We start from the raw sequence: 71,387 nt of genomic DNA, 5'->3' as shown, positions 1-71,387 counted from the left end.
CGGGAAACTGAAACAAACAAAGCACTCTGATTGGTCAATTCGGTTAAAAATTACCCTCATCTGGTAAATGTTTTTAGTGCATATTGTTTTTGATAAGGGCACAATGTTTTAGACATGTGTTTTGGGAAGTTTCTTCAAGATGTTATTTATGTGCTCCTTGAGATCATTGAGGGGTTCTACTGGCACAACTTCATATTGGGTTAAGTTAAGGTCTTTCATTGAAGCACTTTCAGGAAAACACAGTGCAGGGACTCGCTGAATGCCCTTAAGCTCCTCCCTCAACTGGCTCTGCAAGGCTGGTTTTAGCAGACCATCTGTTGGGAGGTTTCGGCCTTTGCACTCTCTGATCATGTCATCCTTACTCATTTGTTGGAAAGGTTGCACGCCTCCATTCCTCCTTTCTTTGCCTGCTGGACCTGCAATGACTTTCTTCCTTGGCTCTTCTAAGGTGATTTGTGGGGCTCTTAGTGATGCTATGTGGTCAGAGTACTGTGTTGATGACAGTGCAACCACAGCAGCCAAATTTTCCACCCAACTACTCCCCACTCTCAACTTCTTGTGATGGATGGTCACCATGGAACATGCGACAGATTTCATTGATGAATACATTGTGGGAAGAGGTGATCTTTGTAGTGAGCTGTTGGATGTCCTCCAGGCGGGTGTCACTGTATAATGGCTGATCTTCGATGGTGTCTCTACACCTTGCCATAAGGTAAATTTGTGGCTTTTCCACCATTTCTTGGACATCCTTTCCCTCAAGCTCTTGAGATGTGTAATAAAATGCTGGATCATAAATTGCATTTACCGTCAAGAGGATATGGCCATGATTCATAACACTTGAGTGGTCTGACCAGATCATCAGGTGTCGATTTCGCTCCCATTGTTTTAGCGAGTTAACCAGTTCCTCCCTTGTTGTCTCACCACCAGGCTTCTCTTTTAACTCTCCAATTTCCTGCAAGCGAGTTTCCAGCTCTTTGTACGTCATAGCCTCGTAATGAGCCTCTGAGTGGTCTCTCACCAAACCCATTTCCTCATGTTCTGCTAAAAGATTTTTCCTGATTTCTAGTAGAGGTATTTTTCTGCCACTAACTGTGAAACATTCTTTCTTGAGAGTACCATTGGAATCCAATGTTAGCTTTTGGTAGGTGTTTGGAGCTATAATCTCACCCAAGCGGTATTCCCCATTTGCAATTTTTTTTCTTAGAGTTTCTCTTATGGCTGCACCTGTGCGAGGCACTGGTGTTGTGATCTCCCCTCCAAAGGCTTTGTTGAGCTGCCTTCTTGGAAGTGGGTTATTTTTTCTGAAGGGCTGGAAGATTTCCAAATTCTTGCCATTTTTGCTAAGAAATTCTTTCACCACCATGTTTCCTACTGTTATCTTCTTGGATACTCCATATTTCTTAGCCAGTGCAGAGAAATTGATCTGTAAATAAGGGGAAGTAATATTTCAATCTCTACTTAAAAACAGAATTAAAACAAACAAATGTTTGTGAACTAAATATTGAAGATGCAAATATGAAACCTTTTGTTTTCATTATAATTTTATTATTTATCTTTTCATTTGAAAAGTAAAGTGATGGGGAATGGAAGTAATTCTGGTCATTTGGCCAGAGAGGGGAGAGTTAGTTTATTGATACATGTATGAAGTTATTTGCTATCATGATTTAAACAAAATTTTCTTATTCCAACTGTTTTAAGTATCTTTATTTAGTTTATTCTCACCTTATCACCCTCTTTCATTGCATTTACTTCCTGTAGGAGACCATCTTTGTCAAAGTCAAGGGAACTGGGATCCGGAGTGTGACGCTTTACCTTTCGAAGGCCTGCCTCCTCGAGTGCTTTCCTCTTCGTAGTCCGACTTTTAGCCTCTTCATTAGTCTCCCTCGCAGCCGTTTTTTTTGGATGTCACGCAACGCTCTCCCAAAAGAACGGCTACTGACAACCGAACTACATTCCTTTCTCATTGTCCTTGCGGTTTGGTCGCGGTCTATTGAACAGACCAATCACATACCAGAAAATCTGAATGACGTAAGGTTTCACACGAAAATGTGGATATTGGGAGAAACACTGAGAAATTTGTCGATGAGAGCTCGAAATGTTTCACATGTTCATCGTTGTGCCTTGGTAAAGATAGAGTATATATTTTTGGGAAAACTTCTCACAATTTCGTTTAAACTATAGAATCTATGCTTAACATAGACGTCAACTGCTACGCCAACGACACAAACGCTAGATTGTTTGAGCGGTTGTTAAAGTTTCAGCGAGCAACTAAGAAAGTAGAAGCTAAAAACTGAACTGAAACTCTTTATTCGCACTATTTCAAGAGGTTACTACAGATTATAAAAGTCAGAATATATAAGAAACAGTAAATTACATCAATAATCAAAAGGAAATGCAAGACGCCTTTTAATCTAGGCCAAGGGCTAAACGCTTGCTTCGACCTGCAGATGGAATGATCAGGAGGAAAAAAGCGCCTGCTTGCCATCAACGAACCGGGCGAAGCTTCGAGGACACTGCAATTTAGGTCGGCCAACGTCTCCTACACTACTTAAAGCGGTGTCAACCAAAGATAATGATCAAAACACAAAGTAGGTTAACAATAAGCTATAACAGCAAGTTGAAAATAATTTTCAATTGACTCAAAACTGTTTGGAAGGGAAAAACTGTTTCAATAAACTGCTTTTAGTTGAGACTCAATTGATGCTAAACCAGATGGTTGCAGGCCCACGATGTTCTTTTCTTCTTATTGGCTTGCTTCGAAGTAAATTAACTGAAAAAATTAATGGGAAATGGTAATTGGATTACAAATAAATTTTTTTATGCAAAATACTCGTCATCTTCTCCCTTTTAGTTTTTCTTATCATCAAGGAACGAAGTTTTATTTTTCGCGACTCCCCAATTTGCTTGTAAAAGATCGATTTATTGGCAGAGAGACAAATTGAGAAAGGTATCATCATTTTCTTTTTCTTGTTCTGGTATAGTTCGGATGACTAAAACATGATTCATCTCTGTATGATACAGTTGATAAATTGTTGATGATGTGCTGTGTATAGTTAATCTTTGATGGTGATCATCATCCATTTTATTTCTGTTCAGAGTTTTTCTGTTCCATTGTTGTGCTCCGTCTTTTCGCTTTTCGATGATTCTTTTAAAAATTATTCTGATAACATGAGAGGCATTCCGGTCTAGGGATAGCTACGATAAACTTTAGATGATGATAGCGATAGTATAATTTTCGCTGTATGGCAAAACTTTACCAAGTACTTTGGCTCTGTATGCCCTATTTGTAATTGATGCTTCATGAATTAGCATTAATCTAGGTCTAAGTGATCGTCAGAGTTACATCATTTTGGCCCGTTCAAATGTTTCACGGAAGCATTTCCTCGTAAAAAAGTTATTGAAAGAAAAAGAAAAAGCAGCGCCGGTAAAAATAGAGAAACGATTTAAAATATGTAGATATTTAGGAGATATCTTGCAATTTTGTGGTGGTTCCTTTTTTGTCAAGAGACTGACACTCAAAGTGTGCTAGTACACGTATCTATTAAAAAGACCATGTTGGATGTTTTTCCTCTCAGCACCTGCCAATTGAATTAACTATGATGCATTTCGTTTTTAACGCTTCTGGATTCTTCACTACTTCTAAAAATTTTGAATGAAAAAATAAAAAAGGGAATCGATTAACTCACAAAAAGAAAACTAAATCAAGCAAAAAATTAAAAAAAGAAAAGAAACAAAGCGAAAAAAAAGAAAACAAAAAACAAAAGAGAAATAATATGGCCACTTTCATCGGTAACATGGTCAAACACGAGCGGGAGTGCTTGATATATTAACGATTTCCCGGATCCTGTAGGCAACTTAACAAAAACATCTTCTTTCTCGACTAAAACTTTTTTAATTGCAAGCTTCTGGTGAGCTTTAACCTCGAAAATTTTGAACTTTGACGACGCTTTGCGAAAAGCTCTTTCAAGCACCGCCATTTGTCTTGTAATTTCCACCTGAGGATCGCGGTAGAAAACGATATCTGATTGGACGAGTGTCAAAAGGTGAGTCTGGCGCGAAAAGGTTCCTGAAAATGGAACCCGAGCTGTGATTGGCCAATTCGGAGAAAGGAATGTAGTTCGGTTGTTAGCAGCCGTTCTTTTCGGGGAGCGTTGCGTGACATCCAAAAAAAACGGCTGCGAGGGAGACTACCTCTTCATGGGACTCAAAATAAAGAGATTTTCTTTGTAACTCTCTCTGTTTAAATGACTGTCTCGTTCCAAGCATGGTGTCACGGTCAACTTTCGACCACTGTTCTTCAGCACTGTTTTTGAATCGCCTAGCAGTTTCTCTTCTTTCCTTTTGTTTTTGCACTTTATTTTTTGCATGTGTTAGTCCAATTTCAGGTACCTTTGTTAAGGCATCAGCAAGGTTGATATTGTAGAGATTCTTGAATGGCTCATTAATGTTCAAATAGATGCTCTTTGCAGTATCCCCAATGGCCTTCTTTGAAGGTTTTACAGACTTGGTTGTTTTTGTCAAATTCCCTGCTTCTTTTGTGGATGTAGCTACTGAGTCAGTTCCTTTTAGTCGATTAGTTTTCAGAGGGAATTGTGTCTGAAAAAGCAGATGATTCACTTGGCATTCCTGGCAGTTCGAGATAGAATGTAATCCCTTCATAAGAGCTGACAGCGATTTCCATGCAAATGAACTGAAGTGATGTAAGTATTTTGACTTGCTTTGACCGCGCCATTTTTTAAAGTTTTTGAGAAGTACGTGCAGCCTTTTGTCGAATGTGTTCTGAGAAACAGCAAAAGCTTCTTTGTTTTCAAAAAATGTACTCAAGAACCTCTGTAGACGAGTGCCCTTGTCGTAAATAACCTTCCCATTCTCATCATTAACACTGTTCCTTGCAGCTACACGCGCGAAGCCACAGTTAAAAAAATCCCGCAATAAAAGCCGCGATGTTTTTCCTTCAAGTTAGCGACTCTTCAAATCCTTCGTGTGGCAAAAGACGTTGAATTTTCAGCTGAAAAGCCTTTAAATTCCTTCAGACAATGTAAAACGGTAATTCTGAAGGTGTTTCGTTGAAACCAATTCAGCAAGATCGAAGCGTATGTTTACCCCACAAAAAACTCAAGTTATCTGAACATTGCGCCAAAACTCGAAAGATAATTTAGAACAGGAACATGATATCCTATTATTCTACTAGCAATTAAGGTTTTAGGAGTCAGAAGTGCGCGCAAAACTCCGAGAGACAGTTAAGATTTCTTTTATTACGAAAGTTGTCCTTCATTCAGAGCGTCGAAATCTTGTTATCTTTACTTCTTTACTACGTCTCAAATTTAAGTATATAGAGATGAAAAATACCAGTTTTGCATATAAATAAATTTAACGTTTTCATTCAGCAAAGTTCCTCCTTAATGACACAAAAGAAACGAGAAAAACAACTTACAAACTTTATGACCCTTCCACTGCAATCTTGTCCGCCATCTTGGAAAGGCTTTGTTGCTATAGCAGCAAGAACATTCTCTCGGTTCTAGTTTTCCGAAGTCTAGGCCGCGCTTTCAAATATGGCGGACACATCGAGCTGCTAGTTAAGTATTAAAAACGTTGGATACACCACTTTACCATCGTTCAGACGACGGCTTTTCTATTCTAAAACCAGAAGGCTATTGTAAGAAACTAGCAATCAATCGGGGATTTTAGATTCCATCTCAAATGGCCTCATGAGACACCAATAATTGAGTAAATTGCCGTTCATCGAAAAAAGAATGACAATTTCACACTAGCCAACGGCATTTTCCCGGATTCCCCGACTAAGCTCAAAAACACAGAACATAGAAGGCCATTCCTGGATGCTTTAACCGTGATCTGATGCCGTAAAAAGTGGTGTAAACTTGAACCAAAGAGAACGGAGACAAATGGCGCCAAATTAAAGCACTGAAGAACGGTTGCGTCACGTGACCCACAGAACCGTTTTCTTTCCCCATGGATTAGTAAGCTTTTTATAAAAGAAAGATCAAAGAATGCTTAAATATTATTTTCCCAATTTTTTCCTAATTTTTAGCCTTTTTTAATTCTGCCCCATTCCTTAATTCACGTGAGTCGTGTTACAAGAAAAATACAACGCTTTTAGCCAATAAAATGCGCCTAATTGCGATGTGTTTAAGGGAGACGACATCATAAAATCATAAAATCACCAGGCTCCGGTTGTTCAGAGGGCGGGTAACGCTATCCAGCGGATAAATCGCTATCCAGCGGATAAGTGTTACCAAAACGTACTGCGCTATCCACTGGATAGAGATTTATCCAGCGTATAGCGTTACCCATCCTTCGAACAACCGGGGCCAGGTGTTTTCAAATGTTCTTTGAGGAATTATGGTCTTATATTAGTTTCAAACCCAAAATTTATCATCTCACCTTTCATTGGAAGGTCACTCAAGGACTAAAAAATGGAAACGTGGCTTTGGATTCTTGGCTGGTCTCTTTCCATTATGACAATGACTGGAAATGGATTTATCATCTTCCTCGTTTGCAGAAAAAGGCGGCTTCGAACCAAAACCAACGCAATTATAGTTTCTCTTGCAGTAGCAGATTTCTGTGCTGGGTGGAGTGCTTTCCCCCCGCTTTTCGTCTGCGAGATGAAGAATGGATGCGAACCTAAGGCCTTCGTAGCTGACGGGTTGGATTTTTTAAGGTGGCTACTCATGTACGCGTCTGTGACAAACTTGTGCTGTTTAGTCCTGGAGCGCTACATTGCTGTTGTAAAGCCGTTTCGTTACTTGACTTTTATGACGCGCAGACGCGTTTTCCAGATGATTGTTATCTCTTGGACTATTCCAGTTGTTGTGATCTTGGCTTTTTTACTAAACTGGCTTACTTTTGATGACGCTCTGCTGTTTAAAGTTCTGACATCGATTCTCATGGTTTTATTAGAACTTTTGCCGTGTTGCGGTCTAATCTTCTGCTTTTTATCAATGTACTATATTATTAATAAACACGAAAGAGCCGTCCGCATATTAGCAAAACAACTCCGCTTTAACCAGCGATTTTTGTTCAGAGTCCAGGAGAAAGCAGCTGTAAAAATTATGGCAATTGTTATTGGTTTGTTTCTTGTAGCGTACTCATTCGCTTTGCGATGTAGCTTCCTACACATTTTGAACGATTACGAAAAACCATGTGACGATCAAGAATATAAATTACCACTGCTTGTAATAAACTCCGCCATTAACCCCGTCGCTTACGCCGTCTTTAAGAGAGACATAAACAAGGAGATAACACGGTATATTTGCTGTGTCATGTGTAAAAAAAGAAACCACATCGAGCCAATTCATGAAAACAATTCTTTCATCCTGCGCAGCCATAATGCTTAACACGTCAATCCAGAGTAGCATATTTCGGAGAAACCGTTCTTCTCCACCAGGATTTGTCTTCAGCTATGATTATTTGTTCCACGAATTAACATTTATTACATAAAATAAGATAAGAAAATAAAACTATAGATAAGGATTCGCTTACGGTGTGTCAGTACTCATTATCGAAAAGTTTCGAAGAAAGTCATGAATTGGGTTTTTATACAAAAGAAGCTTTTTTTATATAAAGAACGAACTTATTTTCAAACATTTTATACACCATTCTTAGTAAGATCGATGATCTCGTGAGACTCACTGCTGTACAAATCAATAACATCTGTTAAACTCCTGAAGAGATAATTTTAGAGATTAGAATTGTCGGGTGCCGCTGAAAAGAATTATAAAATGCTTATGATTAAACTGAAAATATATCTGCCATCAGCTAATTGCAAGCTAAAAATCTCTAACTGGTTCTCTTGTCAGATAAATTCAGGTGACTTGATACGGAAAAGGAAAAAATTCACCCTGTGAATTGGACACATTTAATTTGCTGTGCTTCGTCACAATTTGCCATGTTTGGACAGAGGAAATTGTTGAAACTATCAGGTCCATCCCCTTCCATTCCTTTTTTACGTGCGTATAATGGTTCATTTCTTTCTAATACCCAGTTGTCTTTTATACTAAAAAGTTTTCAAATGACGCTTTTGAGGCAACACCTGCCAAACTTTTTTTCTCATATGAATCTTGAGGCCTTGGGGGGCCGTTTCTTAAGTGACAAGTAATGGACTTCCGCCTAATGTTTTCAGCTATTCATTCCTTTTTTTCTTTATGTCAGGTGACAAACGAAAATAAATTCTCAACTTCTTTCTCTCAACTCTTTTACCCAGACTTTTTTTTTTTGCTATATTATCCCAATTGGTATTTTTCTCTACACTAGCGTCTAGTGATTTATCGAAAAATCGAAAAGGAAAGAAGTTCTGTGCTGTTTTCATATAAATATCTAATTTTTTTCCCCAAACAGGAACTGATATGAATATCAGATGAATATTCGGTAATTCTTCACTAATGAATAAAGGTCGGTGTAATAAAGGTCGATCATTTTTTTACCATGCATTATGTCTTCAGTAAAAAGGTGCAGTCATTTCCATGATATGGCAAGTCTCTGGACAGTTATATGTGTAAAATATATATATGTGTTTTTATCACAAAATGAAAACCTGGTTTTCGATTCACCTTTTTTTTTCATGACAGAGTCGTTATGATGTCATCATTGCATACGTAAGACATCAAAAACGTTCATTCCAACTTGTACTCGCAGTTTTGATAATTAACGCTACACAATTTTTTCACACACACACACACAAAAAGAAGAATTGCGTGCAAGGAAAATATCTATTTATAGCAAGAACAATATCTCCATCTAATTAAAGAACCTGGCAAGCGGCGGGATGATTGCCCCCTGATAGACACTTCTATAAAGGAGAATTCATAAATATGAAATTAAAAAACTGCCTCGTGCAGGCATTATCGTTTCCCTTACTGTTTCTGATTTCTTTGTTGGATTGAGCTCTTTCCCTTCGTTATTCTTCTGCCTGGAAGGGAGTGATTGAGACGAGTTAACTAACGATTTTGAGAACTTATTCCCGTTCGCCTCCGTCGTAAACCTGCGCACTTTAGCCCTGGAGCGTTATGTTGCCGTCGTAATGCCTTTGAAATATTTGACTTTCATCCAGTCACCGCGTTTTTCTGGTGTTTTTCATCTCTCGGGCGACTGTTTCTAGCCAGCGCTCAATATTTAAAATACTTATTTTGATGAACATGAATCTTTGGCTTTTCCTCCTTACTGTCCTTTAATCCTTTGCTTCGCTTCAATGTTACATGTTGTCATCAAGCTGCCTGTGTCTTAGCAGAAAAGCTCCATTTCAATCATCGAATTCTGTTCAAAATCCAGGAAAAATCTGCTGTTAAAATGATGGCAATTGTTATAGGAATTTTCGTTCTAGCGAACGCATTCGCTTTACGATGTGGTTTTATATTTTTACTTAAAAAAGGAAAAACATGAAGATATAACTAGATACCTCTTCTTATTTCAAACCCTGCTATGAACGCCATTGCTTACGCCTTCTCAAGCCGGATATCAAGAAGGTGATGACAAAAAATATATTCTGTGTAATCACTTCTTCTATTGAGTTTTCTCATGTTCCCTCCTCCTCCAAGGAGAAAGAGATGTAATTCAAGTAAAACTACGACGAAGGGTATATGTTAATGTCCGCTGTCATCTTAGATCCTCAAGTTCAGGACGCGCCTTACAAACCATGCAACTAATAATTGACACATTAAAAATTTTACTGTCTGAGTGAAAACCATATAAAGCCCGGCCAAATACACGCAACATTTCAATGCAACATCTCGCAACGTTGTTGTGCGTAGCTTCGGTTGCACACGTTTGACCACCCTGTACCAGCATTGTGCAACATGTTGTTAGATGCTGGACCGAGTTTGAAATGGTCAAATTTTTGTTGAAACATTTTTGGAAGTTGCAAGATTGAGATGTTGTTCCTTCACAACATCTCATAACACAATCCAACAATTTTGAGAGCTTTGAATTTGTTATGTGAGAAGATGTTTTAAATTCTCTTCCAAATTCACCCCTACACACGGTACTTTCACTCTTTTTGCCATTCCCCCAATAGTTGATAGTATTATATTCATTATTGCACCTTTGAAATTCCTCTAATGTCAAATGAGTAGAGCTCATAAATTACGGAGAAGAGTCCATAAGTGATTATTAGCTCAATCTCATGAATAAATAATTTCAAAGGTATAGTTTTAACCGGAAGGAAAAAAAGCAAGAACAGCAAGGATTAAAAAACGCTAAGTTTATTGACTAATTTTCTTTTGGGTTAAGGCAGTCAATCATCAATCGGATCAAATCCTTTGTTTTAGAATGATATTTGTTAAAGCTATAAAGCTTGTGAGTTCGTTTAGCCTTCAATTTTTTTCTCGCACGTTTCTTGACAGTTTATTTATGTATAATCACCCTTCGCTTACAAAATGGAAAGTGGGTTTTGCACTCTTGGCTGGCCTTGTTCCACTCTGACTGTAACTGGAAATAAATTTATCATTTTCCTTGTTTGTAGAACATGGCGGCTTCAAACCAAAACCAACGCGTTTGTCGTTTCACTCGGTGTGGTAGATGTTTCTGCTGGGCTGAGTACTGTTCCCCCAATTTTAGTTTGCGAGAAAACAACTGGATGCGATCCTGAGGCCCCTTTGCTAACAGGGTGGATTATTTCAGGTGGCTATTCATGTACGCTTTTTTGTGTAGGTTAGTCTTTGATCGCTACTTCGCTGTTGTGCAACCTCTCAATTACTTATTAGGGACTTTAACCAGTCAGGACGGCAACGCCACGGAAGACGTCGATTAAAAAATGAGTTTCTACTTTAGTTAGAATTTCGAAAATGGCTGCATGTGTTTACCGTCTCATAGAGCACCAGACCTCAAACTCAACATATCGCATAAAAGTAGCGTTGAGTTCCAAATGTAAATTAAAATAATTTGCCGCCGCGGTTTCGCTTCGCAGACTACGCAAATTTGGGTGATTTCACGTTGTTGTTTTGAAAGGACGGCTAAGAAATGTACAAAGTTTTAAAATGCACGTGCTGGGCTATTGTTTTGCCAATTAGATCTCTTGCTTTTCCACGTTCTCGTTGCCGTAGCCGTCGTGGTTTGCTTAAAGTCCCTATCGTTTATTACGCGCAAACGTATCTCTATTTTCTTTCTTGGACCCTCTCAATTCTTTTTGTATGTCTCGATGTTGTAATAATGCTCTTAATTTTTTCTTGGATAATCATGATTTTCTAACAGCCCTGCTGAGTTGTGGTCTTATCTTCTGTTTCGGTTCAATATTACAGGTTGTTTATAAATACGAACGAGCCGCCTGCATCTAGGCGAAACAGCTTCGCTTGAATCATCGATATTTGTTCAAAAACGCGGAGAAGTCTATTGTGAAAGTGATGGGAATTGTTAGAGGCCTATTCCTAGTTTGTTCTACATGCTCTCTGCGATGTAGTCTTATATACATTATGAAAGAAGAACAACCATGTAAAGATAAAAATTTAAATTGCGTCTGTTAGTTTTAAACTCTACCATCAACCCCGTCACTTACGCTCTGTTCAAGAGGACCACCCTTGTTTTCAGAGGATACAAAACGAAAACAGGAACTTCACACAAACCATTGAAATCAAACCAGTGACACAGGGTCAAGTCCTCGCAGCTCTCGATTCGCTGAATACAAACAAAGCCACCGGCTCTAATGGCATCCCTTCCAAGGCCTTAAAAATTGGTGCCGAGGAATTATCCGCTCCATTAACAACCTTGTTCAATTCTTGTATTGACAACAATGCATGGCCCTGCGAATGGAAGTTTGGGAATTGGGCTCCAGTATACAAAAAAAGATGACAGAAATGCAAAGGAAAACTACTGGCCCATAACACTCTTACCTTGTGTAAGCAAAGTTCTTGAGAAGCTGGTTGGAGCGCAGATCAACACTGCTTTGGGAAGCCGCTTTTACCAGAACTCATTTGCCTATCGCAAAGCTCACAGCTTCGAAACAACTTTGATCAATCTAGTAGAAGATTGGAGACTCGCGAGGGATCAAAGAAAGGTTGTGAGCATACTTTCAACAGATATGTCAAAGGCATTTGACTCGTTGCACCCACCACTACTTCTATGCAAGCTTAAAGCGTACGGTCTCCAGGAAAGCGCTATTCAACTCTTAATAAACTATTCAAATGAACGGAAATATCAAGTAAAGATCGGCCGTCATGTTAGTTCAAACCGATTTGTGAGTCGTGGCTGTCCTCAGGGTTCCGCGCTTGGCCCGTTATTATGGAATGTTTTCCAGAATGATCTATCCTACTGTCGTACAGCGAAATTGTCTATGTATACAGACGACCACCAGATTTACCACGCAGGTGCAGATCAGGCAGTTGTCACATCCCAGTTAAAGGATAGTGTCAACTTAGCAACAACGCGGTATGACTCTAACTTACTGGCGGGAAACCTTGAGAAATATTAGATTTTGAACTTGGGCTTCACTCAAAATGACAGTAACATCTTTGTGAATGATGTTGAAATCCAAACTAAAGATAATATTAAACTTCTAGGAGTAGAGTTAGATTCCAAGCTAAATTTCTCGGAGCATATAATCTCTATCTGCAAAAAGGCTAGCCAGAGAATTGGCGTTCTAATGAGATTACGTAATTTAATTCCTGCGAAATCTAAGCTATCACTGTTCAAAAGCGCGGTTTTACCATACCTCACATATTGTCACCTAGTGTGGCACCTTTGCAAAGCCAGCGACACTCGAAAGCGTAAAAGACTACAAGAAAGAGGACTTAGAGCGGTTTTTAAGAACTATAATTCTAGTTACGAACAGTTATTAGAGAGGGCAGATTTGCCCACTCTACTAAATAGGCGCTTACAGGACTTGTGCATCCTCATGTACAAAGCAAAGCATAAACTGTGTCCTGCATATATAAGTAACATCTTTAAAGTACACAATAGTAATTACAATTTGAGGCAAGCCGATTTCTCAATACCCAGGTATGAAACTGTCACTTATGGTAAACACTCTATTAGATTTCTAGGGCCCAGGCTATGGACAAAATTACCTAAGTGTGTAAGGGAGGTCGAGTGTTTCCTTATGTTCTAAGATGGCTCGCTTTTAAAAACAACGGTTCATTTTCTTTGAAATATTTTGGATAATGATCATGATCTCCTTCGAGTTCCTGACGTCCTGTGGTCTCATCTTTTGCTTTTGTTCAATGTTACATGATGCTTATGAACAAGAACGAGCCGCTCACACCTAAGCCAAACAACTCCGCTATAATCATCGATATCTGTTCCGAAGCGGGGAAAAGTCGGCTGTGAAAGTAATGGGAATTGTTATAGGCCTCTTCATTCTAACCAACCCAATTGCTTTGCGATGTAGTCTTGTACATATTCCGAATGAAAAAAAACCATGTAATGATAAAGAATATAAAATACCTGTCCTCATTTTAAACTCTACCGTCAACCCTGTGGCCTATGCTTTCTTCAAGAGGGACATAAAAGAGGAAATAAAACGAAGTGTGTGCTCTGTCGGGCGAAGATCGCAATAAAGTGTTTCAACTTTTACTGTATTTGAATAAAGTTGAATAAAGTAAATGTCGATAGAGATCAGTTTTCTTTTGAAAAATTGTCTTTTTGATGGGTAAGAATATCTAACTTTAGCTACCTCTCTTTTTATTTTTTTTTTAGGAAACAAGCCCAAGCGAGAACTTAGCAGTTAAAGTAATCTTTCGCTCGTTAATTCTCTGTTCTGAGTGAAGCTGGCAAAATTCAACTTAGCGGAAAAAAGATATGCCTAAAATTTGCACATGTTTTGAAAAGTGAAAGAAAGACTAAGTTTAAACATTATAAATAAAACGTTTTCCGGAAGAGATTCGCTTCGCAGACGATGGTGTGTCTGTACACGATGTAAATGAAGAAAATAAGTGCAAATGAGTTCTAGTTTTGATATCAGTTGAAAACACCTGTTATTCTTATAGGCACAATATCTGGAAATCAAACAACTTGAATCTGCTGTGTTAATCCCTTAGAACCTTAAGGTTGGGCTGACGTTAAATTCCTTTTGACAGTATCACCGCTGAATCAAACGTTAAGTTCAGTTGTTGTGAATGAAGGGGATAAACGTTAACCAAAGAAGCTCTTGATTGATAAAAAAATTCTCCTTGTCAGTGCCACAGTAAATGTGTAGAGAAGAATATGGAGAATATTTAAGGTAATATCAGCTTTTCAAGCGTTAACATTTCATAACTCAATAGTGTACGCTGTGGTGTTTACCATTTGTTAAATTTCAACTTAGTTGATATAACCAGAAAGGGTTTAGTGTTTGATATTATTAAATTTAACAAACGCAGACAGTAATTGACATCAACACCCCTGCAACTAGAATGCAAATGTTCACTTGTTAATTAAGAAACGCTTTGCAAACAATACTATAGGAAAAAACAACTGTAAATTGATCCAAAAAATCTGCTTCCTCGATAACAGTCTTGTTGTTGTCCGCAGCTTTGCAGTTTTTTTCCTTTTTCCAGTAGAAGATGAAAAAAGAGGCTCTCTGAAATTCTCAAGAATTCCTCCGCTCTCCACCCTTCCTTCTCTCTTTTTTTACAAAAAAATCGAAGAATTTTATTTTGAGGCAACAAAAGAAGCCCTGACAATGTCTTTAAGCTGTCCAATGATAGGTTGTCAAAACCCGTATTAAGCTATCTTTAGAAACTATTTCCTTACTGATCATTAAATGGGTTCATATCACCGTGGACAAGAGCGATTTTCATCAAGTGGTCCGCGAATGTTTATCTCGAGCGAACCTCTCTTGAGATGAGTTTCCTTCCTTTATTTCATTGATTACATTGAAGTAATAGAGGCGGTTGACTTAATTAACGGTAAGAGTGGACTTATCAATTTCAAGCTGATTGTCAACTATAATGTGTTTTAGGGAGAATACATTATAACATCACCAGGTTTTTTCAAATGTTTTGTAATTGAGGAATTGCGGTCTTACATTAGTTCCTAACCCAACGTTTATCTTCTCACCTTTCATTTGTGAAGGGCTACTTAAAGACCATAAAATGGAAATGTGGTTTTGGATTCTTAGCTGGTCTCTTTCCATCCTGACCTATTCTGGAAATGGCTTTATTATCTTCCTTGTTTGTAGAAGACGGCGGCTTCGAACCAAAACTAACGCATTTATAGTCTCTCTTGCTGTGGCAGACTTCTGTGCTGGGTTGACTGCTTTTCCGTCGCTTTTTGTCTGCGAGAAGATAAATGGATGCGACCCTGAGGCCTTCCTAGCCGGAGGTGCGGACATTATAAGGTGGCTGTTCATGTACTCATCTGTGACAAACTTGTACAGTTTAGTCTTGGATCGTTACATTGCTGTTGTAAAGCCTCTAAGTTACTTGACTTATATGACGCGCAGACGCGTTTTCCAGATGCTTTTTATCTCTTGGACCATTCCAGTTGTTTTTGGCTTGGGTTTTTTTACTAAACTTGTGTGTATTTAGCGAGATTCTGCTGTTTAAAGTGCTGATCTCAATTCTAATGGTATTTTTAGAAATCTTGCCGTGTTGCGGTCTAATATTCTGCTTTGGATCAATGTATTACACTGTTTATAGGCACGAAAGAGCCGCACGCATTTTAGCAAAACAACTCCACTTTAACCAGCGATTTTTGTTCAGAGTCAAGGAGAAGGCTGCTGTAAAAATAATGGCAATTGTTATTGGCATATTCCTTTTAGCCTTCATATTCGCTTTGCGATGTAGCTTCATACACATCTTGAAAGACAAAAAATCATGTGATGATAAATACTATAAAATACCTCTTATTGTATTAGACTCCGCCATTAGCCATGTCGCTTACGCCATCTTCAAGAGAGACATAAATATGGAGATAAAACGGTATATTTGCTGTATTATGAGTAAAAAGAGAAACCAAATGAGTAATGAAAACAACTGTTTTATTCCACGCAGCCATCATATTGCTTGAACACGAAAAATCAGAACAGCAAACCTTGAATAAACTTCTTCTTAGACAGAATTTGAGTTAACAGTCAATAACTATGGTAGGAAATTAAAATTATGTTTATGGATAATTTCCTTTTATCAACTGAGTTGATATTGTTCATTGACCAAACTGTAAGGAGACTCGAGAGTTTCAAGCGCTATCCTTTCTGGTTCATAGTCAGGGGAATTTTTTATATGGTTAAAGATAAGTCATAAAATGTAGCGATCATTACCTGTTTTGGTAAATGTCTCCTTTTTTTTTTTTCGTATTTGGAATCCAAGCCGGAAAAAGAAAGCGAAATAAATGGTTACCTTGTTTTTTTTTTTTGTCTAGTGCTGTGAACTACAGTAGTGTTATCAGACTTTGTGCGATCGACTGGGACAACAGATATGCAGTTCATAATGGTTGATTAATTATCTCGACGGAATAAATCTCGTATCCGAAAATACCGGCTTCATTCGTTTCTTGGATTATTTCACGCTTAATAATCGATTTGTTTAGGATGATGTTCCTAACAACATCCTACTATGCAAATTCAGACTGGTCTCACTCGATGGAAAGCCAGGAGCTTTTAAGAGAAAGCAATACATTAGGCTTTTATAGAAAAAAGCCTAATACATTTGAATCGAGTTCGGATTATAAGTTAATCGTGTTTAAGTAATACAACTGTTAAAAAATGAACTTATTCAATCAGATTTTCATTGTATGAGTCTGGTCTGTCAAAGAACATTTTTCATCCCATTTTATTTTGTTGTTGGGCATGCGCGCACTGTTAATGTTATACAAATCAATAGCGTCTTCCGAGTGAGGGTGACGCTGAAAATGAAATGCTTCTGACATAGTGTCAATGTACCTGCCATGATGAATTTCAAATTACGAGTTGTAATTAATTATCAAATAAGTTCAGATAACTAAGTTTGAAGATGAATAATTTGACTCCTTCAAAAGAAACGTCTTTAAATGATTAACGGTGTTAAGCTGGTCTTAAAGAGTTCAAAATTATATTGAAGATAGCTATCTATATCTTTCCTTAGGAAGCAAAGTGGATGAAATGTAACGTCATATGCCAAATACACGCCAAACCGGTGTGAACATTGCAAATTATTGCTTCTATCAAGAGGTAATAGGTTCCAACTCACGCCCTCTTTCACTGATTTGCAATTGCATGTGTGTATGGTTTATTTATCGACTGCCCCTGAAAGATTTTTTAATTTTGATACATTGTGCAAACCTTTGTACTTAAACAACGGTTTTTTTCCTGCGTATAGTAGATCTTTAAGCCCTTTATATAACAAGTAATGAACTACCTCCTGATGTTTGCATTCATTGTTTACTTTATTTCGGATGACAAACGAGGATAAATTTTCAACTTCCTTCTACTTTTTGCAAACAGGTTCATTTTTCATCCACCTTTTTTAATCATGATTCCCTGTACTTTCTGATAACTTTCCCGAGAATTTAGAAGAAAGACGTTTTAGGATACTTTCATATATATACCAATGATACTTGTGTTTTTATAGAATCGATACTTAGATATTCCGGTAACAGGAAATTTATTACATATCAGAGTATTTTCTAATGTCAGATACGAAATAACTTTTGTTGTCTTTTTGTTCTCTGTTATCTTTCTGTTTTGAGTGAATTTGGTAAAATTCAAAAGAGCGGGAAAAAAGGACTTAAAAGGCGAGATCCGCTTTTTCCACGTAGGATGCAAGCTTCCCAGGCATATGATATTCTTCTTAGTTAAATTGCAGATGAGTTTTAGTTTTGATGTCAGTTGAGATCAGCTAGTTTAATTTATCGCAAGAAACAGTTCTAACCTGGCAAACAAGTAACTTTTGAACTTTCTGCTTTTAACCCTCATAATATTAAGACTGACTAGCGTCAAATTGTTCCTTACGGTATCGCCGTTGAGTCAAAGTAAGTTCTTGAGAATCAGAAGGGAATAAGCGTTAACCAAAGAAGCCCTTGATTGATAGACAAATTCTCTTTCTCATTACCATAGAAAATTTATAGAAAAGAGTTAGGAGAATGTTCATAGTTATGCTGGGGTTTAGAATGCTAATTTTTCAAGACCTGACAATGTCCTCAAGCTGTTACAGACAAGTTGTCAAATTCCTTAGCTAGCTGTTCCGTCTGTTCATAGATTATGTCATGTTGACGCAAACTTGGTAATTCTTGCGTTTTTATCTAGTGATGCACTGACGAGTGTTTCCCCCGAGCATGCCTTTCTTACCATCATTTTCCCTCCTTTATTTCATGACTTACCAATGAAGAAACGGAGGTTGTTGACCTAACAGCAAGAGCGGCAAGAATTCAGGCTGATTAATTTTTTCTGATGTGTTTTATGGAGAGTTTTCGCAATACAGTATCACAAGGTGTTTTTAAATGATTTCTTGTGAATCGTGGTCTTACATTAGTTCCTCACCGGAAGATTATCTTCTCAGCTTTCATTTTTGTAGGGCCGGCTACTTGAATATCGCAATATGGAAACGTGGTTTTGGATTCTTAGCTGGTCTCTTTCCATTCTGACCTATTCTGGAAATGGATTTATTTTCTTCCTTGTTGGGAGAAGACGGCGGCTTCGAACAAAAACCAACGCATTTATAGTCTCGCTTGGAGTAGCAGATTTCTGTGCTGGATTGACCGTATTTCCCCCGCTTTTCATCTGCGAGATGAAAACTGGACGCGACCCTAACGCCCTCGTGGCCAACGGGTTGGATTTTTTAAGGTGGCTGCTCATGTACGCGTCTGTAACAAACTTGTGCAGTTTAGTCCTGGATCACTACATTGCTGTTGTAAAGCCGTTGCATTACTTGACTTTTATGACGCGCAGTCGCATTTTCCAGATGATCCTTATCTCTTGGACCATTCCAGTTGTTGTAATCTTGGCTTTTTTACTAAAGTGGCTTCCATTTGATGACATTCTGCAGTTTAGAGTGCTGTCGGCGATTCTCATGGTTCTATCAGAATTTTTGCGATGTTGCGGTCTATCTTTTACTTTTTATCACTGTACCAACGGCCATCACGCAAGGTGGTCCTGATAGTCAACACGGCTTCAGCTCCGGCAACGGTAGTCCTGACAGCCAATTCGGCTCCAGTACTGACAGTATCCGGGTTCGAGCCCCGGCCGGGACATTGTGTTGTGTTCTTAGGCAAGACACTTTACTCTCACAGTGTCTCTCTTCCCCCAGGTGTATAAATGGGTACCGGCAATTTAATGCTGGGGATAGCATCCCATCCAGGGGGAGTAGAAATACTCCTAGTCGCTTCATGCTACAGAAACCGGAGTTAAGCACCGGCCTAATGGGCCACTAGGCTCGTAAACAGACTTTACTTACTACTTTTACTGACAGTATGCAACGAGCTTCTCTGCGACCATCTCAGCTTTGCTGTGTCGTCGATCAACAGAGTACCTCGCTAAGGGACGCTGCCCATGCGCCAAGCAGTGTCGTCATCATAGGTGCTGCCCCACAGTTTTAATGGAAGTACAGACAAGGAGTGAAGCTATGGCTACCGCATACGAGGGAGCCGATGCGCCACTCGATACGCCGATGGCGATAAGTGGACGAAGTCCGTATACTGCTACCACGTCCGTGGTGGCCGACGAACGACACCATCTACTCTCTAATTCCAATGCCCGACATAAACAACATCTTAACCTAGGAGCCTGGAATGTTCGCACGGCCAACGACAGTGACTCTTCAATAAGACCAGAGCGAGCAACTGCTCTCGTCTGTCATGAATTAGAGAAAACGGGCATCGACATCTGTGCTCTAAGGGAATTTCGGCGACCTGGCATGGGAAACATAGTCGAGAGGAGTCATACAATTTTCTGGAGTGGAGGAGAAGAGAGAACAGCGGGTGTTGGTTTTGCCATCTCTAACAGGCTGGCTGCTCAAGGTATTAGCCCTACACCAATCAGCGACAGACTCATGTCAGTGCGCATATAGCCAAAGGGTGGTGACAATCTAACACTCATTAGCGTTTATGCACCAACCGTGCAAAGACCACAGGAAGAAAAGGAACAGTTCTATGAAAAGCTCCGTAGCTGTGCATCAGCTGCCGAAATGGACAGCGTTATCATTTTGGGTGATTTTAATGCTCGTGTGGGCTCGGACTGGAAATCATGGCCGAATGTCATCGGGAAACATGGTGTCGGAAAGATGAATTCCAACGGCCTCATGCTCTTGGAATTTTGTACCAGATTTCAACTCAGCATCATGGGCACAATGTTCCAACTGAAAGACAGCTTAAAGAACACATGGCAACACCTTCGTTCAAAGCACTGGTATCAGCTTGACCATGTACTATCCAACAAGGCCGCAAAGCCATATGTTACAGAGACAAAAGTCAATCGTGCAGCAAACTGCTTCATCAATCACCAGCTCCTACATCTAAGTGTCTCTTCTACATCAAGAACAAGAAGACAGGTACAAGACCTTCCAAAAAGCTATACACGCGCTTAGATGACGGCAAGAAAGTATTGCTAGAACAGTTTCTAGATGAGAAGCTGTCTACCTGTAACACTAACGTTGATGAGCTCAGAGTCGTTCTCCAGAACGCTGCTGCCCGTGTCTTTGGCAAAAAGAAAAGAATGCATAACGACTGGTTCGATGATCAGGATGATGGAATTCAAAAACTCCTCAAAGATAAGTATATGGACAGGCATGTTTTGAGAAGGCCCACTAGAGAGCTCAAAAACAATTGGTTCCGACATAGGACTGAAGAAGCAGAGCGATACTCCCAGGAGAAGAACCTCAGAGACTTCTATGCCACTCTAAACACTGTTTATGGTCCAAAACCCAGAACCTCTCATCCAGTGAAACTCAAAGGTGGCGATATCCCGATTGCCCCTGATATGATAAAAGACAGATGGGTTGAACATTTCAGCGACTTACTAAACCAACCAACTGATGCTGACTTGACCATTGTCGATGGCATAGACCAGCTTCCAGTCCTCCAATCAATGAGCCGCCCAATTGAAGAACAAAAACTTGATCAAGCTCTCAGAAACACCCGACTAGGAAAGAGCCCAGGTGCCGATGGCATTCTTCCTGAGATACTTGTGAATGGTGGCCGTCGATCGAGAGCTCTCCTGCTTGTCCTTTTTAACTTCTGCTAGACTACAGAGATAATTCCATTGGACTGGATAGATGCGAACATCGCCATATAGTTCAAAAAAGGCGACAGAAGTCATTGCGGCAATTACAGAGGTATATCGCTACTCAGTGCTGTTGGAAAAGTATTCGCGGATGTCATCTTGCAGAGGCTACACCTGTTAGCGGAATCCATGTATCCCCAGTCGCAGTAATGGAAGAAGTACAATAGACGGAATTTTCACGCTTCGCCAGCTGATGGAAAAAACAAGAGAGCAACGCAGATGCTTGTACATAGCCTTCGGGGACTTTGTCAAGGCGTTTGACACTGTCAATCGTGAGCTTCTTTTCATCATCCTTGGCAAACTTGGCTGTCCGCCAAAGTTTATAAGAATCATGAAGAAGCTATATACAGATCTACACGACAGACTTGTCGTTGATGGTGAACTGACCCAATCCCTTGAATACAATAGCGGGGTTAAGCAGGGGTGCAAACTAGCTCCAACACTCTTTGGTATCTACGCAGCAGTCTTACTCTGGTTCGCTTTTGAGAAAATCAAACACACCTGCAGCGTACAGATCAGGTTATGTTGTGATGGAGATCTTTTTGACCTACGCAGACTCAAAGAAAAAACCAAAGTTCTTACAGAGTTTATTAGAGAAGCTCAGTATGCTGACGACATTGCAATTTTAGTGACACGCCAGAGGGTCTGCAATCGCTTTTGACCTCCTACAATTTCGTTGTTAAGAGGATGGGCCTGTGCATCAACACGGTTAAAACAGAGACTCTGTGTATTGGTAACACAGCTGAGTTCTTCGTAGATGGTACTAAATTAGCTAACGTCACCCGCTTCAAGTACCTCGGCAGCTATGTTAGCATTGACTACTCTATGAAGGAGAAACTTGCATCTCGTACTCAAGCAACGTCATGTGCATTTGGTCGACTACAAGTGTTCGACTCGCATGATCTAACAGCTCCAACTAAAGTTGCTGTGTACAACCAATGCCTAATGCCCCTTCTGATGTATGGCAGTGAAACTTGGACTCTATATCAACATGAAGTCAGGCAGCTCCGTACCATACAACAGCGTCATCTACGTCTTATCTTAAACATCAAATGGGACGATTACATCAGCAGGGAAGAAGTGTTGCGACGCGCGGACGTTGAAGACATGGAGGTGATGTTGGTAAGGACTCGCCTGCGCTGGTTAGGACACGTTAGTCGAATGGACAACGATAGGCTGGTAAAGCAGTTCTTGTACTTTGAGTTAGCCCATGGTTCTCGCCCAGTAGGCCGACCCAAGGTTCGTTTCAAGGACACTTGCAAAAGGGTATTGAAGTGTCGCTACGTCTTAGATCGGTAGCTTTCAACCGTGAACAACAGAGCCCAATGGAAGAGACTCACTAGGGCAGTCTGTGACGCATACAACTCTAAGAGGATCCAGGATTATGAAAAGAGAAGAGTTCGTCGTAGAGCTGAACAGAGGAAAACTGTGGACATACCCGTGTTCGGGCTATAGGCATACTTTCAACAGATACTGAGAATACTTTCAACAGATATGTGAAAGGCATTTGACTCGTTGCACCCACCACTACTTCTATGCAAGCTTAAAGCGTACGGTCTCCAGGAAAGCGATATTCAACTCTTAAAAAGCTATTTAAATGAACGGAAATATCAAGTAAAGATCGGCCGTCATGTTAGTTCGAGCCGATTTGTGAGTCGTGGCTGTCGTCGGGGTTCCGCGCCTGGCCCGTTATTATGGAATGTTTTCCGGAATGATCTATCCTACTGTCGTACAGCGAAATTGTCTATGTATGCAGACGACCACCAGATTTACCACGCAGGTGCAGATCAGGCAGTTGTCACATCCCAGTTAAAGGATAGTGTCAACTTAGCAACAACGCGGTATGACTCTAACTTACTAACGGGAAACCTTGAGAAATATCAGATTTTGAACTTGGCCTTCACTCAAAATGACAGTAACATCTGTGTGAATGATGTTGAAATCCAAACTAAAGATAATATTAAACTTCTAGGAGTAGAGTTAGATTCCAAGCTAAATTTCTCGGAGCATATAATCTCTATCTGCAAAAAAGCTAGCCAGAGAATTGGCGTTCTAATGAGATTACGTAATTTAATTCCTGCGAAATCTAAGCTAACACTGTTCAAAGTGCGGTTTTACCATACCTCACATATTGTCACCTAGTGTGGCACTTTTGCAAAGCCAGCGACACTCGAAAGCGTAAAAGACTACAAGAAAGAGGACTTAGAGCGGTTTTTAAGAACTATAATTCTAGTTACGAACAGTTATTAGAGAGGGCAGATTTGCCCACTCTACTAAATAGGCGCTTACAGGACTTGTGCATCCTCATGTACAAAGCAAAGCATAAACTGTGTCCTGCATATATAAGTAACATCTTTAAAGTACACAATAGTAATTACAATTTGAGGCAAGCCGATTTCTCAATACCCAGGTATGAAACTGTCACTTATGGTAAACACTCTATTAGATTTCTAGGGCCCAGGCTATGGACAAAATTACCTAAGTGTATAAGGGAGGTCGAGTGTTTCCTTAGGTTCTAAGATGGCTCGCTTTTAAAAACAACGGTTCATTTTCTTTGAAATATTTTGGGATAATGATCATGATCTCCTTCGAGTTCCTGACGTCCTGTGGTCTCATCTTTTGCTTTTGTTCAATGTTACATGATGTTTATAAACAAGAACGAGCCGCTCACACCTAAGCCAAACAACTCCGCTATAATCATCGATATCTGTTCCGAAGCGGGGAAAAGTCGGCTGTGAAAGTGGTGGGAATTGTTATAGGCCTCTTCATTCTAACCAACCCAATTGCTTTGCGATGTAGTCTTGTACATATTCCGAATGAAAAAAAACCATGTAATGATAAAGAATATAAAATACCTGTCCTCATTTTAAACTCTACCGTCAACCCTGTGGCCTATGCTTTCTTCAAGAGGGACATAAAAGAGGAAATAAAACGAAGCGTGTGCTCTGTCGGGCGAAGATCGCAATAAAGTGTTTCAACTTTTACTGTATTTAAATAAAGTTGAATAAAGTAAATGTCGATAGAGATCAGTTTTCTTTTGAAAAATTGTCTTTTTGATGGGTAAGAATATCTAACTTTAGCTACCTCTCTTTTTATTTTTTTTTAGGAAACAAGCCCAAGCGAGAACTTAGCAGTTAAAGTCATCTTTCGCTCGTTAACTCTCTGTTCTGAGTGAAGCTGGCAAAATTCAACTTAGCGGAAAAAAGATATGCCTAACATTTGCACATGTTTTGAAAAGTGAAAGAAAGACTAAGTTTAAACATTATAAATAAAACGTTTTCCGGAAGAGATTCGCTTCGCAGACGACGGTGTGTCTGTACACGATGCAAATGAAGAAAATAAGTGCAAATGAGTTCTAGTTTTGATATCAGTTGAAATCACCTGTTTTTCTTATAGGCACAATATCTGGAAATCTAACAACTTGAATCTGCTGTGTTAATCCCTTAGAACCTTAAGGTTGGGCTGACGTTAAATTCCTTTTGACAGTATCACCGCTGAATCAAACGTTAAGTTCAGTTGTTGTGAATGAAGGGGATAAACGTTAACCAAAGAAGCTCTTGATTGATAAAAAAATTCTCCTTGTCAGTGCCACAGTAAATGTGTAGAGAAGAATATGGAGAATATTTAAGGTAATATCAGCTTTTCAAGCGTTAACATTTCATAACTCAATAGTGTACGCTGTGGTGTTTACCATTTGTTAAATGTCAAATTAGTTGATATAACCAGAAAGGGTTTAGTGTTTGATATTATTAAATTTAACAAACGCAGACAGCAATTGACATCAACACCCCTGCAACTAGAATGCAAATGTTCACTTGTTAATTAAGAAACACTTTGCAAACAATACTATAGGAAAAAACAACTGTAAATTGAGCCAAAAAATATGCTTCCTCGATAACAGTCTTGTTGTTTTCCGCAGCTTTGCAGTTTTTTTCCTTTTTCCATGTAGAAGATGAAAAAAGAGGCTCTCTGAAATTCTCAAGAATTCCTCCGCGCTCCACCCTTCCTTCTCTCTTTTTTTACAAAAAAAACGAAGAATTTTATTTTGAGGCAACAAAAGAAGCCCTGACAATGTCTTTAAGCTGTCAGACGATAGGTTGTCAAAACCCGTATTAAGCTATCTTTAGAAACTATTTCCTTACTGATCATTAAATAGGTTCATATCACCGCGGACAAGAGCGATTTTCATCAAGAGGTCCGCGAATGTTTACCTCGAGCGAGCCTCTCTTGAGATGAGTTTGCTTCCTTTATTTCATTGACTACATTGAAGGAATAGAGGCTGTTGACTTAATTAACGGTAAGGGAGGCGTTATTAATTTCAGGTTGATTTGTCAACTATGATGTGTTTTAGGGAGAATACATTATAACATCACCAAGTCTTTTCAAATGTTATGTCACTGAGGAATTGCGGTCTTACATTAGTTCCCAACCCAACGTTTATCTTCTCACCTTTCATTTAAGAGGGGCTATCTAAAGACCATAAAATGGAAACGTGGTTTTGGATTCTTGGTTGGTCTCTTTCCATCCTGACATATTCTGGAAATGGCTTTATTATCTTCCTTGTTTGTAGAAGACGGCGGCTTCGAACCAAAACCAATGCGTTTGTCGTTTCCCTTGCTGTGGCGGATTTCTGTGTTGGGTTGATTGCTGTTCCCTCACTTTTCGTCTGCGAGAAGACAACGGGATGCAGCCCCGAAGCGTTTAGAGCAAACGGGGTGGATTATTTGAGGTGGCTTTTTGGGTATACGTCTGCAGCAAACTTATGTAGTTTAGTCCTGGATCGCTACATTGCTGTTGTGAAGCCTCTCAAATACTTATTGTTCATGACGCGCAAACGTGTCTCTCAGATGATTTGTATTTCTTGGACACTTTCAATTCTCGTTGTGTTTCCTTCTGTTCTCAGATGGCTCGCTTTTAAAGACAACGATTCATTTTCTTTAAAATCTTTTGGGATAATGATCATGATCTCCTTCGAGTTCCTGGCGTCCTGTGGTCTCATCTTTTGCTTTTGTTCAATGTTACATGTTGTTTATAAACAAGAACGAGCCGCCCACACCTTAGCCAAACAACTCCGCTATAATCATCGATATCCGTTCCGAAGCGGGGAAAAGTCGGCTGTGAAAGTGGTGGGAATTGTTATAGGCCTCTTCATTCTAACCTACACAATTGCTATGCGATGTACTCTTGTAAGAATTCCGGATAACAAAAAACCATGTAATGATAAAGAATTCAAAATACCTCTCCTCATTTTAAACTCTGGCGTCAACCCTATGGCCTATGCTTTCTTCAAGAGGGACATAAGAGAGGAAATAAAACGGAGCGTGTGCTCTGTCGGGCGAAGATCGCAATAAAGTGTTTCAACTTTTACTGTATTTGAATAAAGTTGAATAAAGTAAATGTCGATAGAAATCTGTTTTCTTTTGAAAAATTGTCTTTTTGATGTGCAAGAATATCTAACTTTAGCTACCTGTCTTTAATTTTTTTTAGGAAACAAGCCCAAGCGGGAACTTAGCAGTTAAAGTCATCTTTCGCTCGTTAACTCTCTGTTCTGAGTGAAGCTGGCAAAATTCAACCGAGCGGAAAAAAGATATGCCTGAAATTTGCACATGTTTTGAAAAGTGCAAGGAAGACTAAGTTTAAACATTATAAATAAAACGTTTTCCGGAAGAGATTCGCTTCGCAGACGACGGTGTGTCTGTACACGATGCAAATGAAGAAAATAAGTGCAAATGAGTTCTAGTTTTGATATCAGTTAAAATCACCTGTTTTTCTTATAGGCACAATATCTGGAAATCTAACAACTTGAATCTGCTGTGTTAATCCCTTAGAACCTTAAGGTTGGGCTGACGTTAAATTCCTTTTGACAGTATCACCGCTGAATCAACCGTTAAGTTCAGTTGTTGTGAATGAAGGGGATAGACGTTAAGCAAAGAAGCTCTTGATTGATAAAAAAATTCTCCTTGTCAGTGCCACAGTAAATGTGTAGAGAAGAATATGGAGAATATTTAAGGTAATATCAGCTTTTCAAGCGTTAACATTCATAACTCAATAGCGTACGCTGTGGTGTTTACCATTTGTTAAATGTCAACTTAGTTGATATAACCAGAAAGGGTTTAGTGTTTGATATTATTAAATTTAACAAACGCAGACAGCAATTGACATCAACACCCCTGCAACTAGAATGCAAATGTTCACTTGTTAATTAAGAAACACTTTGCAAACAATACTATAGGAAAAAACAACTGTAAATTGAGCCAAAAAATCTGCTTCCTCGATAACAGTCTTGTTGTTGTCCGCAGCTTTGCAGTTTTTTTCCTTTTTCCATGTAGAAGATGAAAAAAGAGGCTCTCTGAAATTCTCAAGAATTCCTCCGCTCTCCACTCTTCTTTCTTTTTTTACAAAAAAATCGAAGAATTTTATTTTGAGGCAACAAAAGAAGCCCTGACAATGTCTTTAAGCTGTCAGACGATAGGTTGTCAAAACCCGTATTAAGCTATCTTTAGAAACTATTTCCTTACTGATCATTAAAAAGGTTCATATCACCGTGGACAAGAGCGATTTTCATCAAGTGGTCCGCTAATGTTTATCTCGAGCGAACCTCTCTTGAGATGAGTTTCCTTCCTTTATTTCATTGATTACATTGAAGGAATAGAGGCTGTTGACTTAATTAACGGTAAGAGTGGCCTTATCAATTTCAAGCTGATTGGTCAACTATAATGTGTTTTAGGGTGAACACATTATAACATCACCAGGTTTTTTCAAATGTTTTGTAATTGAGGAATTGCAGTCTTACATTAGTTCCTAACCCAACGTTTATCTTCTCACCTTTCATTTGTGAAGGGCTACCTAAAGACCATAAAATGGAAACGTGGTTTTGGATTCTTGGCTGGTCTCTTTCCATCCTGACCTATTCTGGAAATGGCTTTATTATCTTCCTTGTTTGTAGAAGACGGCGGCTTCGAACCAAAACTAACGCATTTATAGTCTCTCTTGCTGTGGCAGACTTCTGTGCTGGGTTGACTGCTTTTCCGTCGCTTTTTGTCTGCGAGAAGATAACTGGATGCGACCCTGAGGCCTTCATAGCCGAAGGTGCGGACATTATAAGGTGGCTGTTCATGTACTCATCTGTGACAAACTTGTGCAGTTTAGTCTTGGATCGTTACATTGCTGTTGTAAAGCCACTAAGTTACTTGACTTATATGACGCGCAGACGCGTTTTCCAGATGCTTTTTATCTCTTGGACCATTCCAGTTGTTTTTGTCTTGGTTTTTTTACTAAACTTGCGTGTATTTAGCGAGATTCTGCTGTTTAAAGTGCTGATCTCAATTCAAATGGTATTTTTAGAAATCTTTCCGTGTTGCGGTCTAATATTCTGCTTTGGATCAATGTATTACACTGTTTATAAGCACGAAAGAGCCGCACGCATTTTAGCAAAACAACTCCACTTTAACCAGCGATTTTTGTTCAGAGTCAAGGAGAAGGCTGCTATAAAAATAATGGCAATTGTTATTGGCATATTCCTTTTAGCCTACATATTCGCTTTGCGATGTAGCTTCATACAAATCTTGAAAGACAAAAAACCATGTGATGATAAATACTATAAAATACCTCTTATTGTATTAAACTCCGCCATTAACCCTGTCGCTTACGCCATCTTCAAGAGAGACATAAATATAGAGATAAAACGGTATGTTTGCTGTGTTATGAGTAAAACTAGAAACCAAATGAGTAATGAAAACAACTGTTTTATTCTACGCAGCCATCATATTGCTTAAACACGAAAAATCAGAACAGCAAACCTTGAATAAACTTCTTCTTAGACAGAATTTGAGTTAACAGTCAATAACTATGGTAGGAAATTAAAATTGTGTTTATGGATAATTTCCTTTTATCAACTGAGTTGATATTGTTCATTGACCAAACTGTAAGGAGACTCGAGAGTTTCAAGCGCTACCCTTTCTGGTTCATAGTCAGGGGAATTTTTGATAAGGTTAAAGATAAGTCATAAAATGTAGCGATCATTACCTGTTTTGGTAAATGTCTCCTTTTTTTTTTTTTTCTTATTTGGAATTCAAGCAGGAAAAGAAAGCGAAATAAATGGTGACCTTGTTTTTTTTGTCTAGTGCTGTGAAATACAGTAGTGTTATCAGACTTTGTGCGATCGACTTGGACAACAGATATGCAGTTCATAATGGTCGATTAATTATCTCGACGGAATAAATCTCGTATCCGAAAATACCGGCTTTATTCGTTTCTTGGATTATTTCCCGCTTAATAATCGATTTGTTTAGGATGATGTTGCTAACAACATCCTACTAAGCAAATTCAGACTGGTCTCACACAATGGAAAGCCGGGAGCTTTTAAGAGAAAGCAATATATTAGGTTTTTATAGAAAAAAGCCTATACATTTGAATCGAGTTCGGATTATAAGTTAATCGTGTTTAAGTAATAGAACTGTATGAAAATGAAATTATTCAACCAGATTTTCATTGTATGAGTCTGGTTTGTTAAAGAACATTTTTCATCCCATTTTATTTTGTTGTTGGGCATGCGCGCACTGTTAATGTTATACAAATCAATAGCGTCTTCCGAGTGAGGGTGACGCTGAAAATGAAATGCTTCTGACATAGTGTCAATGTACTTGCCATGATGAACTTCAAATTACGAGTTCTAATTAATTATCAAATAAGTTCAGATAACTAAGTTTGAAGATGAATAATTTCACTCCTTCGAAAGAGACGTCTTTAAATGATTAACGGTGTTAAGCTGGTCTTAAAGAGTTCAAAATTATATTAAAGATAGCTATCTATATCTTTGCTTAGGAAGCAAAGTGGATGAAATGTAACGTGATATGCCAAATACACACCAAACCGGTGTGAACATTGCAAATTATTGCTTCTATCAAGAGGTAATAGGTTCCAACTCACGCCCTCTTTCACTGATTTGCAATTGCATGTGTGTATGGTTTATTTATCGACTGCCCCTGAAAGATTTTTTAATTTTGATACATTGTGCAAACCTTTGTAACATACTTAAACAACGGTTTTTTTCCTGCGTATACGTAGATCTTTAAGCCCTTAGGGCCGCTTTTATATAACAAGTAATGAACTACCTCCTGATGTTTGCATTCATTGTTTACTTTATTTCGGATGACAAACGAGGATAAATTTTCAACTTCCTTCCACCTTTTACATACAGGTTCATTTTTGATCCACCCTTTTTTATCATGATTCCCTGTACTTTCTAATAACCTTCCCGAGAATTTAGAAGAAAGACGTTTTAGGATACTTTCATATATATACCAATGATACATGTGTTTTTATAGAATCGATATTTAGATATTCCGGTAACAGGAAATTTATTACATATCAGAGTATTTTCTAATGTCGGATATGAAATAACTTTTGTTGTCTTTTTGTTCTCTGCTATCTTTCTGTTTTGAGTGAATTTGGTAAAATTCAAAAGAGCGGGAAAAAAGGACTTAAAAGGCGAGATCCGCTTTTAGCGCATAGGATGCAAGCTTCCCAGGCATATGATATTCTTCGTAGTTAAATTGCAGATGAGTTTTAGTTTTGATGTCAGTTGAGATCAGCTAGTTTAATTTATTGCAAGAAACAATTCTAACCTGGCAAACAAGTAACTTTTGAATTTTCTACTTTTAACCCTCATAATATTAAGACTGACTAGCGTCAAATTGTTCCTTACGCCATCACCGTTGAGTCAAAGTAAGTTCTTGAGAATCAGAAGGGAATAAACGTTAACCAAAGAAGCCCTTGATTGATAGACAAATTCTCTTTCTCATTACCATAGAAAATTTATAGAAAAGAGTTAGGAGAATGTTCATAGTTATGCTGGGGTTTAGAATGCTAATTTTTCAAGACCTGACAATGTCCTCAAACTGTTACAAACAAGTTGTCAAATTCCTTAGCTAGCTGTTCCTTCTGTTCATAGATTATGTCATGTTGACGCAAACTTGGTAATTCTTGCGTTTTTAACCAGTGATGCACTGACGAGTGTTTCCCCCGAGCATGCCTTTCTTACAATCATTTTCCTTCCTATATTTCATGACTTACCAATGAATGAATGGAGGTTGTTGACCTAACAGCAACAGCGGCAAGAATTCAGGCTGATTAATTTTTTGTGATGTGTTTTAGGCCTCCTACAATTTCGTTGCTAAGAGGATGGGCCTGTGCATCAACATGGTTAAAACAGAGACTCTGTGTATTGGTAACACAGCTGAGTTCTTCGTAGATGGTACTAAATTAGCTAACGTCACCCGCTTCAAGTACCTCGGCAGCTATGTTAGCAGTGACTACTCTATGAAGGAGAAACTTGCATCTCGTACTCAAGCAACGTCATGTGCATTTGGTCGACTACAAGCGTGTTCGACTCGGATGATCTAGCAGCTCCAGCTAAAGTTGCTGTGTACAACCAATGCCTAATGCCCCTTCTGATGTATGGCAGTGAAACTTGGACTCTATATCAACATGAAGTCAGGCAGCTCCGTACCATACAACAGCGTCATCTACGTCTTATCTTAAACATCAAATGGGACGATTACATCAGCAGTGAAGAAGTGTTGCGACGCGCGGACGTTGAAGACATGGAGGTGATGTTGGTAAGGACTCGCCTGCGCTGGTTAGGACACGTTAGTCGAATGGACAACGATAGGCTGGTAAAGCAGTTCTTGTACTTTGAGTTAGCCCATGGTTCTCGCCCAGTAGGCCGACCCAAGGTTCGTTTCAAGGACACTTGCAAAAGGGTATTGAAGTGTGGCCGCGTCTTAGATCGGTAGCTTTCAACCGTGAACAACAGAGCCCAATGGAAGAGACTCACTAGGGTAGTCTGTGACGCAGACAACTCTAAGAGGATCCAGGATTCTGAAAAGAGAAGAGTTCGTCGTAGAGCTGAACAGAGGAAAACTGTGGACATACCCGTGTTCGGGCTATAGGCATACTTTCAACAGATACTGAGAATACTTTCAACAGATATGTGAAAGGCATTTGACTCGTTGCACCCACCACTACTTCTATGGAAGCTTAAAGCGTACGGTCTCCAGGAAAGCACTATTCAACCCTTAAAAGGCTATTTAAATGAACGGAAATATCAAGTAAAGATCGGCCGTCATGTTAGTTCGAGCCGATTTGTGAGTCGTGGCTGTCGTCGGGGTTCCGCGCTTGGCCCGTTATTATGGAATGTTTTCCAGAATGATCTATCCTACTGTCTTACAGCGAAATTGTCTATGTATGCAGACGACCACCAGATTTACCACGCGGGTGCAGATCAGGCAGCTGTCACATCCCAGTTAAAGGATAGTGCCAACTTAGCAACAACGTGGTATGACTCTAACTTACTGGCGGGAAACCTTGAGAAATATCAGATTTTGAACTTGGCCTTCACTCAAAATGACAGTAACATCTTTGTGAATGATGTTGAAATCCAAACTAAAGATAATATTAAACTTCTAGGAGTAGAGTTAGATTCCAAGCTAAGTTTCTCGGAGCATATAATCTCTATCTGTAAAAAAGCTAGCCAGAGAATTGGCGTTCTAATGAGATTACGTAATTTAATTCCTGCGAAATCTAAGCTATCACTGTTCAAAAGCGCGGTTTTACCATACCTCACATATTGTCACCTAGTGTGGCACCTTTGCAAAGCCAGCGACACTCGAAAGCTTGAAAGACTTCAAGAAAGAGGACTTAGGGCGGTTTTCAATAACTATAATTCTAGTTACGAACAGTTATTAGAGAGGGCAGATTTGCCCACTCTACTAAATAGGCGCTTACAGGACTTGTGCATCCTCATGTACAAAGCAAAGCGTAAACTGTGTCCTGCATATTATAAATAACATCTTTAAAGTACACAATAGTAATTACAATTTGAGGCAAGCCGATTTCTCAATACCCAGGTATGAAACTGTCACTTATGGTAAACACTCTATTAGATTTCTAGGGCCCAGGCTATGGACAAAATTACCTAAGTGTGTAAGGGAGGTCGAGTGTTTCCTTATGTTCTAAGATGGCTCGCTTTTAAAAACAACGGTTCATTTCCTTTGAAATATTTTGGATAATGATCATGATCTCCTTCGAGTTCCTGACGTCCTGTGGTCTCATCTTTTGCTTTTGTTCAATGTTACATGATGTTTATGAACAAGAACGAGCCGCTCACACCTAAGCCAAACAACTCCGCTATAATAATCGATATCTGTTCCGAAGCGGGGAAAAGTCGGCTGTGAAAGTAATGGGAATTGTTATAGGCCTCTTCATTCTAACCAACCCAATTGCTTTGCGATGTAGTCGCGTACATATTCCGAATGAAAAAAAAACCATGTAATGATAAAGAATATAAAATACCTGTCCTCATTTTAAACTCTACCGTCAACCCTGTGGCCTATGCTTTCTTCAAGAGGGACATAAAAGAGGAAATAAAACGAAGCGTGTGCTCTGTCGGGCGAAGATCGCAATAAAGTGTTTCAACTTTTACTGTATTTAAATAAAGTTGAATAAAGTAAATATCGATAGAGATCAGTTTTCTTTTGAAAAATTGTCTTTTTGATGGGTAAGAATATCTAACTTTAGCTACCTCTCTTTTTATTTTTTTTTTTCTAGGAAACAAGCCCAAGCGAGAACTTAGCAGTTAAAGTAATCTTTCGCTCGTTAATTCTCTGTTCTGAGTGAAGCTGGCAAAATTCAACCGAGCGGAAAAAAGATATGCCTAAAATTTGCACATGTTTCGAAAAGTGAAAGAAAGACTAAGTTTAAACATTATAAATAAAACGTTTTCCGGAAGAGATTCGCTTCTCAAACGATGGTGTGTCTGTACACGATGTAAATGAAGAAAATAAGTGCAAATGAGTTCTAGTTTTGATATCAGTTGAAATCACCTGTTTTTCTTATAGGCACAATATCTGGAAATCAAACAACTTGAATCTGCTGTGTTAATCCCTTAGAACCTTAAGGTTGGGCTGACGTTAAATTCCTTTTGACAGTATCACCGCTGAATCAAACGTTAAGTTCAGTTGTTGTGAATGAAGGGTATAAACGTTAACCAAAGAAGCTCTTGATTGATAAAAAAATTCTCCTTGTCAGTGCCACAGTAAATGTGTGGAGAAGAATATGGAGAATATTTAAGGTAATATCAGCTTTTCAAGCGTTAACATTTCATAACTCAATAGTGTACGCTGTGGTGTTTACCATTTGTTAAATGTCAACTTAGTTGATATAACCAGAAAGGGTTTAGTGTTTGATATTATTAAATTTAACAAACGCAGACAGTAATTGACATCAACACCCCTGCAACTAGAATGCAAATGTTCACTTGTTAATTAAGAAACGCTTTGCAAACAATACTGTAGGAAAAAACAACTGTAAATTGAGCCAAAAAATCTGCTTCCTCGATAACAGTCTTGTTGTTGTCCGCAGCTTTGCAGTTTTTTTCCTTTTTCCATGTAGAAGATGAAAAAAGAAGCTCTCTGAAATTCTCAAGAATTCCTCCGCTCTCCACCCTTCCTTCTCTCTTTTTTTACAAAAAAATCGAAGAATTTTATTTTGAGGCAACAAAAGAAGCCCTGACAATGTCTTTAAGCTGTCCAATGATAGGTTGTCAAAACCCGTATTAAGCTATCTTTAGAAACTATTTCCTCACTGATCACTAAAAGGGTTCATATCACCGTGGACAAGAGCGATTTTCATCAAGAGGTCCGCGAATGTTTATCTCGAGCGAACCTCTCTTGAGATGAGTTTGCTTCCTTTATTTCATTGATTTCATTGAAGGAATAGAGGCGGTTGACTTAATTAACGGTAAGAGTGGACTTATCAATTTCAAGCTGATTGTCAACTATGATGTGTTTTAGGGAGAATACATTATAACATCACCAGGTTTTTTCAAATGTTTTGTAATTGAGGAATTGCGGTCTTACATTAGTTCCTAACCCAACGTTTATCTTCGCACCTTTCATTTGTGAAGGGCTACTTAAAGACCATAAAATGGAAATGTGGTTTTGGATTCTTGGCTGGTCTCTTTCCATCCTGACCTATTCTGGAAATGGCTTTATTATCTTCCTTGTTTGTAGAAGACGGCGGCTTCGAACCAAAACTAACGCATTTATAGTCTCTCTTGCTGTGGCAGACTTCTGTGCTGGGTTGACTGCTTTTCCGTCGCTTTTTGTCTGCGAGAAGATAAATGGATGCGACCCTGAGGCCTTCATAGCCGAAGGTGCGGACATTATAAGGTGGCTGTTCATGTACTCATCTGTGACAAACTTGTACAGTTTAGTCTTGGATCGTTACATTGCTGTTGTAAAGCCTCTAAGTTACTTGACTTATATGACGCGCATACGCGTTTTCCAGATGCTTTTTATCTCTTGGACTATTCCAGTTGTTTTTGGCTTGGGTTTTTTTACTAAACTTGTGTGTATTTAGCGAGATTCTGCTGTTTAAAGTGCTGATCTCAATTCTAATGGTATTTTTAGAAATCTTGCCGTGTTGCGGTCTAATATTCTGCTTTGGATCAATGTATTACACTGCTTATAGGCACGAAAGAGCCGCACGCATTTTAGCAAAACAACTCCACTTTAACCAGCGATTTTTGTTCAGAGTCGAGGAGAAGGCTGCTGTAAAAATAATGGCAATTGTTATTGGCATATTCCTTTTAGCCTTCATATTCGCTTTGCGATGTAGCTTCATACACATCTTGAAAGACAAAAAATCGTGTGATGATAAATACTATAAAATACCTCTTATTGTATTAAACTCCGCCATTAGCCCTGTCGCTTACGCCATCTTTAAGAGAGACATAAATATAGAGATAAAACGGTATATTTGCTGTATTATGAGTAAAAAGAGAAACCAAATGAGTAATGAAAACAACTGTTTTATTCTACGCAGCCATCATATTGCTTGAACACGAAAAATCAGAACAGCAAACCTTGAATAAACTTCTTCTTAGACAGAATTTGAGTTAACAGTCAATAACTATGGTAGGAAATTAAAATTATGTTTATGGATAATTTCCTTTTATCAACTGAGTTGATATTGTTCATTGACCAAACTGTAAGGAGACTCGAGAGTTTCAAGCGCTATCCTTTCTGGTTCATAGTCAGGGGAATTTTTTATATGGTTAAAGATAAGTCATAAAATGTAGCGATCATTACCTGTTTTGGTAAATGTCTCCTTTTTTTTTTCGTATTTGGAATCCAAGCCGGAAAAAGAAAGCGAAATAAATGGTTACCTTGTTTTTTTTTTGTCTAGTGCTGTGAACTACAGTAGTGTTATCAGACTTTGTGCGATCGACTTGGACAACAGATATGCAGTTCATAATGGTTGATTAATTATCTCGACGGAATAAATCTCGTATCCGAAAATACCGGCTTCATTCGTTTCTTGGATTATTTCACGCTTAATAATCGATTTGTTTAGGAAGATGTTCCTAACAACATCCTACTATGCAAATTGAGACTGGTCTCACACAATGGAAAGCCAGGAGCTTTTAAGAGAAAGCAATACATTAGGCTTTTATAGAAAAAAGCCTAATACATTTGAATCGAGTCCGGATTATAAGTTAATCGTGTTTAAGTAATAGAACTGTTAAACTGTGTCAATGTACCTGCCATGATGAATTTCAAATTACGAGTTGTAATTAATTATCAAATAAGTTCAGATAACTAAGTTTGAAGATGAATAATTTCACTCCTTCAAAAGAAACGTCTTTAAATGATTAACGGTGTTAAGCTGGTCTTACAGAGTTTAAAATTATATTGAAGATAGCTATCTATATCTTTCCTTAGGAAGCAAAGTGGATGAAATGTAACGTGATATGCCAAATACACGCCAAACCGGTGTGAACATTGCAAATTATTGCTTCTATCAAGAGGTAATAGGTTCCAACTCACGCCCTCTTTCACTGATTTGCAATTGCATGTGTGTATGGGTGTATGGTTTATTTATCGACTGCCCCTGAAAGATTTTTTAATTTTGATACATTGTGCAAACCTTTGTACTTAAACAACGGTTTTTTTCCTGCGTATAGTAGATCTTTAAGCCCTTTATATAACAAGTAATGAACTACCTCCTGATGTTTGCATTCATTGTTTACTTTATTTCGGATGACAAACGAGGATAAATTTTCAACTTCCTTCCACTTTTTGCATACAGGTTCATTTTTCATCCACCTTTTTTTATCATGATTCCCTGTACTTTCTGATAACTTTCCCGAGAATTTAGAAGAAAGACGTTTTAGGATACTTTCATATATATACCAATGATACTTGTGTTTTTATAGCATCGATACTTAGATATTCCGGTAACAGGAAATTTATTACATATCAGAGTATTTTCTAATGTCGGATACGAAATAACTTTTGTTGTCTTTTTGTTCTCTGTTATCTTTCTGTTTTGAGTGAATTTGGTAAAATTCAAAAGAGCGGGAAAAAAGGACTTAAAAGGCGAGATCCGCTTTTTCCACGTAGGATGCAAGCTTCCCAGGCATATGATATTCTTCGTAGTTAAATTGCAGATGAGTTTTAGTTTCGATGTCAGTTGAGATCAGCTAGTTTAATTTATCGCAAGTAACAGTTCTAACCTGGCAAACAAGTAACTTTTGAACTTTCTGCTTTTAACCCTCATAATATTAAGACTGACTAGCGTCAAATTGTTCCTTACGGTATCGCCGTTGAGTCAAAGTAAGTTCTTGAGAATCAGAAGGGAATAAGCGTTAACCAAAGAAGCCCTTGATTGATAGACAAATTCTCTTTCTCATTACCATAGAAATTTTATAGAAAAGAGTTAGGAGAATGTTCATAGTTATGCTGGGGTTTAGAATGCTAATTTTTCAAGACCTGACAATGTCCTCAAGCTGTTACAGACAAGTTGTCAAATTCCTTAGCTAGCTGTTCCTTCTGTTCATAGATTATGTCATGTTGACGCAAACTTGGTAATTCTTGCGTTTTTGTCTAGTGATGCACTGACGAGTGTTTCCCCCGAGCATGCCTTTCTTACAATCATTTTCCTTCCTTTATTTCATGACTTACCAATGAAGAAACGGAGGTTGTTGACCTGACAGCAAGAGCGGCAAGAATTCAGGCTGATTAATTTTTTGTGATGTGTTTTATGGAGAGTTTTCGCAATACAGTATCACAAGGTGTTTTTAAATGATTTCTTGTGAATCGTGGTCTTACATTAGTTCCTCACCGGAAGATTATCTTCTCAGCTTTCATTTTTGTAGGGCCGGCTACTTGAATATCGCAATATGGAAACGTGGTTTTGGATTCTTGGCTGGTCTCTTTCCATTCTGACCTATTCTGGAAATGGATTTATTTTCTTCCTTGTTGGGTGATGACGGCGGCTTCGAACAAAAACCAACGCATTTATAGTCTCGCTTGCAGTAGCAGATTTCTGTGCTGGATTGACCGTATTTCCCCCGCTTTTCATCTGCGAGATGAAAACTGGACGCGACCCTAACGCCCTCGTGGCCAACGGGTTGGATTTTTTAAGGTGGCTGCTCATGTACGCGTCTGTAACAAACTTGTGCAGTTTAGTCCTGGATCACTACATTGCTGTTGTAAAGCCGTTGCATTACTTGACTTTTATGACGCGCAGTCGCATTTTCCAGATGATCCTTATCTCTTGGACCATTCCAGTTGTTGTAATCTTGGCTTTTTTACTAAAGTGGCTTGCATTTGATGACATTTTGCAGTTTAGAGTGCTGTCGGCGATTCTCATGGTTCTATCAGAATTTTTGCCATGTTGCGGTCTATCTTTTACTTTTTATCACTGTACCAACGGCCATCACGCAAGGTGGTCCTGATAGTCAACACGGCTTCAGCTCCGGCAACGGTAGTCCTGAAAGTCAATTCGGCTCCAGTACTGACAGTATCCGGGTTCGAGCCCCGGCCGGGACATTGTGTTGTGTTCTTAGGCAACACACTTTACTCTCACAGTGTCTCTCTTCCCCCAGGTGTATAAATGGGTACCGGCAATTTAATGCTGGGGATAGCATCCCATCCAGGGGGAGTAGAAATACTCCTAATCGCTTCATGCTACAGAAACCGGAGTTAAGCACCGGCCTAATGGGCCACTAGGCTCGTAAACAGACTTTACTTACTACTTTTACTGACAGTATGCAACGGGCTTCTCTGCGACCATCTCAGCTTTGCTGTGTCGTCGATCAACAGAGTAGGTGCTGCCCCACAGTTTTAATGGAAGTACAGACAAGGAGTGAAGCTATGGCTACCGCATACGGGGGAGCCGATGCGCCACTCGATACGCCGGTGGCGATAAGTGGACGAAGTCCGTATACTGCTACCACGTCCGTGGTGGCCGACGAACGACATCATCTACTCTCTAATTCCAATGCCCGACATAAACAACATCTTAACCTAGGAGCCTGGAATGTTCGCACGGCCAACGACAGTGACTCTTCAATAAGACCAGAGCGAGCAACTGCTCTCGTCTGTCATGAATTAGAGAAAACGGGCATCGACATCTGTGCTCTAAGGGAATTTCGGCGACCTGGCATGGGAAACATAGTCGAGAGGAGTCATACAATTTTCTGGAGTGGAGGAGAAGAGAGAACAGCGGGTGTTGGTTTTGCCATCTCTAACAGGCTGGCTGCTCAAGGTATTAGCCCTACACCAATCAGCGGCAGACTCATGTCAGTGCGCATATAGCCAAAGGGTGGTGACAATCTAACACTCATTAGCGTTTATGCACCAACCGTGCAAAGACCACAGGAAGAAAAGGAACAGTTCTATGAAAAGCTCCGTAGCTGTTCATCAGCTGCCGAAATGGACAGCGTTATCATTTTGGGTGATTTTAATGCTCGTGTGGGCTCGGACTGGAAATCATGGCCGAATGTCATCGGGAAACATGGTGTCGGAAAGATGAATTCCAACGGCCTCATGCTCTTGGAATTTTGTACCAGATTTCAACTCAGCATCATGGGCACAATGTTCCAACTGAAAGACAGCTTAAAGAACACATGGCAACACCTTCGTTCAAAGCACTGGTATCAGCTTGACCATGTACTATCCAACAAGGCCGCAAAGCCATATGTTACAGAGACAAAAGTCAATCGTGCAGCAAACTGCTTCATCAATCACCAGCTCCTACATCTAAGTGTCCCTTCTACATCAAGAACAAGAAGACAGGTACAAGACCTTCCAAAAAGCTATACACACGCTTAGATGACGGCAAGAAAGTATTGCTAGAACAGTTTCTAGATGAGAAGCTGTCTACCTGTAACACTAACGTTGATGAGCTCAGAGTCGTTCTCCAGAACGCTGCTGTCCGTGTCTTTGGCAAAGAGAAAAGAATGCATAACGACTGGTTCGATGATCAGGATGATGGAATTCAAAAACTCCTCAAAGATAAGTATATGGACAGGCATGTTTTGAGAAGGCCCACTAGAGAGCTCAAAAACAGTTGGTTCCGACATAGGACTGAAGAAGCAGAGCGATACTCCCAGGAGAAGAACCTCAGAGACTTCTATGCCACTCTAAACACTGTTTATGGTCCAAAACCCAGAACCTCTCATCCAGTGAAACTCAAAGGTGGGGATATCCCGGTTGCCCCTGATATGATAAAAGACAGATGGGTTGAACATTGCAGCGACTTACTAAACCAACCAACTGATGCTGACTTGACCATTGTCGATGGCATAGACCAGCTTCCAGTCCTCCAATCAATGAGCTGCCCAATTGAAGAACAAGAACTTGATCAAGCTCTCAGAAACACCCGACTAGGAAAGAGCCCAGGTGCCGATGGCATTCTTCCTGAGATACTTGTGAATGGTGGACGTCGATCGAGAGCTCTCCTGCTTGTCCTTTTTAACTTCTGCTAGACTACAGAGATAATTCCATTGGACTGGATAGATGCGAACATCGCCATATAGTTCAAAAAAGGCGACAGAAGTCATTGCGGCAATTACAGAGGTATATCGCTACTCAGTGCTGTTGAAAAAGTATTCGCGGATGTCATCTTGCAGAGGCTACACCTGTTAGCGGAATCCATGTATCCCCAGTCGCAGTAACGGAAGAAGTACAATAGACGGAATTTTCACGCTTCGCCAGCTGATGGAAAAAACAAGAGAGCAACGCAGATGCTTGTACATAGCCTTCGGGGACTTTGTCAAGGCGTTTGACACTGTCAATCGTGAGCCTCTTTTCATCATCCTTGGCAAACTTGGCTGTCCGCCAAAGTTTATAAGAATCATGAAGAAGCTATATACAGATCTACACGACAGACTTGTCGTTGATGGTGAACTGACCCAATCCTTTGAATACAATAGCGGGGTTAAGCAGGGGTGCAAACTAGCTCCAACACTCTTTGGTATCTACGCAGCAGTCTTACTCTGGTTCGCTTTTGAGAAAATCAAACACACCTGCAGTGTACAGATCAGGTTATGTTGTGATGGAAATCTTTTTGACCTAGGCAGACTCAAAGCAAAAACCAAAGTTCTTACAGAGTTTATTAGAGAAGCTCAGTATGCTGACGACATTGCTATTTTAGTGACACGCCAGAGGGTCTGCAATCGCTTTTGACCTCCTACAATTTCGCTGTTAAGAGGATGGGCCTGTGCATCAACACGGTTAAAACAGAGACTCTGTGTATTGGTAACACAGCTGAGTTCTTCGTAGATGGTACTAAACTAGCTAACGTCACCCGCTTCAAGTACCTCGGCAGCTATGTTAGCATTGACTACTCTATGAAGGAGAAACTTGCATCTCGCACTCAAGCAACGTCATGTGCATTTGGTCGACTACAAGTGTTCGACTCGCATGATCTAACAGCTCCAACTAAAGTTGCTGTGTACAACCAATGCCTAATGCCCCTTCTGATGTATGGCAGTGAAACTTGGACTCTATATCAACATGAAGTCAGGCAGCTCCGTACCATACAACAGCGTCATCTACGTCTTATCTTAAACATCAAATGGGACGATTACATCAGCAGGGAAGAAGTGTTGCGACGCGCGGACGTTGAAGACATGGAGGTGATGTTGGTAAGGACTCGCCTGCGCTGGTTAGGACACGTTAGTCGAATGGACAACGATAGGCTGGTAAAGCAGTTCTTGTACTTTGAGTTAGCCCATGGTTCTCGCCCAGTAGGCCGACCCAAGGTTCGTTTCAAGGACACTTGCAAAAGGGTATTGAAGTGTGGCCACGTCTTAGATCGGTAGCTTTCAACCGTGAACAACAGAGCCCAATGGAAGAGACTCACTAGGGCAGTCTGTGACGCATACAACTCTAAGAGGATCCAGGATTATGAAAAGAGAAGAGTTCGTCGTAGAGCTGAACAGAGGAAAACTGTGGACATACCCGTGTTCGGGCTATAGGCATACTTTCAACAGATACTGAGAATACTTTCAACAGATATCTGAAAGGCATTTGACTCGTTGCACCCACCACTACTTCTATGCAAGCTTAAAGCGTACGGTCTCCAGGAAAGCCCTATTCAACTCTTAAAAAGCTATTTAAATGAACGGAAATATCAAGTAAAGATCGGCCATCATGTTAGTTCGAGCCGATTTGTGAGTCGTGGCTGTCGTCGGGGTTCCGCGCTTGGCCCGTTATTATGGAATGTTTTCCGGAATGATCTATCCTACTGTCGTACAGCGAAATTGTCTATGTATGCAGACGACCACCAGATTTACCACGCAGGTGCAGATCAGGCAGCTGTCACATCCCAGTTAAAGGATAGTGCCAACTTAGCAACAACGTGGTATGACTCTAACTTACTGGCGGGAAACCTTGAGAAATATCAGATTTTGAACTTGGGCTTCACTCAAAATGACAGTAACATCTGTGTGAATGATGTTGAAATCCAAACTAAAGATAATATTAAACTTCTAGGAGTAGAGTTAGATTCCAAGCTAAATTTCTCGGAGCATATAATCTCTATCTGTAAAAAAGCTAGCCAGAGAATTGGCGTTCTAATGAGATTACGTAATTTAATTCCTGCGAAATCTAAGCTAACACTGTTCAATAGCGCGGTTTTACCATACCTCACATATTGTCACCTAGTGTGGCACTTTTGCAAAGCCAGGGACACTCGAAAGCTTGAAAGACTTCAAGAAAGAGGACTTAGGGCGGTTTTCAATAACTATAATTCTAGTTACGAACAGTTATTAGAGAGGGCAGATTTTCCCACTCTACTAAATAGGCGCTTACAGGACTTGTGCATCCTCATGTACAAAGCAAAGCATAAATTGTGTCCTGCATATTATAAGTAACATCTTTAAAGTACACAATAGTAATTACAATTTGAGGCAAGCCGATTTCTCAATACCCAGGTATGAAACTGTCACTTATGGTAAACACTCTATTAGATTTCTAGGGCCCAGGCTATGGACAAAATTACCCAAGAGTATAAGGGAGGTCGAGACCCTCAAGTCGTTCAAAGGCAAGATACGCGAACTCAGTATAAGTGAGCCCTTGGACGATGGCTACACACGCTGTAGACTCTGCTCACGGCTGTTTCGAGTTGGAAATTTCGTTCGCGCATGCGGTCTACAAGAAACATTGAGTTAATTATTACTTCACTGGTTAATATTAAATTATGCATTTGCATAAGTCTAGCGTCCATGGCAACCCCTCGGGCAAAGATCTGGTTTAGCCAATGAAATCTTGCTATGTTTGTAATGTGCGCGAGTGAAATTTGGCATGGCGGATGCTTGAACATTGACGAGGCACTTGCTGTCAAAAATTTGACCAAAGTCGGTCAAATTTTGCCTGTGTTCGGCGAAAACACGTTGCTATAGTGGAGTCCAACAAGCACATCCTTTGAAATCGACTGAAAACTTTGATTTTGATTTGGGAAAGGCCCGAATTTTTCCAGCAAAGTGAGAGTCACCAGAGAAGACTTGAAACCTTACTAAACAACTGATAGAGGTAGGTGTTTTAATCCGAATTGTTTGAAACTCCATTTAAGGTGCTTTTAATATACAAGATAGGCCGTTTTTCGACTCCATTTTGAATTTCAGAGACACTGAATTTCAGACAGAAAGTCTAGTTTTGGTTCCAAAGAGTGCAGCAACCCTTTTGTTCGGAGCACAACAATATAGTACAATTTTTTGACTCAACAAATTCCTTCTTTAAGGGTAAAATTTGTGTTACCTTGCAGCAAGTGTGTACATGGTTACCAATGAATAATTTTCCATTGTAAGCTTGTCTCTCCACATTCATTTTCTTAAGAACTTCATTTAATGAATTGATAGTGGTCCATTGGCTTTCTCAAAGGCAGCCAATTCCATTTGTTCATATGCAAGCTTTTCCTGTAATGTTAAGATGATACTATTAAAATATGGGTTACTTAACTTGCTGTTTAGTAGCTATAATTTGATGGGTTGTTAAATTGATTTGTGCTAGTGTAATATTATAAATCAATGAACTATAACACAAAGTCATAACTTCCTCTACTAAAAAATGAAGATGGGTTTGAATCATGTGTGATGGAATTGGAGGATTGTACAGCTGTGATACTGGAAAACACAAATCTAGAAAAAGTTACCTCCTCCTTTGCATTTCTAAGGAACTTGTCTTTCTCCTCCTATAGTAGTGTAAAGTAGGCTGGCGTGATATTTACACTAGAATGCAGACTTTGTAAATTCAGCAACTCCTGTAAAGAACTTGCTTTCTCATGAAATTGTTGTGCCTGTCTACTATGTAGTTGGGCAGCTCTGAAGGCCACGATCTTTTCATCATTCTCTTCATTATCTCTTGCCAGCGCCATTTGAATTTTTTTGTCCAGCTCAAAGCGCTGGTTCTCTAGTTCATCAAACAGTTTCTTAAACACACCCAAGCTAATATGAAGTCCAGGAACACGAATCTGAAATAGAGAACCATTCAGTTAGGTGTCGTGTTGGTCCATCTTAAAAGCAAACAAGTAGACTCTTTTATCTTACCTTGTCCAATTCAATATCTAGCTGTGTCTCATGAATCACATTGTGATAAAACTTCTGTCGACTTGTAACAGAGCCATCTGCGACAAACTTGTCAAGAGCTGTTCCTCTTGAATTTTTATATATTTTTATTACAAATCCCGCAACTAGTTAACTATAGATTTTCTCTTAGTTTTTATATATATACTATTGTAAATAGCTCCTAGTCTTTTTTCTTTTTTAGTGTCCCCAAATTAGTAAGGGATTTTTCCCTAGCTAAACGGCTCTTGACGCTTTTAATAAAGTTTTACTACTACTACTACTACTACTACTACTACTACTACTACTACTGCTACATAAAGGAAGAAGCAAAACGGCGCATTTACTGTGCGATCTGGAAGATATAAAACAACATTGAGCCTCTTAATGACTCAAGATTTTTTTCCTGGGTAGAATGAAATAACTCTTTCTATGGAACAATCAAAACGTAAGAGGTAGGACAAACATTCCCTATTGTATATATTAATGTCGACAAATAGTAAACAGTTAAGTTACTTAAATGTAGAACTTAAATTTATCAGGTGAAATTCGAAATGAACTGTTTCTACCTGAACTGTATTTGAATAAAGTTGCATTGCTGAGCTAAACTGCAAATCATAAAGGAGTTCTAGCGTTGATACCATTTGAGATCAGGAAGAAGAGAAACAACATTGAACCGTTTGATGACTTGTGATGTTTTCTCTAGAGTTTCACCGGGATCGATCACAACGTCAGACACGCATCTCCTTTGGGTTGAAATCATGTTGTCAAATAACATACAACAACAGTTGTTTAATTGTAGACGGAAATTGTTTCGGGTGAAACAGAAATATCTCAAAAGGTGTGATCGGTGCATCATGAAGAGACATGTTTTCTTTGAAGAGAGAGAATTTGACCGTTTTAATCAGGGAATCCGAAGATATGATTTTCTCAGTTCCCGCCAGACACCACAAAAGATTATAAACATCTCAAAATAATTCCTCGGTGGCATCCACCGACGCACAATTTAAATAAAAAACTTTTCCTTTTCTTTTTCCCTGAGTAGTATCCTAGCAGTTCGACATTCACGCTCGATAAACAGTTGAATTCTTTCCTTTTGTGATTACTTGCGCATTATATTTTCAGTTCTTGCCGTGACACTACGGAAAACAGCAGAAAGTGATTAACGTCTCACAATCATTTCAGGATTGTGCGCGATTTTAATCAAAAGTCTTCCTTGCAGAAATATTTTAATAGCTGTGATTGGTGCACTATAAAGCTATGAGGAAATTTTTTTGGCTTTAAAGAGAGAGCATTTTACCCTTTGAATTAGCAAATTATGTAGATTCAAAGATATATTCTTTTCAGTTCTTGCCGCGACACTACAAAAGACGATAAACATCTCAAAGTAATTCCATAGTGGCATCCATCGACGCATAATTTAAATCAAAATTTTTCCTTGCAGAAATATCACAATATATGTGATCTGTACAAGGTTAGCTTCTGAATATGACGCGTTTGCTATCGGCTTACAAATAGTACGAATATTCAAGGCTAAATTGCAAATGAGATCTAGTTTTGATGTTAGCTAAGTTCTACTCAGACATACAAGCTAATTCATCTTTAACACACAAGTAAATCGATCCTAACGAAAAGTATCTGCGTTTGAAAAACAATTGTTCTTTGACAGTTACTTCTCCTTGGCATTTTTAATACTTCCATAGACTAAATGACGGCATCGATCAAAAGACCCGACAAGCAAAGTCATCTTCCTTGTTTGCACCAAACAACGACTGCGATCCAAAACCAAAGCGTTTCTCGTTTTACTTGCTGTGGCGGATTTCTATGTTGGGCTGAATGCTTTTCCCCTCACCTTTCGCGGGTGAGTAAAGAATTGGGTGTGGTCCTAAGGTTTTTTCGACTGGTTTACTAAAGAGTGATTCTTCTGTTTAAATTGCTCATTTCTTGTTTGGGAGAGGAGACTTTTTGGTAATTTTATTAGATAACTTTTTATTTCAACTGATCATACTTAACGTGAGACAAGCATCAACTATTGTATTAATTACTGTTTACAAGCCGGTAATAAGTTGACTATAATTATAATTTGTTTGGTGAAGTGTTCCTACTATTGCCGCTGATCTAATTTGCAAATGAAGGAGTTCTAGAGTCGTTGGGGATTGAGATCAGGTTGTTTTGAAAAATTATTGACTCAACTTTACTATATTCGTAGAAAATAAGCCTGAGAAACTTATTAGTTTTAAAAGAAATAAGCTCGTTATATCTCTGCTTGAGTGAAGCTAGTTAAATTCAACAGAGCGCAAAAAAGGTTTGCATTCAGTTAAACTGGACACGTTTGGAGGAATTAATATAAACATTAACAAAAATGCGTTTCAAGAGAGATCCACTTTTCAGAGTAAATATGTATATGATAAAAATCAGGCAGATTAGTACTCTTCCCATTCTGACCTATTCTGGAGATGGATTTATTATTTTCCTTGTTTGTATGGTACGGCAGCTTCAAACAAAAACCAACTAATTTATAGTTCCTCTTGCTGTGGCGGACTTCCGTGCTAGGTTGAAAGCTTTTCTCCCGCTTTTCGTCTGCGAGGAGACGGTTGGATGCGATTCTAAGGCCTTCGTGACAAGTAGGTTGGATTATCTAGGGTGGCTCTTCGGGTACGCCTCTGTGACAAACTTGTGCTGTTTAGTCCTTGAGCGCTACAACACTGTTGTAAAGCTACTAAGTTACTTGACTTCTATGACGCGCAGACGCGTTTTTCAGATTATTTTTATCTCTTGGACCATTGCTGCGGTTGTTCTCTTGACGATTTTAGTAGGGTGGCTTGCTTTTGACGAAATTCTTCTCTTCAAAGTTCTGATATCGATTCTAAGAAAAGTGTTGTGATGCACATTTGATCATATCCACATGTTAATTTGCGCAATATAAACATTAAATTATTATTATTATTATTATTATTACTATTATTATTATGATCAATGTATTGCACTATTTATAATCCCGAAAGAGCCGCCCGCATACAACCCCACTTTAACCAGCGATTTTTGTTCAGAGTCAAGAAGGCTGCTGTAAAAATAGTGGCAATTGTTAATGGAATGTTCCTTCTAGCCTTTATTATTGCCTTGCGATGTAATTTCATACACATCTTGAAAGACAAAAAACCATGTGATGATAAAGACTATAAAACACCTCTTGTTGTATTAAACTCCGCCATTAACCCTGTCGCGTACGCCGTCTTCAAGAGAGACAAATATGGAGATAAAACGGTATTGCTGTGTTATGAGTAAAAAGAGAAACCAAGCGATTAACGAAAACAACTGTTTTATTCTACGCAGCTGTTATGCTTAACGCGAAAAATCAGAACAGCAAACCTTGAGTAAACTTTTTCTCCAACAGAATTTGTCTTTAGCTGTCATCACGAGTATTTTTTGCACAAGTTAACAGTCAATAACTATGATTTGAAATTAAAATTATATTTAAGGATAATTTCCTTTTATCAATTGATTTGATATATTTTATTTATCAAACTGTCAGGAGACTCGAGAGTTTGGAGCGCTATCCTTTCAGGCTGATAGTCAGGGGAATTTTGCATAAAGTTAAAATAAGTTATAAAATGTAGCGATCATTACCTATTTTGGTAAAATGTATCTCTTTTTTTATTTTTGTACTCCAGGAAGGAAAAGAAATCGAAATAAATGGACATCTTTCACTTACTTTTTTAAGCTGATCGTAGAGCGTTGAGAATTATATTGAAGGTAGCTATCTATATCTTTCCTTTAGTAGCAAAGTAGGTGAGCTGTAACATGATATGCCATATAGAGGGGGTAAAACTGGACGTTAGATTAAAAAGCACTGTTAAAATGATTGAAAGTATGATCGATTGCCATGCTTAACCAGTGTGAACAGAGCAAAGTATTGCCTTAATAAAGAGTATTAGGTTCCTTCCCACACGCTCTTCAGTTGTTTCGCAATTACGGGCGTATAATGGTTTATTTGTCGACTGCCCCTGAAAGATTTTTAAATGACGTATTTTGCGAAACTTTCTAAACTAGCTATTCAAACAACGGTTTTTCCCCTGTGTATACGTAGAGGGCATGGCCATCGAAAGTGGTTTTTTCTTTTTAATAAAAAGAATGAGCTTCCTCCGGATCTTTTTAGCTTTGGATTTATTGCTTGCATTTTATGTAATATAAAATGACAAGCGAGGATAAATTTTCAACTTCCTTCCACGTTTTACATGTAGGTCTATTTTTTCATCCACTTATTTGATCTCGATTTTTACTGCACTTTCTAATAACTTTCTCGAATCATGATCGAAAAGAAAGAAGTTCTCGGTTACTTTCATATATATATACCGATATTATTTGCGTTATTATAGAATCGAACTTTGGTAATAATATTCCTCAAACAGGAAATTCATTACATATTAGGGGTGTTATGTAATGCCGGTTATGAAAAAACTTTTCGCGATCATCAATAACGAAAACATCGATTATTTTTAATAGGTATGATGTCTTAAAACAGTCAATTTCACATTATTACTATACCTGTCCCTTTGAACATCGATCCTTAGTTACAAGATCACTGACTCTGGTTTTGGATTCTCATCAGTACCACTGCCGGACAGATCTGTTGGAAGCGTATGACATCCAAAACGTTAATTCTGACTTGTGTTGAGGCCGAGATCAAACAGCTATGATCACTATCTCCATACACTTGTTATAAAACGCAATAACGATTCAACAAACAGTCATTTTCAAGACAGCCTGGGAACAGAGCTCCATCTTTGTTAAATGTGAATTAACCAGGGATTCCAATCTTTTTCATACATTTTTTTTTCAGTGTTTAAAGTATATCTGTATTAACCACTCTTTGATTACAAAATGGAAACCTGGTTTTGGATTCTTGGCTGGCTTTTGTCCATTCTGACCATAGCTGGAAATGGATTTATTATCTTCCTTGTTTGCAGCGGACGGCGGCTTAGAACCAAAACAACGCTTTTATAGTTTCTCTTGCTGGGGCGGATCTCTGTGCTGGGTGGAGTGCTTTCCCTCCGATTTTCGTTGGCGAGGTGAAAATTGGACGCGACTCTAAGGACTTTGTGGCCACGGGGTAGGAAACTGAGTCGAGAGGATATCGTAGCCAACTTTCTTTCTGTGCGATGGGGCTCAGAAGCAGTCGTGCGAGATAAATCTTAACTCTTTTCATGCCTTTTTATCCGCTTTATTATCCCTTGGACGATGACAGGACCCGCCACCGTCCCCCACTCAGGGGGACAGTGGCGGAGAAACTATTAATGACAGCCCCAAAAATTGCTTCGGTGTTTCATGTGTTTTTTTTACCGCGGTGATTTAAACAAATTTATAACTAGACAATCGATAATTGATTTGTAAAACGTAAATATATTCTCTCAACCAGAGCTTTTCACCTGACTTGAGTATTTTGGGTGAGGTTCCATTTAATTGTTTAACTTTATTAAGATAATTTAATAGCAATTTTTTTCATTGCAGTGGAGTGTTTGCTCTATAAAAAGTTGCAAAACTCCAATATGCCGGTCGATACCGTGATTACATAAGCAACAAGACTGCTTGTACGCTCTTTCTGTACACCCTTTCTGTACGCGTCTAGCCTATGGAATATTTTGACGGAGTCACGACACACACTGGCGGTAAGTTGCGTTTTGAAGTCATCAAGTTTAATTTTTGAGCAAATTAAAATTGCACCCGGCGTAAATCATTGGCTTTCCCACTAAATGTGAGCATGTGATTTGAAAGACTCTTTGTGAAAGAAGTACATCATACAACTGATTGATCAGTAGCTTCATTATTTTATTTACTGTTTTTTTCTTTTTCTTTTTTTTTTTTTTAATGCCATGCCAAACTTGAAACCTGATCTTTTAGGATCCGGAGGCCCTAGGTGGTACCTCCAGAAAACTCTCAAAAGGAATGTTATGAATTGGCATTATATAATTTCCATCCTATAAATTTCCGAGGAACCACAAGATTTAAGAAGAAGCCTAATAGTGGGTATCTTAAGTCTTATTCTGTCCTAAGATAATTTGTTTACCAGCCAACAGGTTACGATTAAGTCTTTCTTGCAAACTTATCTTTATCGATCCTAATCTGTACTCCAGGTTCTGCACTTTCTCCTGCTCCCTAGAATTACTCCTGCCCCGCCTGCTCCTGCTGCATTTCTCGTTACTGCTTCTACTCCTGCTCCTGCTCCATCTCCTACTGCTGCTCCTGCTCTTTCTCCTGCTGCTACTGCTTTGACTCCTGGTAATACTCCTGCTATAGCTCATAGTCTTTCTCGTGCTCCTGCTCCATCTCCTGCTGCTGCTGCTGCTGCTGCTGCTTCAACTCCTGGTAACACTCCTGCTGTAGCTCTGTTCTTTCTACCGCTCCTGCTCCATCTCCTGCTGCTGCTGCTGCTGCTGCTGCTGCTTCAACTCCTGGTAACACTCCTGCTGTAGCTCTGTTCTTTCTACCGCTCCTGCTCCATCTCCTGCTGCTGCTGCTGCTGCTGCTGCTGCTTCAACTCCTTGTAATACTCCTGCTGTAGCTCTGTTCTTTCTACCGCTCCTGCTCCATCTCCTGCTGCTGCTGCTGTTGCTTCAACTCCTGGTAATACTCCTGCTGTAGCTCTGTTCTTTCTACCGCTCCTGCTCCATCTCCTGCTGCTGCTGCTGCTTCAACTCCTGGTAATACTCCTGCTGTAGCTCTGTTCTTTCTACCGCTCCTGCTCCATCTCCTGCTGCTGCTGCTGCTGCTGCTGCTTCAACTCCTGTTAATACTCCTGTTGTAGCTCTGTTCTTTCTACCGCTCCTGCTCCATCTCCTGCTGCTGCTGCTGCTGCTGCTTCAACTCCTGGTAATACTCCTGCTGTAGCTCTGTTCTTTCTACCGCTCCTGCCCCATCTCCTGCTGCTGCTGTTTCAACTCCTGTTAATACTCCTGCTGTAGCTCTGTTCTTTCTACCGCTCCTGCTTCATCTCCTGCTGCTGCTTTTACTCCTGTTAATACTCCTGCTGTAGCTCTGTTCTTTCTACCGCTCCTGCTCCATCTCCTGCTGCTGCTGCTGCTGTTGCTTCAACTCCTGGTAATACTCCTGCTGTAGCTCTGCTCTTTCTACCGCTCCTGCTCCATCTCCTGCTGCTGCTACTGTTGCTTCAACTCCTGGTAATACTCCTGCTGTAGCTCTGTTCTTTCTACCGCTCCTGCTCCATCTCCTGCTGCTACTGCTGCTTCAACTCCTGTTAATACTCCTGCTGTAGCTCTGTTCTTTCTACCGCTCCTGCTCCATCTCCTGCTGCTGCTGCTGCTGCTTCAACTCCTGGTAATACTCCTGCTGTAGCTCTGTTCTTTCTACCGCTCCTGCTCCATCTCCTGCTGCTGCTGCTGCTTCAACTCCTGTTAATACTCCTGCTGTAGCTCTGTTCTTTCTACCGCTCCTGCTCCATCTCCTGCTGCTGCTGCCGCTGCTGTTGCTTCAAATCCTGTTAATACTCCTGCTGTAGCTCTGGTCTTTCTACCGCTACTGCTCCATCTCCTGCTGCTGCTGCTGTTGCTTCAACTCCTGGTAATACTCCTGCTGTAGCTCTGTTCTTTCTACCGTTCCTGCTCCATCTCCTGCTGCTGCTGCTGCTTCAACTCCTGTTAATACTCCTGCTGTAGCTCTGTTCTTTCTACCGCTCCTGCTCCATCTCCTGCTGCTGCTGCTGCTTCAAGTCCTGGTAATACTCCTGCTGTAGCTCTGTTCTTTCTACCGCTCCTGCTCCATCTCCTGCTGCTGCTGCTGCTGCTTCATCTCCTGTTAATACTCCTGCTGTAGCTCTGTTCTTTCTACCGCTCCTGCTCCATCTCCTGCTGCTGCTGTTGCTTCAACTCCTGGTAATACTCCTGTTGTAGCTCTGGTCTTTCTACCGCTCCTGCTTCATCTCCTGCTGCTGCTTTTACTCCTGTTAATACTCCTGCTGTAGCTCTGTTCTTTCTACCGCTCCTGCTTCATCTCCTGCTGCTGCTTCAACTCCTGGTAATACTCCTGCTGTAGCTCTGGTCTTTCTACCGCTCCTGCTCCATCTCCTGCTGCTGCTGCTGTTGCTTCAACTCCTGTTAATACTCCTGCTGTAGCTCTGTTCTTTCTACCGCTCCTGCTCCATCTCCTGCTGCTGCTGCTGTTGCTTCAACTCCTGGTAATACTCCTGCTGTAGCTCTGGTCTTTCTACCGCTCCTGCTTTATCTCCTGCTGCTGCTTTTACTCCTGTTAATACTCCTGCTTTAGCTCTTGATTGTTCTTCTGCTCCTGCTCCTTGCCTCTACCCCTGCTCCTGATCCTGCTTCAGCTCGAGCTCCTTCCCCTACTCGTGTTTCTCTCTGCTCTAGCTAGCCAGTCAACTATGCTTTCGTTGCATTTTTTCTGTTTTGGTATTCTTTCCGCCATTTTGATTTCTCATGCTATATACAGCTATAACCTTGTTTCAAAGCCCCGTTTCTAGTTGCCCGTTCCGTGAAAATTAACTTAGATAAATCAAGCCTAATGATGTGATTGTGACGTGTTTCGAAGCCTTTTCATCAAAGATTAACTGGTAGGACGATTTTCGTCAGAATAAAGATTCATGTTTAATAAAGAGCCTCTTTTTTTGTTGTAACGAGAAGTATGTTGTACTAATGATAAGCGGGCTCCAAAATTTTTTAAGGCTGAACTTGTACTAAAAATTGCCTTTGATTTACTTGGCAGAAAGAGAGAAGGCGAAGGAGGATGCAGTGCTCTATCGAGCGTCTCAATGGCGTAATGGCTTTTACGGCAAACAGTTTACATTTTGCCTATTTTACGGCTACCAGTTAACTATACCATTAACGAAAACGTTAACGATTTATCTCCATTCTTCTAAAAAACATTTACTTGCTCGATTTTACCTCAGAGTTAAGCAACACGGTAAGTTCTAGAAGGAGCGGCTGTTGGGTTGATATCGAATAATGTTTTGTTTTCCCACTTGGCCACAAGACCAGGCACCTAACAGTTTAAAATTTTGACAGATCGTAGACAAGAAAATATTTTCGGTTAATGTTTTTTTACATCTGACGGTAAAATGTTGTCAAATTTTACGCCTAACGGCTAAATTTTTGCAGTTTTATGGCTAACCATTTGACTCCCATGGTTTCAAATGTTCAATTAACAATCGTGAGCAAGACTTAAGGTATATTCTGGAATCCATAACTATTTCCAGTATTCCTTAAGTGCATACAATAGTCAAGTCAATATTTTGTCCTGCTAACATATTTATCTTTAAAAGCCAAAATTTATCCAACGGCAAAAACATATGCCATTGTCCTTTGACAATTAATTTACCTCTGGTGTAGTTGATAACATCAAAAACTAAATTAAGGCGTCAAAAGATGCGACAAGCAACGTCAGTGCTCTTTATTTTTCAAAGACGAAATTAAATCAACCTGCAGGTGCTCCAAGGATTCTGATCCTAAGTCAGTTGGTTAACATAAGCATGAAACAACTTTTTATCATCTCATAATGGAAACCTGGTTTTGGATTCTTGGCTGGTCTCTTTCCATCCTGGCTATTACTGGAAATGGATTTATTATCTTCCTTGTTTGTAGCAGACGGCGGCTTCGAACCAAAACCAATGCGTTTGTCGTTTCCCTCGCTGTGGCGGATTTCTGTGTTGGGTTGATTGCTGTTCCCTCACTTTTCGTCTGCGAGAAGACAACGGGATGCAACCCCGAAGCGTTTAAAGCAAATGGGGTGGATTATTTAAGATGGCTTTTTGCGTATGCGTCTGCAGCAAACTTATGTAGTTTAGTCCTGGATCGCTACATTGCTGTTGTGAAGCCTCTCAAATACTTATTGTTCATTACGCGCAAACGTGTCTCTCAGATGATTTGTATTTCTTGGACACTTTCAATTCTTGTTGTATTTCCTTATGTTCTAAGATGGCTCGCTTTTAAAGACAAAGATTCATTTTCTTTAAAATCTTTTAGGATAATGATCACGATCTCCTTCGAGTTCCTGACGTCCTGTGGTCTCATCTTTTGCTTTTGTTCAATGTTTCATGTTGTTTATAAGCAAGAACAAGCCGCCCACACCTTAGCCAAACAACTCCGCTATAATCATCGGTATCTGTTCCGAAGCGGGGAAAAGTCGGCTGTAAAAGTGATGGGAATTGTTATAGGCCTCTTCATTCTAACCTGCACAATGGCTATGCGATGTACTCTTGTAAAAATTCCGAATGACAAAAAACCATGTAATGATAAAGAATATAAATTACCTCTCCTCATTTTAAACTCTGCCGTCAACCCTGTGGCCTATGCTTTCTTCAAGAGGGACATAAAAGAGGAAATAAATCGAAGCGTGTGTTGTGTCGGGCGAAGATCGCAATGAAGTGTTTCAATTTTTCTGTATTTGAATAAAGTTGAATAAATTAGATGTCGATCGAGATCAGTTTTCTTTTGAAAAATTGTCTTTTTGATGTGTCAGAATATGAACTTTATCTACCTCTCTTTAATTTTTTTTTTAGGAAACAAGCCCAAGCGAGAACTTAGCAGTTAAAGTAATCTTTCGCTCGTTAACTCTCTGTTCTGAGTGAAGCTGGCAAAATTCAACCGAGCGGAAAAAAGATATGCCTGAAATTTGCACATGTTTTGAAAAGTGCAAGGAAGACTAAGTTTCAACATTAGAAATAAAACGTTTTCCGGAAGAGATTCGCTTCGCAGACGACGGTGTGTCTGTACACGATGCAAATGAAGAAAATAAGTGCAAATGAGTTCTAGTTTTGATGTCAGTTGAAATCAGTTGTTTTTCTTATAGGCACAATATCCGGAAAACAAACAACTTGAATCTGGTGTGTTAATCCCTTAGAACCTTAATGTTGGGCTGACGTTAAATTCCTTTTGACAGTATCACCACTGAATCAAACGTTAAGTTCAGTTGTTGTGAATGAACGAGATAAACGTTAACCAAAAAAGCTCTTGATTGATAAACAAATTCTCCTTGTCAGTGCCGCAGTAAATGTGTAGAGAAGAATATGGAGAATATTTAAGATAATATCAGCCTTTCAAGCGTTAACATTTCATAACTCAATAGTGTACGCTGTGGTGTTTACCATTTGTTAAATTTCAACTTAGTTGATATAACCAGAAAGGGTTTAGTGTTTTATATTATCAAATTTAACAAAAGCAGACAATTGACATGAACACCCCTGCAACTAGAATGCAAATGTTCACTTGTTAATTAAGAAACGCTTTGCAAACAATACTAAAGGAAAAAACAACTGTAAATTGAGCCAAAAAAATCTGCTTCTTGGATGACAGTCTTACTGTTGTCCGCAGCTTTGCATTTTTTTTTCCTTTTTCCATGTAGAAGATGAAAAAAGAGGCTGTCTGAAATTCTCAAGAATTCCTCCGCTCTCCACTCTTCCTTCTCTTTTTTTTTCCAAAAAAATCGAAGAATTTTATTTTGAGGCAACAAAAGAAGCCCTGACAATGTCTTTAAGCTGTCAGATGATAGGTTGTCAAAATCCGTATTAAGCTAACTTTAGAAACTATTTTCTTACTGATCATTAAAAAGGTTCATATCACCGTGGACAAGAGCGATTTTCATCAAGTGTTCCGCGAATGTTTATCTCGAGCGAACCTCTCTTGAGATGAGTTTCCTTCCTTTATTATTTCATTGACTACATTGAAGGAATAGAGGCTGTTGACTTAATTAACGGTAAGAGTGGCCCTATCAATTTCAGGCTGATTGGTCAACTATAATGTGTTTTAGGGTGAATACATTATAACATCACCAAGTTTTTTCAAATGTTTTGTAATTGAGGAATTGCGGTCTTACTTTAGTTCCTAACCCAACGTTTATCTTCTCGCCTTTCTTTTGTGAAGGGCTACTTAAAGACCATAAAATGGAAACGTGGTTTTGGATTCTTGGCTGGTCTCTTTCCATCCTGACCTATTCTGGAAATGGCTTTATTATCTTCCTTGTTTGTAGAAGACGGCGGCTTCGAACCAAAACTAACGCATTTATAGTCTCTCTTGCTGTGGCAGACTTCTGTGTTGGGTTGACTACTTTTCCGTCGCTTTTTGTCTGCGAGAAGATAATTGGATGCGACCCGGAGGCCTTCATAGCCGATGGTGCGGACATTATAAGGTGGCTGTTCATATACGCATCTGTGACAAACTTGTGCAGTTTAGTCTTGGATCGTTACATTGCTGTTGTAAAGCCACTAAGTTACTTGACTTATATGACCCGCAGACGCGTTTTCCAGATGCTTTTTATCTCTTGGACCATTCCAGTTGTTTTTGTCTTGGTTTATTTACTAAACTTGCATGTATTTAGCGAGATTCTGCTGTTTAAAGTGCTGATCTCAATTCTAATGGTATTTTTAGAAATCTTTCCGTGTTGCGGTCTAATATTCTGCTTTCGATCAATGTATTACACTGTTTATAAGCACGAAAGAGCCGCACGCATTTTAGCAAAACAACTCCACTTTAACCAGCGATTTTTGTTCAGAGTCAAGGAGAAGGCTGCTATAAAAATAATGGCAATTGTTATTGGCATATTCCTTTTAGCCTACATATTCGCTTTGCGATGTAGCTTCATACACATCTTGAAAGACAAAAAACCATGTGATGATAAAGACTATAAAATACCTCTTATTATATTAAACTCCGCCATTAACCCTGTCGCTTACGCCATCTTCAAAGAGAGACATAAATATAGAGATAAAACGGTATATTTGCTGTGTTATGAGTAAAACTAGAAACCAAATGAGTAATGAAAACAACTGTTTTATTCTACGCAGCCATCATATTGCTTAAACACGAAAAATCAGAACAGCAAACCTTGAATAAACTTCTTCTTAGACAGAATTTGAGTTAACAGTCAATAACTATGGTAGGAAATTAAAATTGTGTTTATGGATAATTTCCTTTTATCAACTGAGTTGATATTGTTCATTGACCAAACTGTAAGGAGACTCGAGAGTTTCAAGCGCTATCCTTTCTGGTTCATAGTCAGGGGAATTTTTGATAAGGTTAAAGATAAGTCATAAAATGTAGCGATCATTACCTGTTTTGGTAAATGTCTCCTTTTTTTCTTTTTTCGTATTTGGAATTCAAGCAGGAAAAGAAAGCGAAATAAATGGTGACCTTGTTTTTTTTTGTCTAGTGCTGTGAAATACAGTAGTGTTATCAGACTTTGTGCGATCGACTTGGACAACAGATATGCAGTTCATAATGGTCGATTAATTATCTCGACGGAATAAATCTCGTATCCGAAAATACCGGCTTTATTCGTTTCTTGGATTATTTCCCGCTTAATAATCGATTTGTTTAGGATGATGTTGCTAACAACATCCTACTAAGCAAATTCAGACTGGTCTCACACAATGGAAAGCCGGGAGCTTTTAAGAGAAAGCAATATATTAGGTTTTTATAGAAAAAAGCCTATACATTTGAATCGAGTTCGGATTATAAGTTAATCGTGTTTAAGTAATAGAACTGTTAGAAAATGAAATTATTGAACCAGATTTTCATTGTATGAGTCTGGTTTGTTAAAGAACATTTTTCATCCCATTTTATTTTGTTGTTGGGCATGCGCGCACTGTTAATGTTATACAAATCAATACCGTCTTCCGAGTGAGGGTGACGCTGAAAATGAAATGTTTCTGACATAGTGTCAATGTACCTGCCATGATGAACTTCAAATTACGAGTTCTAATTAATTATCAAATAAGTTCAGATAACTAAGTTTGAAGATGAATAATTTCACTCCTTCAAAAGAGACGTCTTTAAATGATTAACGGTGTTAAGCTGGTCTTAAAGAGTTCAAAATTATATTAAAGATAGCTATCTATATCTTTCCTTAGGAAGCAAAGTGGATGAAATGTAACGTGATATGCCAAATACACACCAAACCGGTGTGAACATTGCAAATTATTGCTTCTATCAAGAGGTAATAGGTTCCAACTCACGCCCTCTTTCATTGATTTGCAATTGCATGTGTGTATGGTTTATTTATCGACTGCCCCTGAAAGATTTTTTAATTTTGATACATTGTGCAAACCTTTGTAACATACTTAAACAACGGTTTTTTTCCTGCGTATACGTAGATCTTTAAGCCCTTAGGGCCGCTTTTATATAACAAGTAATGAACTACCTCCTGATGTTTGCATTCATTGTTTACTTTATTTCGGATGACAAACGAGGATAAATTTTCAACTTCCTTCCACCTTTTACATACAGGTTCATTTTTGATCCACCTTTTTTTATCATGATTCCCTGTACTTTCTAATAACTTTCCCGAGAATTTAGAAGAAAGACGTTTTAGGATACTTTCATATATATACCAATGATACATGTGTTTTTATAGAATCGATATTTAGATATTCCGGTAACAGGAAATTTATTACATATCAGAGTATTTTCTAATGTCGGATATGAAATAACTTTTGTTGTCTTTTTGTTCTCTGTTATCTTTCTGTTTTGAGTGAATTTGGTAAAATTCAAAAGAGCGGGAAAAAAGGACTTAAAAGGCGAGATCCGCTTTTAGCGCATAGGATGCAAGCTTCCCAGGCATATGATATTCTTCTTAGTTAAATTGCAGATGAGTTTTAGTTTTGATGTCAGTTGAGATCAGCTAGTTTAATTTATTGCAAGAAACAATTCTAACCTGGCAAACAAGTAACTTTTGAACTTTCTGCTTTTAACCCTCATAATATTAAGACTGACTAGCGTCAAATTGTTCCTTACGCCATCACCGTTGAGTCAAAGTAAGTTCTTGAGAATCAGAAGGGAATAAACGTTAACCAAAGAAGCCCTTGATTGATAGACAAATTCTCTTTCTCATTACCATAGAAAACTTATAGAAAAGAGTTAGGAGAATGTTCATAGTTATGCTGGGGTTTAGAATGCTAATTTTTCAAGACCTGACAATGTCCTCAAGCTGTTACAAACAAGTTGTCAAATTCCTTAGCTAGCTGTTCCTTCTGTTCATAGATGATGTCATGTTGACGCAAACTTGGTAATTCTTGCGTTTTTCACCAGTGATGCACTGACGAGTGTTTCCCCCGAGCATGCCTTTCTTACAATCATTTTCCTTCCTATATTTCATGACTTACCAATGAATGAATGGAGGTTGTTGACCTAACAGCAACAGCGGCAAGAATTCAGGCTGATTAATTTTTTGTGATGTGTTTTAGGCCTCCTACAATTTCGTTGCTAAGAGGATGGGCCTGTGCATCAACATGGTTAAAACAGAGACTCTGTGTATTGGTAACACAGCTGAGTTCTTCGTAGATGGTACTAAATTAGCTAACGTCACCCGCTTCAAGTACCTCGGCAGCTATGTTAGCAGTGACTACTCTATGAAGGAGAAACTTGCATCTCGTACTCAAGCAACGTCATGTGCATTTGGTCGACTACAAGAGTGTTCGACTCGCATGATCTAGCAGCTCCAGCTAAAGTTGCTGTGTAAAACCAATGCCTAATGCCCCTTCTGATGTATGGCAGTGAAACTTGGACTCTATATCAACATGAAGTCAGGCAGCTCCGTACCATACAACAGCGTCATCTACGTCTTATCTTAAACATCAAATGGGAAGATTACATCAGCAGTGAAGAAGTGTTGCGACGCGCGGACGTTGAAGACATGGAGGTGATGTTGGTAAGGACTCGCCTGCGCTGGTTAGGACACGTTAGTCGAATGGACAACGATAGGCTGGTAAAGCAGTTCTTGTACTTTGAGTTAGCCCATGGTTCTCGCCCAGTAGGCCGACCCAAGGTTCGTTTCAAGGACACTTGCAAAAGGGTATTGAAGTGTGGCCGCGTCTTAGATCGGTAGCTTTCAACCGTGAACAACAGAGCCCAATGGAAGAGACTCACTAGGGTAGTCTGTGACGCATGCAACTCTAAGAGGATCCAGGATTATGAAAAGAGAAGAGTTCGTCGTAGAGCTGAGCAGAGGAAAACTGTGGACATACCCGTGTTCGGGCTATAGGCATACTTTCAACAGATACTGAGCAAACTTTCAACAGATATGTGAAAGGCATTTGACTCGTTGCACCCACCACTACTTCTATGCAAGCTTAAAGCGTACGGTCTCCAGGAAAGTACTATTCAACTCTTAAAAAGCTATTTAAATGAACGGAAATATCAAGTAAAGATCGGCCGTCATGTTAGTTCGAGCCGATTTGTGAGTCGTGGCTGTCGTCGGGGTTCCGCGCTTGGCCCGTTATTATGGAATGTTTTCCAGAATGATCTATCCTACTGTCTTACAGCGTAATTGTCTATGTATGCAGACGACCACCAGATTTACCACGCGGGTGCAGATCATGCAGCTGTCACATCCCAGTTAAAGGATAGTGCCAACTTAGCAACAACGTGGTATGACTCTAACTTACTGGCGGGAAACCTTGAGAAATATCAGATTTTGAACTTGGGCTTCACTCAAAATGACAGTAACATCTTTGTGAATGATGTTGAAATCCAAACTAAAGATAATATTAAACTTCTAGGAGTAGAGTTAGATTCCAAGCTAAGTTTCTCGGAGCATATAATCTCTATCTGCAAAAAAGCTAGCTAGAGAATTGGCGTTCTAATGAGATTACGTAATTTAATTCCTGCGAAATCTAAGCTAACACTGTTCAAAGTGCGGTTTTACCATACCTCACATATTGTCACCTAGTGTGGCACTTTTGCAAAGCGAGCGACACTCGAAAGCGTAAAAGACTACAAGAAAGAGGACTTAGAGCGGTTTTTAAGAACTATAATTCTAGTTACGAACAGTTATTAGAGAGGGCAGATTTGCCCACTCTACTAAATAGGCGCTTACAGGACTTGTGCATCCTCATGTACAAAGCAAAGCAAAAATTGTGTCCTGCATATTATAAGTAACATCTTTAAAGTACACAATAGTAATTACAATTTGAGGCAAGCCGATTTCTCAATACCCAGGTATGAAACTGTCACTTATGGTAAACACTCTATTAGATTTCTAGGGCCCAGGCTATGGACAAAATAACCCAAGAGTATAAGGGAGGTCGAGACCCTCAAGTCGTTCAAAGGCAAGATACGCGAACTCAGTATAAGTGAGCCCTTGGACGATGGCTACACACGCTGTAGACTTTGCTCACGGCTGTTTCGAGTTGGAAATTTCGTTCGCGCATGCGGTCTACAAGAAACATTGAGTTAATTATTACTTCACTGGTTAATATTAAATTATGCATTTGCATAATTCTAGCGTCCATGGCAACCCCTCGGGCAAAGATCTGGTTTAGCCAATGAAATCTTGTTATGTTTGTAATGTGCGCGAGTGAAATTTGGCATGGCGGATGCTTGAACATTGACGAGGCACTTGCTGTGAAAAATTTGACCAAAGTCGGTCAAATTTTGCCTGTGTTCGGCGAAAACACGTTGCTATAGTGGAGTCCAACAAGCACATCCTTTGAAATCGACTGAAAACTTTGATTTTGATTTGGGAAAGGCCCGAATTTTTCCAGCAAAGTGAGAGTCACCAGAGAAGACTTGAAACCTTACTAAACAACTGATAGAGGTAGGTGTTTTAATCCGAATTGTTTGAAACTCCATTTAAGGTGCTTTTAATATACAAGATAGGCCGTTTTTCGACTCCATTTTGAATTTCAGAGACACTGAATTTCAGACAGAAAGTCTAGTTTTGGTTCCAAAGAGTGCAGCAACCCTTTTGTTCGGAGCACAACAATATAGTACAATTTTTTGACTCAACAAATTCCTTCTTTAAGGGTAAAATTTGTGTTACCTTGCAGCAAGTGTGTACATGGTTACCAATGAATAATTTTCCATTGTAAGCTTGTCTCTCCACATTCATTTTCTTAAGAACTTCATTTAATGAATTGATAGTGGTCCATTGGCTTTCTCAAAGGCAGCCAATTCCATTTGTTCATATGCAAGCTTTTCCTGTAATGTTAAGATGATACTATTAAAATATGGGTTACTTAACTTGCTGTTTAGTAGCTATAATTTGATGGGTTGTTAAATTGATTTGTGCTAGTGTAATATTATAAATCAATGAACTATAACACAAAGTCATAACTTCCTCTACTAAAAAATGAAGATGGGTTTGAATCATGTGTGATGGAATTGGAGGATTGTACAGCTGTGATACTGGAAAACACAAATCTAGAAAAAGTTACCTCCTCCTTTGCATTTCTAAGGAGTTTGTCTTTCTCCTCCTATAGTAGTGTAAAGTAGGCTGGCGTGATATTTACACTAGAATGCAGACTTTGTAAATTCAGCAACTCCTGTAAAGAACTTGCTTTCTCATGAAATTGTTGTGCCTGTCTACTATGTAGTTGGGCAGCTCTGAAGGCCACGATCTTTTCATCATTCTCTTCATTATCTCTTGCCAGCGCCATTTGAATTTTTTTGTCCAGTTCAAAGCGCTGGTTCTCTAGTTCATCAAACAGTTTCTTAAACACACCCAAGCTAATATGAAGTCCAGGAACACGAATCTGAAATAGAGAACCATCCAGTTAGGTGTCGTGTTGGTCCATCTTAAAAGCAAACAAGTAGACTCTTTTATCTTACCTTGTCCAATTCAATATCTAGCTGTGTCTCATGAATCACATTGTGATAAAACTTCTGTCGACTTGTAACAGAGCCATCTGCGACAAACTTGTCTAGAGCTGTTCCTCTTGAATTTTTATATATTTTTATTACAAATCCCGCAACTAGTTAACTATAGATTTTCTCTTAGTTTTTATATATATACTATTGTAAATAGCTCCTAGTCTTTTTTCTTTTTTAGTGTCCCCAAATTAGTAAGGGATTTTTCCCTAGCTAAACGGCTCTTGACGCTTTTAATAAAGTTTTACTACTACTACTACTACTACTACTACTACTACTACTGCTACATAAAGGAAGAAGCAAAACGGCGCATTTACTGTGCGATCTGGAAGATATAAAACAACATTGAGCCTCTTAATGACTCAAGATTTTTTTCCTGAGTAGAATAAAATAACTCTTTCTATGGAAAAATCAAAACGTAAGACGTAGGACAAACATTCCCTATTGTATATATTAATGTCGACAAATAGTAAACAGTTAAGTTGCTTAAATGTAGAACTAAAATTTATCAGTTGAAATTCGAAATGAACTGTTTCTACCTGAATTGAATTTGAATAAAGTTGCATTGCTGAGCTAAACTGCAAATCATAAAGGAGTTCTAGCGTTAATACCATTTGAGATCAGGAAGAAGAGAAACAACATTGAACCGTCTGATGACTTGTGATGTTTTCTCTAGAGTTTCACCGGGATCGATCACAACGTCAGACACGCATCTCCTTTGGGTTGAAATCATGTTGTCAAATAACATACAGCAACAGTTGTTTAATTGTAGACGGAAATTGTTTCGGGTGAAACAGAAATATCTCAAAAGGTGTGATCGGTGCATCATGAAGAGACATGTTTTCTTTGAAGAGAGAGAATTTGACCGTTTTAATCAGGGAATCCGAAGATATGATTTTCTCAGTTCCCGCCAGACACCACAAAAGATTATAAACATCTCAAAATAATTCCTCGGTGGCATCCACCGACGCACAATTTAAATAAAAAACTTTTCCTTTTCTTTTTTCCTGAGTAGTATCCTAGCAGTTCGACATTCACGCTCGATAAACAGTTGAATTCTTTCCTTTTGTGATTACTTGCACATTATATTTTCAGTTCTTGCCGTGACACTACGGAAAACAGCAGAAAGTGATTAACGTCTCACAATCATTTCAGGATTGTGCGCGATTTTAATCAAAAGTCTTCCTTGCAGAAATATTTTAATAACTGTGATTGGTGCACTATAAAGCTATGAGGAAATTTTTTTGGCTTTAAAGAGAGAGCATTTTACCCTTTGAATTAGCAAATTATGTAGATTCAAAGATATATTCTTTTCAGTTCTTGCCGCGACACTACAAAAGACGATAAACATCTCAAAGTAATTCCATAGTGGCATCCATCGACGCATCATTTAAATCAAACTTTTTCCTTGCAGAAATATCACAATATATGTGATCTGTACAAGGTTAGCTTCTGAATATGACGCGTTTGCTATCGGCTTACAATAGTACGAATATTCAAGGCTAAATTGCAAATGAGATCTAGTTTTGATGTTAGCTAAGTTCTACTCAGACATACAAGCTAATTCATCTTTAACACACAAGTAAATCGATCCTAACGAAAAGTATCTGCGTTTGAAAAACAATTGTTCTTTGACAGTTACTTCTCGTTGGCATTTTTAATACTTCCATAGACTAAATGACGGCATCGATCAAAAGACCCGACAAGCAAAGTCATCTTCCTTGTTTGCACCAAACAACGACTGCGATCCAAAACCAAAGCGTTTCTCGTTTTACTTGCTGTGGCGGATTTCTATGTTGGGCTGAATGCTTTTCCCCTCACCTTTCGCGGGCGAGTAAAGAATTGGGTGTGGCCCTAAGGTTTTTTCGACTGGTTTACTAAAGTGTGATTCTTCTGTTTAAATTGCTCATTTCTTGTTTGGGAGAGGAGACTTTTTGGTAATTTTATTAGATAACTTTTTATTTCAACTGATCATACTTAACGTGAGACAAGCATCAACTATTGTATTAATTACTGTTTACAAGCCGGTAATAAGTTGACTATAATTATAATTTGTTTAGTGAAGTGTTCCTACTATTGCCGCTGATCTAATTTGCAAATGAAGGAGTTCTAGAGTCGTTGGGGATTGAGATCAGGTTGTTTTGAAAAATTATTGACTCAACTTTACTATTTTCGTAGAAAATAAGCCTGAGAAACTTATTAGTTTTAAAAGAAATAAGCTCGTTATATCTCTGCTTGAGTGAAGCTAGTTAAATTCAACAGAGCGCAAAAAAGGTTTGCATTCAGTTAAACTGGACACGTTTGGAGGAATTAATATAAACATTAACAAAAATGCGTTTCAAGAGAGATCCACTTTTCAGAATAAATATGTATATGATAAAAATCAGGCAGATTAGTACTCTTCCCATTCTGACCTATTCTGGAGATGGATTTATTATTTTCCTTGTTTGTATAGTACGGCAGCTTCAAACAAAAACCAACTCATTTATAGTTCCTCTTGCTGTGGCGGACTTCTGTGCTAGGTTGAAAGCTTTTCTCCCGCTTTTCGTCTGCGAGGAGACGGTTGCATGCGATTCTAAGGCCTTCGTGACAAGTAGGTTGGATTATCTAGGGTGGCTCTTCGGGTACGCCTCTGTGACAAACTTGTGCTGTTTAGTCCTCGAGCGCTACAACGCTGTTGTAAAGCTACTAAGTTACCTGACTTCTATGACGCGCAGATGCGTTTTTCAGATTATTTTTATCTCTTGGACCATTGCTGCGGTTGTTCTCTTGACGATTTTAGTAGGGTGGCTTGCTTTTGACGAAATTTTTCTCTTCAAAGTTCTGATATCGATTCCAAGAAAAGTGTTGTGATGCACATTTGATCATATCCACATGTTAATTTGCGCAATATATACATTAAACTATTATTATTATTATTATTATTATTATTACTATTATTATTATGATCAATGTATTGCACTTTTATAATCCCGAAAGAGCCGCCCGCATGGTTGGTTGGTTGGCGTCCTTCTGTCTCGGGAGACAATGGAGTTGCGCCCATGGTCAGTCTGTGGTGGAGCTGCAGCGCCGGCTGTGGCTGTAGAGACCGATCCTCGAGCGGCAGATCCTGCTGCAGTTGCTGTATGCGAAGACGTTGTCGTCCGAGGGGGAATGGTTGGCCTCTGCTATCTGGCGCCTGCGAGCTCTCTTGTCTTCCCACTGCTCCTCTCTTTTCTGCTCTGCTGTCTTGATGGCTGACATGGTGGTGGATCGCCAGCCACTGCGGTCCGCTGCCAGTGCTTCGAAGCCTGCTGGCGCAATGCCACCCGCCTTCAGGTCACGCTTGAGCACATCCTTGTAGCGGAGCGAAGGTCGTCCAGTGGGTCTGGACCCAGTGACAAGCTCACCGTACAGAATGTCTTTCGGTAGCCTGCCATCTTGCATGCGGGTGACATGACCGAGCCATCGCAGGCGTCTCTTGGTTAGCAGGGCGTGCATGCTCACAGTTCCTGCCCTTGCCAAGACTTCGGTGTTTCGGATGCGATCCTGCCAGGTGATACCGAGGATTCTCCTGAGGCAACGCAGGTGGAATGCATTGAGCCTGCGTTCTTGCCGGGTGTAGGGAGTCCAACTCTCGCTGCCGTACAGCAGTGTGCACAGCACACACGCCTGGTACACTTGCGTCTTGGTCTTGATGGTGAGCATAGTGTTCTCCCACACTCTCTTGGTCAGGCGGGCCATAGCTGTTTAGGCCTTGCCGATCCTCCTGTTCAGCTCGGTGTCCAGGCTGAGGTTGCTGGAGATGGTGGACCCAAGATAGGTAAAGTCCTCCACCACATCAAGGGTACAGTCACCTATGGAGATGCTGGGAGCAGTGCTGACGTCTTGGCCCAGGATGTTGGTCTTTTTTATGCTGATTGTGAGGCCAAACTGTGAACAGGCATGGGCAAAGCAGTTGATGAGCTCCTGGAGGGCAGTTTCGGTGTGAGCTGTGATGGCGGCATCATCAGCGAAGAGCATCTCTCGGATGAGGACTTTGCGCACCTTTGTCTTGGCTCGGAGGCGTGCCAGATTGAACAGGCTACCGTCGCTCCTGGTGTGCAGGTAGATGCCCTCTTCGAATTGGCTGAAGGCGTAGCGCAGCAGCAGGGAGAACAGGATGCCAAAAAGTGTCGACGCAAGGACACACCCTTGTTTGACGCCGCTCTTGATGGGGAAGGGGTCCGAGGAGGAGCCATCGTACTGGACAGTACCTTTCATTTCCTTGTGGAAGGAGGTGATCAACCTCAGGAGCTTGGGGGGCATCCAATCCTTTGCAGGAGTGTGAACAAACCTGACCTGCTGACCAGGTCGAACGCTTTGGTCAGGTCTATGAAAGCGATGTACAGGGGGCGTCTCTGCTCACGGCATTTCTCTTGTAGCTGCCTCAAAGAGAAGATCATACTCCAGGGAGACCGTCGTGACTGACATAGCAGTGGAGAACACGAGCGCCCTGCCAGTCATGGAAGAGCTTGATGACCCACCCACTATCGAGGAGCTCAGTAAGGCCATCGACTCCCTAGCCAGCGGCAAAGTCCCAGGCAACGATGGCATTCCGCCAGAGGTCATAAAAGCAGGCAAAGAGACCAGTCTTCTCGAACATCTCCACGAACTTCTGCTACAATGCTGGGAGGAAGGAAGTGTGCCTCAGGACATGCGTGACGCCAACATCATCACGCTCTACAAAAACAAAGGTGATCGCAGCGATTGCAATAACTATCGCGGAATATCCCTCCTCAGCATCGTATCCACATGTTAATGTGATCATATCCACATGTTAATTTGCGCAATATAAACATTAAACTATTATTATTATTATTATTATTACTATTATTATTATGATCAATGTATTGCACTTTTATAATCCCGAAAGAGCCGCCCGCATACAACCCCACTTTAACCAGCGATTTTTGTTCAGAGTCAAGAAGGCTGCTGTAAAAATAGTGGCAATTGTTAATGGAATGTTCCTTCTAGCCTTTATTATTGCCTTGCGATGTAATTTCATACACATCTTGAAAGACAAAAAACCATGTAATGATAAAGACTATAAAACACCTCTTGTTGTATGAAACTCCGCCATTAACCCTGTCGCCTACGCCGTCTTCAAGAGAGACAAATATGGAGATAAAACGGTATTGCTGTGTTATGAGTAAAAAGAGAGAAACCAAGCGATTAACGAAAACAACTGTTTTATTCTACGCAGCCGTTATGCTTAACGCGAAAAATCAGAACAGCAAACCTTGAGTAAACTTTTTCTCCAACAGAATTTGTCTTTAGCTATCATCACGAGTATTTTTTGCACAAGTTAAGGATAATTTCCTTTTATCAATTGAGTTGATATATTTTATTTATCAAACTGTCAGGAGACTCGAGAGTTTCGAGCGCTATCCTTTCAGGCTGATAGTCAGGGGAATTTTGCATAAAGTTAAAATAAGTTATAAAATGTAGCGATCATTACCTATTTTGGTAAAATGTTCCCTTTTTTATTTTTGTACTCCAGGAAGGAAAAGAAATCGAAATAAATGGACATCTTTCACTTACTTTGTTAAGCTGATCGTAGAGCGTTGAGAATATATTATATTGAAGGTAGCTATCTATATCTTTCCTTTAGTAGCAAAGTAGGTGAGCTGTAACATGATATGCATATAGAGGGGGTAAAACTGGACGTTAGATTAAAAAGCACTGTTAAAATGATTGAAAGTATGATCGATTGCCATGCTTAACCAGTGTGAACAGAGCAAAGTATTGCCTTAATAAAGAGTATTAGGTTCCTTCCCACACCCTCTTCAGTTGTTTCGCAATTACGGGCGTATAATGGTTTATTTGTCGACTCCCCTGAAAGATTTTTAAATGACGTATTTTGCGAAACTTTCTAAACTAGCTATTCAAACAACGGTTTTTCCCCTGTGTATACGTAGAGGGCATGGCCATCGAAAGTGGTTTTTTCTTTTTAATAAAAAGAATGAGCTTCCTCCGGATCTTTTTAGCTTTGGATTTATTGCTTGCATTTTATGTAATATAAAATGACAAGCGAGGATAAATTTTCAACTTCCTTCCACGTTTTACATGTAGGTCTATTTTTTCATCCACTTATTTTTTCTCGATTTTTACTGCACTTTCTAATAACTTTCTCGAATCATGATCGAAAAGAAAGAAGTTCTCGGTTACTTTCATATATATATACCGATATTATGTGCGTTATTATAGAATCGAACTTTGGTATTCCTCAAACAGGAAATTCATTACATATTAGGGGTGTTATGTAATGCCGGTTATGAAAAAACTTTTCGCGATCATCAATAACGAAAACGTTGATTATTTTTAATAGGTATGATGTCTTAAAACAGTCAATTTCACATTATTACTATACCTGTCCCTTTGAACATCGATCCTTAGTTACAAGATCACTGACTCTGCTTTTGGATTCTCATCAGTACCACTGCCGGACAGAGCTGTTGGAAGCGTATGACATCCAAAACGTTAATTCTGACTCGTGTTGAGGCCGAGATCAAACAGCTATGATCACTATCTCCATACACTTGTTATAAACCGCAATAACGATTCAACAAACAGTCATTTTCAAGACAGCCTGGGAACAGAGCTCCATCTTTGTTAAATGTGAATTAACCAGGGATTCCAATCTTTTTCATACATTTTTTTTCAGTGTTTAAAGTATATCTGTATTAACCACTCTTTGATTACAAAATGGAAACCTGGTTTTGGATTCTTGGCTGGCTTTTTTCCATTCTGACCATAGCTGGAAATGGATTTATTATCTTCCTTGTTTGCAGCAGACGGCGGTTTAGAACCAAAACAACGCTTTTATAGTTTCTCTTCCTGGGGCGGATCTCTGTGCTGGGTGGAGTGCCTTCCCTCCGATTTTCGTTGGCGAGGTGAAAATTGGACGCGACTCTAAGGACTTTGTGGCCACGGGGTAGGAAACTGAGTCGAGAGGATATCGTAGCCAACTTTCTTTATGTACAATGGGGCTCAGAAGCAGTCGTGCGAAATAAATCTTAACTCTTTTCATGCCTTTTTATCCGCTTTATTATCACTTGGACGATGACAGAACCCGCCACCGTCCCCAACTCAGGGGGACAGTGGCGGAAAAACTATTAATGACAGCCCCAAAAATTGCTTCGGTGTTTCATGTGTTTTTTTTTACCGCGGTGATTTAAACAAATTTATAACTTGACAATCGATAATTGATTTGTAAAACGTAAATATATTCTCTCAACCAGAGCTTTTCACCTGACTTGAGTATTTTGGGTGAGGTTCCGTTTAATTGTTTAACTTTATTATGATAAAACAACAAATATATATGAAATACATATATATGAACTGCGGTTATGAAACGTATATGTGCACGATTCTTCGCAGTAAAGCACTATTTAAGCAATAGTGAAAATCAGACCTGAAAAAAATTCAGGCCTGTACGGGACTCGAACCACTGACCTCTGCGATACTAGTGCAGCGCTCTACCAATTGAGCTAACAAGCCAACTGAGAGCAGGCCATCAAATTAATTCGACATAAACCCGTAGATGATAAATCAAACAACAAATATATATGAAATACATATATATGAACTGCGGTTATGAAACGTATATGTGCACGATCCTTCGCACGATCCTTGCGCGAATTAATTTGATGGCCTGCTCCCAGTTGGCTTGTTAGCTCAATTGGTAGAGCGCTGCACTAATATCGCAGAGGTCAGTGGTTCGAGTCCCGTACAG

The 71,387-nt window shown here is 39.4% G+C and overlaps 5 protein-coding genes, 1 non-coding gene and 4 pseudogenes across 7 annotated transcripts in view; 9 read left to right on the top strand and 1 right to left on the bottom strand.

Moving 5' to 3' along the window:
- LOC148741539 (uncharacterized) overlaps positions 1-1,905 on the bottom strand; it is a 1,964-nt pseudogene extending 59 nt beyond the window's left edge.
- A 4,267-nt stretch (positions 1,906-6,172) lies between these two features.
- LOC148741538 (octopamine receptor beta-2R-like) lies at positions 6,173-7,499 on the top strand. Its single transcript, XM_088741931.1, has one exon. The coding sequence runs from the start codon at positions 6,435-6,437 to the stop codon at positions 7,353-7,355; it is 921 nt and encodes a 306-aa protein (XP_088598057.1). The 5' UTR covers positions 6,173-6,434; the 3' UTR covers positions 7,356-7,499.
- A 7,414-nt stretch (positions 7,500-14,913) lies between these two features.
- Positions 14,914-16,385, top strand: LOC148741537 (octopamine receptor beta-2R-like; annotated as a pseudogene).
- Positions 16,386-25,270: 8,885 nt separating this feature from the next.
- Positions 25,271-29,348, top strand: LOC148741535 (octopamine receptor beta-2R-like). 2 transcript variants are annotated; one of them, XM_088741908.1, is made up of 3 exons: positions 25,271-25,409; positions 26,600-27,122; positions 27,953-29,348. In XM_088741908.1, exon 3 carries the CDS (start codon positions 27,973-27,975, stop codon positions 28,885-28,887), a length of 915 nt encoding a protein of 304 aa, XP_088598034.1. In that variant the 5' UTR covers positions 25,271-25,409; positions 26,600-27,122; positions 27,953-27,972; the 3' UTR covers positions 28,888-29,348. The 2 variants fall into 2 exon arrangements, with proteins under 2 accessions (XP_088598034.1, XP_088598030.1); XM_088741904.1 differs by having other exon boundaries at positions 26,600-27,785.
- LOC148741536 (octopamine receptor beta-2R-like) lies at positions 25,291-26,592 on the top strand. Its single transcript, XM_088741913.1, has 2 exons — positions 25,291-25,409; positions 25,574-26,592. The coding sequence occupies exon 2, from the start codon at positions 25,597-25,599 to the stop codon at positions 26,461-26,463; it is 867 nt and encodes a 288-aa protein (XP_088598039.1). The 5' UTR covers positions 25,291-25,409; positions 25,574-25,596; the 3' UTR covers positions 26,464-26,592.
- A 5,709-nt stretch (positions 29,349-35,057) lies between the features above and the next one.
- On the top strand, positions 35,058-36,469 carry LOC148741534 (octopamine receptor beta-2R-like; annotated as a pseudogene).
- A 1,888-nt stretch (positions 36,470-38,357) lies between these two features.
- LOC148741533 (histamine H2 receptor-like) lies at positions 38,358-48,372 on the top strand (annotated as a pseudogene).
- Positions 48,373-54,507: 6,135 nt separating this feature from the next.
- On the top strand, positions 54,508-55,491 carry LOC148741532 (octopamine receptor beta-2R-like). The gene has a single exon (XM_088743106.1). It carries the CDS (start codon positions 54,549-54,551, stop codon positions 55,413-55,415), a length of 867 nt encoding a protein of 288 aa, XP_088599232.1. The 5' UTR covers positions 54,508-54,548; the 3' UTR covers positions 55,416-55,491.
- Positions 55,492-56,865: 1,374 nt separating this feature from the next.
- Positions 56,866-58,309, top strand: LOC148741531 (trace amine-associated receptor 1-like). The gene has a single exon (XM_088731469.1). The coding sequence runs from the start codon at positions 56,932-56,934 to the stop codon at positions 57,781-57,783; it is 852 nt and encodes a 283-aa protein (XP_088587595.1). The 5' UTR covers positions 56,866-56,931; the 3' UTR covers positions 57,784-58,309.
- Positions 58,310-71,318: 13,009 nt separating this feature from the next.
- The window catches only part of Trnai-aau (transfer RNA isoleucine (anticodon AAU)), a 73-nt gene continuing 4 nt past the window's right edge, over positions 71,319-71,387 (top strand). The window contains exon 1 of the tRNA in view: positions 71,319-71,387. This exon is cut by the window's right edge and continues 4 nt beyond it. This is a non-coding gene — a tRNA (tRNA-Ile).

This window comes from Stylophora pistillata, chromosome 1 (assembly GCF_964205215.1).
Source record: "Stylophora pistillata chromosome 1, jaStyPist1.2, whole genome shotgun sequence".
Lineage (NCBI taxonomy): Eukaryota > Metazoa > Cnidaria > Anthozoa > Scleractinia > Pocilloporidae > Stylophora > Stylophora pistillata.
This window is presented reverse-complemented; position numbering and strand designations above follow the sequence as displayed.

What these genes read in the sequence shown, in the direction of transcription:
- LOC148741538 (XM_088741931.1), top strand. Translation starts at nt 6,435, where the DNA reads ATGGAAACGTGGCTTTGGATTCTTGGCTGGTCTCTTTCCATTATGACA.
- LOC148741536 (XM_088741913.1), top strand. Translation starts at nt 25,597, where the DNA reads ATGGAAACGTGGTTTTGGATTCTTGGTTGGTCTCTTTCCATCCTGACA.
- LOC148741535 (XM_088741908.1), top strand. Translation starts at nt 27,973, where the DNA reads ATGGAAACGTGGTTTTGGATTCTTGGCTGGTCTCTTTCCATCCTGACC.
- LOC148741532 (XM_088743106.1), top strand. Translation starts at nt 54,549, where the DNA reads ATGGAAACCTGGTTTTGGATTCTTGGCTGGTCTCTTTCCATCCTGGCT.
- LOC148741531 (XM_088731469.1), top strand. Translation starts at nt 56,932, where the DNA reads ATGGAAACGTGGTTTTGGATTCTTGGCTGGTCTCTTTCCATCCTGACC.